This window comes from Phragmites australis, chromosome 8 (assembly GCF_958298935.1).
Source record: "Phragmites australis chromosome 8, lpPhrAust1.1, whole genome shotgun sequence".
Classification (NCBI taxonomy): Eukaryota; Viridiplantae; Streptophyta; class Magnoliopsida; order Poales; family Poaceae; genus Phragmites; species Phragmites australis.
The window spans coordinates 24,596,643-24,668,731 of NC_084928.1; the positions used below are offsets into that span (position 1 = coordinate 24,596,643).

The 72,089-nt window shown below is 47.2% G+C and overlaps 1 protein-coding gene across 1 annotated transcript; it reads left to right on the forward strand.

The window, feature by feature from the left end:
- The first annotated feature begins 26,030 nt into the window (after positions 1 to 26,030).
- Positions 26,031 to 42,465, forward strand: LOC133927677 (pumilio homolog 3-like). Its single transcript, XM_062374112.1, has 9 exons — positions 26,031 to 26,207; positions 36,689 to 37,398; positions 37,527 to 37,668; positions 37,794 to 37,901; positions 38,250 to 38,462; positions 38,565 to 38,675; positions 39,223 to 39,423; positions 39,529 to 39,703; positions 42,359 to 42,465. Exons 1-9 carry the CDS (start codon positions 26,031 to 26,033, stop codon positions 42,463 to 42,465), a joined length of 1,944 nt encoding a protein of 647 aa, XP_062230096.1.
- Positions 42,466 to 72,089: the final 29,624 nt, after the last annotated feature.

Sequence of the window (72,089 nt, forward strand, 5' to 3'; positions counted from 1 at the left end):
TGAATCGTCGTTTGACCTTGAAACTTTTTCTACACTCAACATACAACATAGCATATTCGATGTTAAAATTTGGTATTTTTCTGGGTCCGTTTGCTATTTTTAATTCAATAAGTGCATTCTAGGCTTTTAATGGATATAAGTCAAATTTGATCTGCAAGTACATCAAATAATGAACAAAAATGGGTAGAAAAATCATATTCATGTTGTTGAGTCTATTTTTAGGCCATACCCAAGAAATGAAAAGAAATTTGAAACATCTGGGCGGCAACACTCGACCAGCAACATGTAGCTTATTGGTTTTTTAATTCTAAAAAAAGCAAACGAAGTCAGAAAAACATGAGACTTGCCATAGTGGCATGATATGATACGTAGAGGTTGAGATAAAAAATTGAGAAGGTTTCGCAAAAGTTGTCACGTACGATGCTTACAAATCGAAGCATCTCCCAGGAAGAATCATGGTTTCGAGAGGGAACGGATTAGGTTTGAACCCGAAGTGACGTTTGAATCGTCGTTTGACCTTGAAACTTTTTCTACACTCAACATACAACATAGCATATTTGATGTTAAAATTTGGTATTTTTCTCGGTCCGTTTGCTATTTCTAATTCATTTAGTGAATATGTAGTCAAAAAAAAATTTCAGGTGTTTGCCGAGTGTCTTTGTTTTACACTCGGCAAACCACTTGTTTGCCGAGTGCCTTGCTCTCACACTCGGCAAACCAGTGGTTTGCCGAGTGTCCTAGATTTGACACTCGGCAAAGATTTCACACTCGGCAAAGCAGCGAATATAGGGTTTCCCCACCCCGCGCGCGGGGACAAATCGAAAACTGTCCCGCGCGCGATTACCCTCCTGCCGTCGCCGCCTCGGCCCGCCCCCGCCCCCCTTCCGCCGCCGCCTCAGCCCGCCGCCGCCAGCACCGCCGCCTCGGCCCGCCCCCCCCCCCCCCCCCCCCCCCCCCGCCGCCAGCGCCGCCGACCCGCCTCCGCCGCCAGCGCCCCCGCGCCCATCCCACACCGCGCCCCTCCGCCGCCAGGACCGCCTCGGCCCGCGGCCCTGCACCGCCTTCGCCGTCGCCCCCTCTCCGCCGCCGCCTCGGCCCGCCGCTGCCGCCGCCGGCAGCGCCCCCGCCCCCCCTCCGCCGGCACCTCGGCCCTCCGCCTCGGCTGCCGCGCGCTGCCCGACGTCGCCTCCCCCGCGCCGGCCAGCGCCACCCCGCGCCGCCCCCCTCCGACGCCCGGGTATAAGGTACAGATTTGCGGCCGGAATTACGCGCAGCCCCATTACCTGCATCCAATATTTGTCACTCAGTCATCAGGCCCATTGCAAGCACCTTTCTCTTAACCTTCTTTCTGTGTGCAAATGCTGCTGGCAGAGCTCCATTCATTCACTCCAGCTGTGAAGAACAGGAGTTACTTATAGCTGCTCTCTTTGCTTCTTTACTGCGGCGAGGCCTCTTCCTGAATTCTTATCAGGTACTTCGACAATCCATCATACTTGCTATCTACGTTTCGTCTCTGCTATATATTGCTTTTGCTTTCTCTCACAATTGCACAAAAATATTGTTCTTGATGTTGATTTGGAGGTTGTTTCCAGAAGGCTCCATGATTCAACCTAACACACCGATGATTGTCATGTTTCAATGTGCGTCACCAGCAGCCCTGCTGCCATGTTCTTGTTGATTGAGCGCTATGGATGCAAATTTCATTTTGAGTTTCTTTTCCTGATATTATTGCTAAAAACAAAATATTCTCATTGTGCACGTATAGGGTACAGACAGATTTGGAACTCGATGATGCAAATATTCACTACCGGAAACAAAATATTCTCATTGTGCACGTATAGGGTACAGACAGATTTGGAACTCGATGCTATAATAAGAGGAATTAGACAACAATAACAAAATAGATCTGAATATGCAACAAAACTAAAGAAACAAAAATAAGTAAATAAATTTTATAGGCAATAGTCGCATACAATTAATATCCGAGGCTTTATTTATTGATCGGAGTTTAGAATGGTCATATTTGAGAAACTAGAATATAGTCATATGTGATTGTTCACCATACTCTTTCATTACAACTTTTATTTAAGCCATAAAACCTTACAAATTGAAATATTTGTGTTTTATATGTAGCAACAAACATGTATGCATATCAGTACGTACTACTAATTGCTAATTGCACTTGATCACAGCCCATTTAGTTTTCCTATGGGTCATGACCTTTCCATAATGGATACGAGCGTAAGCAACACGTACACAACGGCATGATTGAGGATTAGATAATACCCACTGCTTAAAAATACCGACGATGTCTTTCATTGATGAGAATATTGTTAGAGGAGTTAGAGAAGAAGTACAATATAGAAGCTAGCTAGTAACTGGTGATAGGTTTGTGTTGGATGAGAGCTGTGAGAAGAGTGGTCTTTGGCAAATAGCCAACAGCATACAAGTTGGTGTGAGGGTGCAATGACATGTAGGCACATTCTTAGAAAAGGGAAAACAAACAGGTTAAGAAACAGGGGATAATTAGTTGGTGTAGTTGATGGGAGGCGAGGAGGGAAAACAAACAGGTTAAGAAACAGGTTTAGTTTGATTTAAAATCAGAACCATGCCAACTAAAGTGATAAGAGTTATTTCCAGAAATACTAAAGCTATACACTCCACAAAGTGTGTATTTTCTTGAACTGAATGCGCGCTTTGATTTGATTTCTCTCTCGAAAAGAAAGAGAAAAAACTGCAAGTTTTGTGCATGTCGCGTAACCTATGCGTCTCCCGTTTGAAAGAGTTATGGTTACAAATATGCAAGTCTTTGCATATCTATAACCGTAACTCTTTCGAATTGTCCACGTTTTTTGGACAGCCCGAGGATGTGTAGATTGGGTTCGTTTCAATGCTCTACTCCGATCCGAGACAGAGTTTCGGCAGCGTCTCCCCGTTGTTCTCCGGATACACATTCTCTTGGCTTTGTTACCGAGACGTGTATTTGGAGAACAGCGGGGAGGTGCTGCCGAAATTCTGTCTCGGATCGGAGTAGAGCATGAAAACGGCCCAATCTACACATCGTCGGGTGGGATTAGGACCTATCTTTACCTATTAGATAGTTTGATGCATGCCGATTCCCTCTTATGGTCAAACACAAATATTTGATTTTTATATTACTTGCTGAATAAAAAATATTATATGTGTATGTTTCCCAATATGTTAGAGGATGGATGATCGTGTCAGGGTTTTTTGACCGATGAATGGATCCAGAAGACCGATGCGTTCTTGGAATTAGCTTTTGCTAGGCCTAAGGGACCTCGTGGAACTTGGTGCCCCTGCAGTATTTGTGCAAACACGCGTCAACAAACAAAGGAGGTCATGGAATTAGCATTTGCCGAGGCATACATCCTGGAGGAGGTGTCAAACTTCACAACAAAATACTATGCTGACAATCTTCCCAGTGTGCATAATCCACCCCCTCGTTACAATGTTGGAAACCCCGAAGATGAATCAAAGCTTAGCATCTTTAGAGGGCAACTTGGCAGTGCAAGTGGTGCGACTAACAAGACCTTGCAACATGAAGAGTGGCGCACTATTATGTTGTATGTCTTGACCAACCTATCTGAAGTGGAGCCGTACATGCAGTAAGTGCTCAATACATTATTTCTCAACTAGTCACAAGTTTGTGTCCAACTCCGCTTCTTCTCATTGCTATAGGGAATTCAATGAGCAATTCTGGCATGAATCAAGGGAACCTACCCTCGAGGAAGCTTCGGCCCTTCTTAGAGATGGTGTGGGAAATGACATGCCCGATTTCATTTCTTGGTTCAAACAGAAAGTACTTTCTAACTTGGCTATTACATCAACTTGATTTCATTTCTAACTTAATTTCATTTCTTACATGCGACTAATACACCAAGCTATCCCGCTTAAACTTGTAGGGAACAACCGACGAGTCTATGAGTGCCGACTTGAGACAAGTTGCGGATGGTTGTGCCTATAGGGTCAGGTCATTTAAGGCTTACGATGTGAATGGATATCGCTTCCACACAGCAAGCCACGAGCAGAGTCGGCCCAATCGTAGAACAACAAATACCGGAGTTTTTACTGTAGGCTTAGATGGGGCTGAGTACTACGGAAGAATTGAAGAAATATACGAACTAAATTTTGATGGGAGCAAACCTCTGAATCCCGTCATATTCAAATGTCATTGGTTCGATCCAGAAGTAGTGAGACGGACCCCTAATCTTGGGCTAGTCGAAATTCGACAATCAACCGTCTTACTAGGAGACGATGTCTATATTGTGGCTCAACAGGCCACGCAAGTTTATTATCTCTCGTACCCGTGCAAAACCGTTGAGCGTCTTAAGGGTTGGGATGTTGTGTACAAGGTACCGCCACACGGTAAACTACCAGTCCCAAACAATGAAGATTACAACATAGACCCCAACACATATGATGGAGAATTCTTTCAAGAAGATGGGCTCGCAAGGAATTTTGAGATCGACTTGAAGGAAGCTCAGGGCATGGAAGTAGACAATGAAACTGGTGCTGACGAGGACGAAGAAGACGAGGTTGAGAATACAAGGGACTTGGAATTACTTGAGCGGTTACATTTAGACAATGACAGTGATGACGCCATTCCTCCTCCCGAGCATCAGGATGATTATTTCGACACGCGTGATAGTGATGATGAGACTTATGATCCAGCTGATCCCGATGATGATGATTATTTCTAATAACTGTATGTTTATTTGTAATAACTGTATGACTTATTCTTTCTCATAGCATGTTTTTTTTAGTATGCTTCATTTATTTACATCAAGTTGTAACATCCGTACTAATTGGTTTACTTGTTCTCATAGCATGGTGGGCGGTATGAGGAAGTTAACGTCGCTATACAAAAAGGCGACGGGGAAAGCCACGGATGCAGGTGACGGGTCCGGAAAGAGACCCCGGGGAAGACCTCCGGGAAGGCCGAGAGGCGGAGGCAGGGGTGGAGGAGGTGCTTCTATACCTGCTGTTGAGGAGGAGACTGAGTCGCCTCTAGGTGCGGCTGAGTCTGAGTCTGACTCGCCTATACCTACGGCTGCGACTCAGTCTGGGGATGAGGAGGAGCAGGTAGAGGAGGAGCAGGTTGACCAGGGGGGTAGCTCTAGCTCTACTTCTTCTCGTGTGTGGCTGCGTGGTCCTTCGAGCCTCCCGAGGCGACCGGTGCCAATGGCTAGACGCCCGCTCATTCGACCAGATGGAGAGAAGTAAATGGCTCTCTCTACTCTCATTATTTTTTTGCCTTTGTATCTTCAATATTTCAACACATACTAATAAATTGCCTTTACACTTGTGCAGGAACTGGCTGAGGGTTGGAGAGGGTGACCACTCACGCCATGTAAACGGCATCCTTGGACTTTTGATCAAGGAGAAGTTCCCTGGCATGGTTACTTTGGGCGGAGTAACCGAGCCGGCATACACATGGGCCCACTATGCAGCCGCGCCGGACGCCCGTGACCGGGAGGGAAGGGTGTTTCCCAATAGAGCCGAGCGGGTGAAGGCCGAGCTGTGGGTAAGTTTCGTTCGCACTACATTAGTCAATACTAATCGCATGGAAATTATTTAACTAATGACTGGATCCGTCGCGTCTATATGCAGGATTTTTTTAGATGCGAGCCGGGCTTGGAGGCTAGGGCAGCTGCTGTCATCGACAAAGCTGCCAAGAAACTTGTTAAGGATATGCACTATGAGGCGCGCGTCCAGGCCGTGATCAAATTTCACGCGGAACACCTTGGAGCGAAGGTGACAAAAAAAGACGCTAGGACCATATCTCTGACCCGGGAGCAGTACCTGAAGGTAAAGTACAATAAAGCTTATTGTTCCTTAGATTACTAACACTTAATTTCTTCTTCTTATATATCATGCACTTGATTATTTAGGTGCCTCCAGGGTGGTGCGCCGGAGACCTTCCGTGCTAGTTTGTGATCGTGGACAAGTGGTGCGCTCCCGAGTGGGAGGAGAGTCACAATGCTTGCCGGGAAAGGCGATTGTTGATGCCTGACGCGCCACACCATCAAGGCAACCTCAGCCTGACTGGTTTCGCGGCTAGATGGGTATGCAATAGCATCTGTTGTTCCCAAGCTCAGTTCTCCTTAATTTCTGTGCGGGCGTCCCCTTTATGAATGTTATTGCTTTTCTGTTGCAGTCGGCAAAAAATGATGGTCAGCCTCTCTCCCAGTTCAAGGCTTATGCTTTGGCCCATAAGTCAAAGGCGATGCACGGGGTTGCTTATGACCCGAATGACCCGGCCTCAGCGTACACCAACGAGAACGTCAAGGCTCGCCTGGATGGATACACATCGATGGCAAAGGAGGTCCACGGCCCAGACTTTGATCCGAGCGAGCAGGATCTTGATGGGGAAGTGGTTATGAGGGCGGGAGGAGGCAAGAAACATGGCCGGTTCTGGATTGGCGACGGCACACTCGATACGGCCACCACTCCCTCTCTCTCTCAGCTTAGAGCTCAGAGCACGAGCTCAGGTCCGGGTATACGCCCTCGCCCAGAGCCTACACGGATTGCGATGAACGAAATGCGGGTTAGTACTGTTTCATTCATCCTCCACTATCTTTACATGCTTTGCATTGGAACGATGATGAGATTGCGATGACATACTGTAGGCCCAGCTGGATGAAGAAAAGAGGCTCCGGCACGAATTAGAGAGATCGTTCGAGGAGAGGATGGCGGCAGAACGATCCCAGTGGTATGCGATGATGACGCCCCTTTATGCTGCAATGGGTCAAACTCCGCCACTGATGCCAACCCCTTCTCGTCCACTTGCTCCACAGGCTCCAAACACTGGCGGCAGAACGATCCCAGTGGTATGCGATGATGACGCCCCTTTATGCTGCAATGGGTCAAACTCCGCCACCGATGCCAACCCCTTCTCGTCCACTTGCTCCACAGGCTCCAAACACTCCTGTGAGTTAGTTTATAACCTTGTAATCACCATTATTACCATTCTTACAACCATAGAGTGTTGTGCTAACTATCTACTTTGTGCAGTATCCATCAGAGGGATCGAATACGCCTAGAGCTGGAGGTTCGCACTTTGGTACTCCACCTCACTTTGGTTTGTTCTCCTCACTTTGAAAACTTACTTTTGTAACCCTATATCCATACTTACCATTTCTGTTTACTTTCAAATGCATACTTCTTAATTAGCGTTTTTGCTCCTTAATTGATGCAGGTTAAGGTGGTAATCAAGTGTTGAGTCCGTTACGGCCTGCTACATTTTCTTTTTGTTTGGACTATGTTTTGCTATCTTGTCACGACAATTTGTCATGTTTGTGTCACTTGCGACGGTTTATGTGATGTTTGTGTAATATGCGATGTTTATGCGACGCTTTATGTGATGTTTGTGTAATATGTGATGTTTATGCGACGCTTTATGTGATGTTTGCGTAATATGCGATGTTTATGCGACGCTTTATGTGATGTTTGCGTAATATGCGATGTTTATGTGAAGGTGGTAATCTGTGAAATATATGTATATTGTTTTGAATTGCAGTGACAGTTTTGAATCTGGTATGGATCAATTGTCGACCAGCTAAATAACAGTTTGCCGAGTGTTACACTCGGCAAACAAGGCTATGCCGAGTGTTGCACTCAGCAAAACAGACACGTGTCACAAGGCTGTTCAATCTGGCATTTTGGATGCCACTTTGCCGAGTGTCCACGGGATACACTCGGCAATGCGTGGCACGTGTCGCCAAACTGTGCTATTTGGGTGCTATTCTGTGCTCACTTTGCCGAGTGTATACACGGACACTCGGCAAAGTGTCCTCGTGTTTGCCGAGTGTATCCCTGAGACACTCGGCACAGTGTCCTCGTGTTTGCCGAGTGTATCCCTGAGACACTCGGCAAAGTGTCCTCGTGTTTGCCGAGTGTATCCCTGAGACACTCGGCAAAGAGGCCGTTAACGCATTGGCACCGTTAGGTCACTTTTTTTTTGCCGAGTGTCGTATTTGGCTCTCGGCAAATATGTTTGCCGAGTGCACGATATAAAACACTCGGCAAACAGTAGTTTGCCGGCACTGTGTATGCCGACAGTGATATGCCGAGTGTTACACTCGGCAAACATGTTGCCGAGTGTTTTAAGGCCTTCGCCGTGTGCCCTAGGCACACGGCAAAGTCTCGAAATCCGGTAGTGAAAGTGATAGACCTTGGACAACTTGATGAGGATTACGGAAGTTGACCTTCGAAGCATCATCCAGTTCTTGATGATCATCCAATATTTGTGACCTGCGCACCATGTATTTGTGTGTAGATTCCACTAATAGTTATCAAAAGTATATTTATTAAACATGTATTTGTGTGTTTTAAAAACCTGATCCCTCCATTTCTTTTTTAATGTGTGCATGCATGCATGCATTGCAAGATTCAAACTTTATATTTTAGACCAACAATTAGTCTGTCAAATTGTAAATTTAATTTGTTATAAAAGTTAATACCATTATTGGTATCATATTTAAAAGTATTTACCAATAATTATGATTTTGCATGCTATCTTGAGCAATAATATATTATAAGAAAAATTAAAAGTCAAAATATAGTTTTGAAGACTGTACCGACTAAAACTTTGCCTTCCAATTTGAAATGGAGGAAGTACACTGTTAGCTCAAGTTCTGTCGATTTCACTGTTGCTACTCTGCCGTGCATGAGTGAGCCACCATCATCAAAGCCTTTGGCATAGCTAATATAGGGGGGGGGGGGTTGATTGGAGCCACACTCACCATTCTATCGTTAAGCATTACTCCCTCCCTCCATTAAAAAATGCAGAACATATTTTATTTTAGGAAATTCAATTCAAACCATGTAAATTTTGATTAACATAGGGGCAAATTATATGTATATGCAGCATATAAAAATTATACAAGCAGATTCATATTTCAAAATTATACAACGTACGTACTACCTGCCATGGCAACATGTCTGGAGACCTAGACAACTTGTTACGCTGGCTAAGGCCTAACACCTTACCTCCCAATTGTAGTATCACAGACGCTAATTACATTGCCACATCAGCTCTTCTGCTGATTTGACACAATATTAAATATGAAAGAGAACAAAGCTGTACTATCTTGTATAAGACATCGTCTTGGCAAAAAATCTAGGACTAGGAAACCATGTAGACTGCACTGGGTTGTAGTATCATAGTATGAAAGATTTTGTCAAAACATCAAACAATTAGTTGCTTTAGGGACCTATAAGAAATAACAATAGGATACTAATTTGTATTGGAGAGATTATTTTTATACATTAATTTATTATTTTCTCTATCACGTTGCAGTCTTAGAAATAGCAATATGATACGACTTTGGGAGTAGCCTAAGACACACATGTTGCAATGGGAGTAGCCTAAGGCACACATGTTGTATCGGATGTTTAATTAATCATGTCAGCGACACAAAAAATCTTGTCTTTAACCGACTCAGACCAGAATCTTCTCCTATATTGCATGTGAATTCCTTTCACATTTGACAATCTTGTGCATATCTCCCCCAAGTATAAACCATAAGGTCTCAGTTTAATTTCATAATGAAATTAATAGGCGTGACCCCCTTTGAACTAACATTTTAACAATCCCAAGTTTTGAGTGAAATGATTAAACCGGGAATTAATGATGGCTAAGCAACTATAGAACATATCTAATCCTATATCTCCACATAACATCACTAGCTGCTGAAACAATATCATAAGATGACAACATACTACTACAAAAACTATTTTTAGAGGTGGTTGATAACTCGTTTTTATAGACGTTTAACGTATCCGCCTGTAATCAAAGGCCTGTGAAAATGGACGATTTTCACAGGCGTAAAAGAGCTATATGTGGAAATCTATTACCACAGACGGTTCACTTAAGGAACCGCCTGTGTCGCCATGTAGAAACCGTTTTGCACAGGTGGTTTCTTAATAGAACCGCTTGTAGAAATCAATTTTTACAGACGGATTCTTAAGGGACCGCCTATAATAATTGGTCCCTGAATTGATATTTTTTTATTCGAAAAAAACAATTTTTTAACCAACTATGCACCTCCCACAAGTCACGCGGTTTTTCGCGCAAAATATGCGCATGTGCAGTTCTTAGCACTTGAACCCGAGACCCCTCAGCTCGCGCAAACCTTCCTTACCATCCCACCAGAGAACTACTAGTGATACTAACACCATATGCAATCCTTTTGATATCTTCTATCCGAAACTTCAAACCATTATTTGAGCATTTAAATGACTTCAAATGAAAAACTTTTCAACTACAAAGTTGTAGATCTCGTCAAGGGCTACAATTTTAATATAGATTTTGTGCTCATCCGACTTAGTACGAAAAAGATATGAATTTTTTAAGATACATTGTCACTCATTTCCACAGATGGTTCCTTATGTAAACCACCTGTAGAAATGACCTATTTTCACAGGCGATTCATATAACAAACCGTCGGTGAAAATAAACTTTTACACAGGTGGTTCCTTATATTCACCGCTTGTGATAATCATCATAGTTTTAGCGGCGGCCCATAACCATAGCGGACCTCCGCTAACTACGCAGATGGTTTTTCAAATGAGCCGCCTGTGAAAATGCACTTTAGGTGTCTTGGAAAATAGTTTTATAGTAGTGACAGTAACGATATCAAATTTTCAAGGGGTGATAGCTAACGTTCCAATAATTCAGCATTTTTCACCAGAACATACATTCATGCACAATAAAGTTGCAGGCAATATAAATACATTAAAAGCAATATGGTTAAAGGGATTCTTGCCTAGCATCATTGGCTGGAATTCAAACGTATCTGGCATATTGGCGTCTAACTAAATAACACAAATTAGTTCAAATGGAATTCAAAATTCAAATACTTTTGCATATTTTTAAATTTTTATGATTTTACATGAACTTATTAAATAGAATCACTCAGTTTGAAGTTCGTATGTTAAAGTTATGTGTGCCATGTATAAAATTCTAGAAAATAAAAAGTGGAAAATTTGATATTGTAAAGTTCTTGGGCTTAAGTTAAAAAATGAACACCTCCTTTAGAGGCCACTCCCAATGCTTAACATTGGCTTGTTTATTATATATTAAATGATCATGCCACCTAGGATTTATGATGAGGTGACAATGAATTAAAGAAGAGAGATATGGAACCAGTGTCTTCCCTAAGACATAAGCTAGACACAATATCCAACACAAGTAACAAGCTAAAAAATTCATTGAAGTGCTCAATGTCCATGTTCATGTGTTGCATAAACAAGTAAATAAATAAGTTCCAATAGAAAATTAGATGGTGGCACATATTTTAAGATGTTGAAGAAATATTGTATTAAAGAGATGATTTCTATATTAGTGTGTGTGAGAGAGATGAAAGGATATAGATATTGCTATAAAATATTTGTATTAGGAGTGGCCCAAGGACAGCCACAACAAGGATGAAAATGTATATTAATGTTTGAAGGCTACTCTAAATGCAGAGAAAAGATGGAAGATGCATCTTTTTTTCCTTCTAATGTTTATATTGCAATGATGTTATGCATACTAAGCTGACCACCAAATACGCGCCGCAATGTTAGATCTTGTGGGATTGTAGCTACTTCAATTAAAACAAACATATAGACCTATGGGCTATGTCATAACTTACTCAAAAAAACATATATTCAAGTGAGGTAGACATGTATCTTATACCGGGTTCGCCATCTCCCTTTGCATGACCAAGGGTTGCCTTGAAACCGTACCCTTCCAATTTCTTCCCCTTTCCTTAGTGCCCCCAGTAATCAAACCGCTCGTGCAACAGCACTCTGAGGTTACCTTGAATAATGGAGTGGACTGGAGGGTGTGCACGGTCAGTAGTGCACATATATATCATTGGAGAAACAAGGTTTGTGTACGGACGAGGAATATGTTCTTAGCTTTGCTGATAAGAAATGACCTGCTTTCGTCCAAAAAATATAAGAAATCAATGATGACCTGTCCAAATCGAAAGTATAATACTTGGCTTGGCCGATTTTTTTAAAAAAGCACATATCGATGGATCATTTGAGAAAAAGAAGAGAAAGGGAGATGCTGGTGCTGTGACCATGCACGTGCATGGCCTTGCTTTACACAACACGGAATAAAGACAGTGTATTGTGTAAACCATAAAAAAGGCTCGATATTGCCCATGGCATGTGTATTGTGTATTTTATTTGTCAATTTTTAGTTATTTCATCATAAATAAATGAGCAACGCTAGCCAATTATAACTAAAACTGAATATGAAAGGTGGCTTGGGCTAGCTTCACATTTCATCAAACAGTCACCATTCGATTTGATGCCCCGACCTTGCCACCTATTTTTTTGTCATCTTGACCATCATCATCCTGCCCATCAACCATCACAATTCAACCTGTAGCCTTGGACATCTCTCTAAGCCCATCGGCCATCAGTGAACCCTCACTCCAAACAAAACCTCTGATACTTAACCCTAACCAGCTCACTAGAGTTGGATAAGAAGAGGTCGCATATACATCATGCGTTGTTGCCGCTAAGGGTGGCAACGGATCGGATTGCGGCCTAGTGGAGTAAGAACACACCCGACCTAAAACCCAAAATGTGAAACTCGACCTGGACTCGAAAATCAAATCAGGTGTAAATTCATCCCTGCAGCCGCCCTCGATGGGGACCCGAGATCCGACGAGAACCTGAAACCAGGTTATCTCTTCCCTAATCCCCACTCCTTTCCTGGACTCCTGGTTGGTCGGCCACCCATTCTGCCGTCCCTATCGACAACGACCAAGGATGCAGAGGCCCCATCTACCCCAAGCGCAACTACAAGCTTCTGCCACCACCGGACCATCCCTACTCTCCCACCTGAGAACAGAAGCCTGGACGCCATGCCTCCCGCTATTGGTGGCGCCTGCAGCGGTGGAACAGAAGGCGTTCCGCCTCATCGGACTCTTACATCACTACTTCGTCTGTGCCAACCCGCGCACCTACCGCTTCCATGCACTCGCGTTCCACCACGTCAAGCTCTGGTGCGCCGACGTGGCCTCCACCGCAGGGTTGCTTCTCCTTCGTGCTTGACGCGCCACTCACTGTGAAGTTCAATCTCTCCATAGGGAACTCCTCGCATGAGTCCCTTCTACTCTGCTTGGGCGGACAGCCGGACACAAAGGCGAAGCTCAAAGCGCGCCTTGGCGGTGAGGACGGCGGCGCCTGATCCCGCATCGATGTCAGCGCAGGCACCGTGGTGCTCAAGGATGAGTGAGGTGGGGCCACGCGCAGGCCTCGGCGAGCGGGAGGAGCGCGGTGGCGTGGGGAGGGCGCCCTGCAGCGCAGCGGCATGGGGAGGTAGGAGATGGCAGCTGTGAAGTCGTGTCACACTCTACTGATCTCTAACGGATTCAATTGAATATTAATCAAATTTGAGATGAATTTTGAGGAGGACGAGGAATATGTTCTTAGCTTTGCTGATAAGAAATGACTTGCTTTCTTCCAAAAAATATAAGAAATTAATGATGACCTGTCCAAATCGAAAGTATAATACTTGGCTTGGCCGATTTTGAAAAAAAGCATATATCGATGGATCATTTGAGAAAAAGAAGAGAAAGGGAGAGCCTGGTGCTGTGACCATGCACGTGCATGGCCTTGCTTTACACAACACGGAATAAAGACAATGTATTGTGTAAACCATAAAGAAGGCTCGGTATTGCCCATGGCTTGTGTGTTGTCCGGTGTAACTAAAATAAATTGTATGAATCGAGTAAAGTATCCCAAATTCACCCCAAATTTACATTTTTGCATTTTTGAAAACTTGCATAACATGAACCATGTTGCATTTTGAAGTTTTCTGGAATTTCTTGGATTTTTGTTTTCTCGTCCAAATTTGAATATGGTTTCTCTAAAATTATCAATCAAACTTACAAATCCTAAATCGCTCTGGGTCGAATCCTTTCATTCCTCGTTCCTTCCCCCTACCTAGATTGCCCAGCCAGCGACCTCCCCTCCTTTTCTTTCTTTATTTTTCCTAACGTGTCGAAACTCCTTTCCTATTCTTTTAGCCTGGTATGCCCTACCTCGACCCATCACCTTTCAGATGAGCTCAAAGACGACAAGATGGTGCACAGTGTAACGGGGATCACCTCCGGGGAGAAGAACCAACGATGTCATGAGAACCACCACGTGCTGAGCTAAATCGCAAGCGGAAGCTAGGGAATCCGGTGAACAAGGCCACATGCAACCGGTGAACAAAGGTGAAAGAAGTGGTTGGAGATGGTAATATTCGAGATTAGCTCTGAAAGGAACCACCCCCACATATAATGAGTCCACCTCCAACCCGCACAACGGCCTCATCCGCACGCAGTAGCGCCCAATTAGGGTGCAGAGTAGGCAAGTGTTGCCGCTGTAGCCTCTCCTCGGAAGTCAGCCGAAGGGATAAGGGAGATGGAGGTCGGAATGGTGGGCTGCTCGGCCTCATGGGTCTAGAAGCGGCGCCCCAATAGCAATAGGCCTCCTCAACCTTCCCCCTCTCTTTTTTTCTGTTTCTCTTTTTTTCCTTTTTGGAATTTCTTTAAACTCAAGTTTGACTCCAATATCAAACTCGAATTTTAAAGGAAAACCCCCTCAAATTCCAATAGTATCCATCAAGATATAAGTTCTATCATGTGTAATGTTTACAATCAATTGTCATTGATACGCAAGCTTGTTTGCAGGAAATGAACAAATAGATGAAAACTAATAAGTGACACACGACAATCAAATGCTTTATTTGTCAATTTTCAGTTATTTCATCATAAAGAAAAGAGCAATGTTAGCCAATTATAACTAAAACTGAATATGAAAGGTGGCTTGGGCTAGCTTCACATTTCATCAAATAGTTACCATTCGATTTGATGCCCCGACCTTGCCACCTATTTTTTTGTCATCTTGACCATCATCGTCCTACCCATCAATCGTCACCATTCAACCTATAGCCTTGGACATCCCTCTAAGACTATCGGCCATCAGTGAACCCTCACTCCAAGCCAAACCTCCGATCCTTAACTTGAACCTCGCTGGAGTTGAAGAAGAAGAGGTCGCCTATACATCATGCGTTGTTGCTGTTAAGGGTGGCAACGGGTCGGGTTGGGGCCGGGTGGAGTAAGAACACACCTGACCTAAAACCCAAAATGTGAAACTCGACCCAGCCCCAAAAATCAAATCAGATGTAAATTCGCCCCCGTACCCGCTCCCGACAGGGACCCGATATCCAACGAGGACCTAAAACCTAGGTTATCTCTTCCCAAGGATGAGTGAGGTGAGGCCGCGCGCGGGCCTCGGCGAGCTAGAGGAGCTCGACGGCGTGGGGAGGGCACAGCATAGCGACATAGGGAGGCAGGAGATGGCAGCCGTGAAGTTGTGTTAGACGCTACTGATCTCTAACGGATTCAATTGAAGATTAATCAAATCTGAGATGAATTTTGAGGAAGAACAATGAACTACTATTACTTGGACGAAAGGTCCATACTGGATGCATGGTCTCCCCCCTTCTTAGTTGGTTATACACATCCAATCCAATTACAACTTAATAAAGCTTAAGCTAATCACATATTAACCATAATCCAGTTGATTAACTGAAATAACAGAAATGAAAGCGAAAAGAGACACGCTAAGCAACTGTTAATTGTTTGGCACTTTTACTTAGTTCTCCATCATCCATCATCAGCTCCAAGTGGTACCACAATATCCTGGCCGCTGCTTTAGTCTTCCTCCTTCGGTTCATGACAAATGCCTCCCCCAAAAGCAAACACTTGCCCAAAAGAGCGTATTGCAACTGAATGTGCTGCAAGAACAGACCTTGGAGAAGACGAGTTGGCAGGATCTTATGGCCACCATTCCTGAAGTGTGTCTTGATAGAACTTGGGAAAGGAAGATCTGAGGAAGGTCTTGTCCTCCCAAGCAGCCTCATCTAGTTGAGAGTTGGCCCATTGAACCAGCCATTGTGTGACCACTTCGTCATCCCTTAGAAGGGGCCTGGTGTCTAGAACTTTGACTGGTAGAGATTTGAGGCACCCATGTTCATTGACCAAAGGCAAATTTTGACAAGGAACTGCTTGAGGACCAAGATGTTTCTTAAGTTGACTTACATGGAAAACTGGATGGATCCTTGCATCAGGAGGGAATTGTAGTTTATAAGCTACATCACCAATCTTCTGTAGGATAAAAAATGGCCCATAATATTTTTTTGTGACCTTAAAGGCATTTCTGAACCCAAAAGCTGAATGGTTGGGTTGCATTTTTAAGTACACAAAGTCTCCTTCAGCAAAAGACCTCTCTGAATGCTTCAAATCGGCATACTTCTTCATCCTATTCTATGCTTTGTGCAGGTTCTCCTTCAGTCTTACTATCATTTCTTGTTTTTCAAATAAGAAATCCCTGGTTGGTGACTCAGGCCTTGGAACTACAATCTCATTAATTAAAGGTGGGGGTATCCATAAAGGGTCTGGAATGGAGAACACTTGAAGGATGTGTGGTAGTTTGTGTTATACCACCACTTAGCTAGAGGCAACAGATAGGATCATCTCTTAGGCTCAGTAAATACCATGCACCTTAGGTAATTTTCTAGACATTGGTTGACCTGTTCTGTCTGATCGTTGCTTTGTGGGTGGTAAGTTGTAGTAAAACGTAATGAGACTTTAAGAGATTTGAATAATGCCTGCCACAAATCACTAGTGAATAACCTAGCTTTGATACCAAAATTGTCACACGCTACTGATCTCTAACTGATTCAATTGAAGATTAATCAAATCTGAGATGAATTTTGAGGAGGAAGAACGATGAAGTACTATTACTTGGATGAAAAGTTCATACTGGATGAATGGTCTCCCCCCTTCTCTCTCGGTTGGTTATACACATCCAATCCGATTACAACTTAATCAAGCTTAAGCTAATCACATATTAACCATAATCCAGTTGATTAACTGAAATAACATGAATGAAAGCAAAAATAGGTGCACTAAGCAACTGTTAATTGTTTGGCACTTTTACTTAGTTCTCCACCGTCCATCATTAGCTCCAAGTGGTACCGCAATATCCTAGCCACTGCTTCAGTCTTCCTCCTTCGGTTCATGACAAGTCGCGCCGGAGGAGAGGGTGCTATAGATGAGCGGTCGAGTCATATGGGTAGATAAGTCTGAGAAAAATGGGCCAGCCGCGCGAGGAGATAAGGTGAGTTGGCTGTGGGCAGAGTTAAGATTTTTTTGGGAGCCCGTGGAGCACCTATCGGTGCAAAATAGAATCCAAACTCAAACTCGACTCAGATCAGAACCCTAATCGATGACCCCACTAGGCTTTTTCTTGACCGCTGGAACCTGGAAGGACTAATAGCTAGTACTAGAGAGGCCCAAGCCTCGTTGATTACTGATCCAAATCCATCACTGGGCCTGGCTAGCGCAATTGATCGTTTTCTTCCTTTCAAGTTTCTGTAACATGTTGTAAGTAGCCTGTTTTCCTGTTGTTTTGCTTTCGGAGACATGGACCCTTGTCTTACACCGAATTTTTTTATTTTTATATTATTTTGATTAAAAATTTAAATAAATAGATTTCTCGTAGAAATAATTGTAAAAGTAGGCGCCTACCATCCCCTAATAGAGCTGCAGCCCTCTCAGAGGGCGGTAAGGATTCCTAATCACCCCCTGAGATGGCGGGTGTTCTAACTGCCCCTGAGAGGGTGGCAAGGAGCCTAACCGCCCTCTCAGAGGGCGGATAGGGGTTTCCTGCCTGTGCGCCCCCCTTACCGCCCCCTGAGAGGGCGGTTAGGCCCCTTGCCACCCTCTTAGGGGGCGATAAGGACGCAGCCCCGCGTGCTCCTCCCTCTTTCCTTCTCTATAAAGGGTGAAAAATGAGGATAAATTCTCATTTTAATCCCAAAAAAGAGAAAACTTTGAAGAAGAGAGGAGAGGGGAAGAGAGGAGAGGAGAGGAAGAGAGTGTGGCGAAGCCCTGTTGTTTTTGATCGGCGAATTTGAAGAGCATTGTCCGCTAATTTCTTTTGTACTTATATTGTTGTCAATAAGTAAAGTAGCATTGTATGACATAAGGTTTAGACATGTATGACCTAGGGTTTAGGATTTAGAACATATTGTATTTAGTAGAATATTGTCAATATTAATTACGATGTGGTAGGATAACAATTAAATACATAGTAGTATCTATAGTATGGTAGTTTTGAATATGTAGATTGTACAGAGTAATAATTGTAGGTTAGTTTGGTTAGGGTAGCATTGTGTGACATAGGGTTTAGCACTGTATGACCTAGGGTTTAGCGGTATGACCTAGGGTTTAGGTTTAGAAAATGTTATATTTAGTAGAATATTATCAATATTAATTACGATATAGTAGGATAGTCATTAAATACATAGTAGTATTTTTTTCTATGGTAGTTTCAAATATGTAGACTGTAGAGTAATAATTGTAGGTTAGTTTGGTTATGGTAGCACTGTATGACATAGGGTTTAGCATTGTATGATCTAGGGTTTAACGGTATGACCTAGTGTTTAAGGTTTAGAAAATGCTAGTATATTGTCAATATTAATTCCGACATGGTAGGATAACTATTAAATACATAGCAATATTTTTAGTTAGTAGTTTCGAATATGTAGATTGTACAAAGTAATAATTGTAGGTTAGTTTGGTTATGGGTATTATTGAAGAACCTATTGTTAGGTATTAATCGGTGTCGGTAAATTTTTTAGTTCCGATACTCAGAAATATAGTTTGCCGGTCTTAACATTGGTTATTTGCAGATGTTTCCAAGGATGGCAGATAAATTAATTTTTCAGATATATTATGGAGAGGGTGAAATTAGTTATGGTCCTGACGATGTAGATCTGTCTGGGTTTCGTCATGTCATGAAGGGTCTTAGTAAAGCCAATAAAAGGACCATTGCGGGTGTGTGCAACTAGCTGATGCGGTCTTTTCAACTGGATTTGCAGCATCATGATTTTAAGTTGAAAGCTGTCCTCAACCGTGCTAGTCAGGGATACTTTAGCGAACTTGTCCCGATCGAAGCCACATCTACTTGGAGGCAGTATGTAGATATATCATGTGAACGTGGGGTGCCTCTGATTTTGTTAGCTGAGGCGTACCAGAAGGATCAAACAGAGGTAAACTCTGCGGAAGCAGTAGCGGGACCAAGTGAGGTAGTGGAAGATGAATCAGACCCGGTAAATGTCAGGATTAGAGCAGATGTTGGGGATATTCCTGAGATGCAATCGATGGGTGTAGCCGATGAGGGGGAGCACATCCCTAGCACAATTGAAGAGATGGGGTTGGAGGATCAAGAGCAGGAGGAAACCGTTGCCGATGAGGATTCATCTAACAAGGAGGGTAATGCTCCAGTGCCTGCGGAGTGGAGAGATCATGAATTTTCAAGGCTGGTGGTTAGTGAGGCTGATCAGACACCGTGGGGGTATCATAAGAATGAGGTGTCTCAGGGTGCTATGTACCCTACAAAGGAGGCTGTTATTGATGTAGTTAAATTTTGGTCGCTGTCTCTTCGGAGGCATTTCAAGGTTGTTAAATCCAGTAAAAGGGAGTACGATGTGAAGTGTTTGGTGCCTCAATGTCCTTGGCGGGTGCACGCATTCAGAGGGAAATGGGTAGACTACTAGCAGTGCTCAATAGTCAGGGAGCATAATTGTCATATTGAGAAAATAGAGTCCACCCACTGGAACCTGTCATCTGCTTTTATTGCTAATGTTATATATGGGGAGATTATGGACAACCTAAAGTATGAGCCACGATCAATAATCCGTGCTATTGAGCAAATGTTTCAGTATACAATAAAGTATGCGAAGGCATGGATAGCGAAACAGAAGGCTATTGAGATGAGGTTCGGAACATATGAAGATTCATATCATAATCTACCTCGTCAGTTAGCCACAATATGTGGAAGGAACCCAGACAGTTACTATGATATCAAGCATTACCCCTCGACTGATGTGGAGTACAGTGGGAAATGAGTATTACAGCGTGCTTTCTTTGCATTCACTGCAACCATCAAAGCATTTTGGTACTGTCAACCCATCATTTGCCTAAACGGAACATTCTTGATTGGGAAGTACAAAGAATAGATATTGTCTGCAATTAGGGTCGACGGTAATAATCAAGTCCTGCCATTGGGGTTTGCCTTCGTGTAGAGTGAGAACGGGGACAACTCGTATTGGTTCGTTGAGCGGGTGAAGCATGCTATTGTTCTGGACCGGCTAGATGTGTGTCTGATTCATGATAGACATGAAGGGTTGTTGCAGGCTTTGTTGGATATGCAATATGGGAGTGTTTGATGGGGTGTTGCAGCAAAGTGGCCCGACTTGAAGAGCAGGTGGTGTATGCGCCATATGGGTGCGAACTTCTACAGATATTTTAAAAACAAAGAGTTGATGAAGCTTTTCAAAAAATTGTGTAATCAAAACCAGTAACAGAAGTTCAATGCCCTATGGGCAAGACTGAACGAACTAACTATGAAACAGACAGCTGAGGTTGCAGCCACAGGTGATGAATCAATAGCTCTTGGACCTCTCCCAATAGATACTCCTCAGATAGTAAGGAGGTAAGGGTCAGCTATTAGGACCTTTTCACAGTGAATACGTAATGAGCCAAATGAAAAATGGGCTTTACTGTACTACAGTGGTGGGGCAAGGTATGGAATAATGACAACAATCTTGTTGAGGTTTATAACTGGGTCATGCGAGGAATGAGGTCCCTCCCACTCATTGGAATTGTAGAAGGTATTTTACATGGGACTTGTAAATACTTTATTAATCGGTACGCAGCTACTTCCAAGGTAATGGAAGATAATCGTATGCTTTATGGACGGATGCTATGTGAGTATATGGAGAAGGCCACAAAAAAGGCACACATGCATCACGCTAATCAAGAGGGGACTGCGGAGCACATGTTCAGTGTCTTGTGCTGGGATAAGAGTCGTAGGGGTGGAAGACGTGAGCGGCATGTGCAAGAGTGCGTGCTTAGGAGTGGGACATGCATTTGTACTTGCTAGAAGCCACAATTACTTCACAAACCTTGTACACACATCATAGTTGCATGTGCAGAGCACAATATGCTTCCCAGGCAATATGTTTCAAAGTATTTCATGAAGGATCAGATACTGAACACCTGAAATCATGAGTTGTATGGTTACGGCATTGTTGATACTTTTACAAGTAATCCAGACCCTTCACGAATCTATTTGCCTAATTTGGAAAAGATGAAGAACACACCGGGTCGTCAACAAACTCGCCAGATTTGCAACGATATGGATGAATTCGAGGCGGGTCCAAGGGTCAAGCGATGCAGCCAGTGCAATAAAATAGGTCACACGTACAAGTATTGTTCTAAAAATGCACCTGATGTGTAGGTGAGTATTGTAGCGTGTTCTAGTGTGATTGTATTTAGCGTACCTTGTTGTTATATTTGTACTTCACTCCCTATCATTTTAACCTTATATTTGTAAGTACATGTCACAATATATTCATGTTACATATACTTGCAATGTAAATTTCAATTCAATATATATTGTTCTTGTCTACATGTTGTAATATATTAATGTATGTGTGGTTTTAATACAAATATGGCGCACCCTCGGACCCCCGAGCTTCTCAACCCTGCAGTGGACAAGAGGCACCACAGCTTCTTGTCCGCCATGCACCAAATGGAGTTAGGAGTATTCCGACCACGTGGCCCTGGAGATCTACTTACGATCGACGATCGGTGGAAGCACAGGTAAGTCGATACTTTTATATGTATGTGCTGATTCATTTATGTATTGCATCCCCCAATTTATTTATATTTGCAATGGTGCAGGTTGGAAGTAGCGGGACTCCTATCGCTTTGTCGTTTGGTGGAGGCCCAATCGACGGAGAACCCCGAGGCAGCAGCGCATCGATTCTATTCTAACCGCTCACTGATTGCAGCTTTGGTTGACCGATGGAGGCCTGAGACACATACTTTCCACCTCCCCTGCGGTGAGGTGACTCCGACCTTGCAGGACGTAGCCTACCTTTTAGGCTTACCTTACGCGAGAGCTGCGATTGGAGTCATCGACATGGATGCTGACTGGATGAACGTCATGCATCAGCACTTTGGCCTAGTTCAGCAGATAGACGACGCGCCCCCCTACGTGACTGAGTTCTTGTTTGATCCACGAGGGCCCACGAAGAAGTGGATCCTACAGTTCCACGTATCGTACAATGCAACTTCTCATTTACTTTTCGAGTATCTAGTTTTGTTTCTTATTATCACTTGTCATATTTGCAACCTACATACATGCACCCGGAGGCCAACATGTACTCGGTGTCCAGGCATTTGGAGGCTTATCTGCTTTGGTTATTTGGCTGGGTTATGTTCACCAGCAGCCAAGGCCACCTGATGGCGAGGACCCTTATTCCGTACGTGAGATTGATAGCGGATGCTGTTGACAAGGATGTACCACAGTTTAGTTGGGCATCTGATGTCCTTACTGCGACATATCGGGCGCTGTGCAACGTGTGCACGAAGAAGGAGCCACTTGCCACTTTTTGCTGGGTGCTCACTACTACTGTAGTTGTGGTCCTACGAGTGGTTCGTCATAGGCCGGTCAGTGGTGGACCACTCCCCGTACCCTGAGGAATGGTACGGCGAGCCTGGGGAGGACTCGCTTAACATTGCCTCACTTTGGTGTCAATGTCGGGTATGTACTTGAAGCTTACCTCTTGCCGGTCCACCACAGACATGGCAGGAGCGCTTCCCAGGTCGAGTGGGGTCCACGCTGAGTCGTCCAGGAGGTCTGATGTGCACCGCCGTTCATCGGTGTCGGCACCCACACGCCCCCCTGTACCACGACTTGTAGGCCCGAACTCAATAGGTACGGATTTTCAATTGCACGGCGTTTAAATATATTCGTTCCTTACTGGTGCATTGATTTTCACCTACACACGTCTCGATGCTACCACCTAGACCGAGCCCAGTGCCGACACCCTCACCACTCGTAGGCCACTCAGGTACTGGGCAACAATACATTCCTGTATTCAATATATTAAATAGTACATCTAATATTATCCACAAGTTATTTTGGTGATGAGGTCAAGCCATCTTCAGCTGCCCCACGACCGATCCCACCACCACAGTTTGACCCCTACTACGGCACACACGCCTGCCATCTACTGCTGCATCGGCATACCACACAGGTACAATAGTGTATTTTGTGCAACTACTTTCATTTCCACATTTTCCATATCTAATATATTTATCTGTTTGTAGGCCCCTCCGGCCAGTACACACGGACGCCTACGGATCCTTCTCAGTCTTCATACCCAAGTCAGGAGGATGAGCCTAGGTCAGACTCCCCATACGACCTCGTGCGGGACTTTTTCGAGAGCACACCAGACTACGACGTCCTCCAGCAGTCCTAGTTACTAGGCCTACCAAGAAGGTCGGTCCACCTTACCTCCTGACCTACTCTAGGGGCTACGTGAGGGCCAACCAGCGGCAGCGGCAACGGGACCATGATGGGAGGAACGACCGACGGCAGCGGAGAAGACAACAGTAGGATTATATATTTATTTTTGTAACTTACATATGCATATTCGATTCGCGATATATTCTTACGTATTCGAACGCGTGTAATATTTATGGTCCACTTACCATGTCGTAACTGCATTTCTTATTCCAATGTGCGCACGCTTGTTGCATTTCTTAATCCAACATGACCACACGCTACTTTCTATTGTTCTCAGCCATGTATGAACCGTTCACGATAGACCTAGAAAAGTATTTCTTACAAAGCTACTTATACACGAAGTGACCACTCAAAAACTCTATCGGGAGTCTAACTTTAGTCACAAAGTGACCACACAACTGAACTTTAACCATTAAACGACATCACCTCTTTCCTGGCGTTATTAGCAGAAACAAATTGACCGCACCACTCAACTTTAACCATGAAATGATAACACATTTGTCCTTGCGCAGGCTATATAATTTGTTCACAAATATTGATTTTTTATCCTCCGAATAATATGTAAACTACTCCAAAATCTCGCTTCCCCAATATGCCGTTTTGACCACTTTTTTAACCATTTTAATTCGAAATTTTGCAAAATACCAATTTCAAATATTGAGCAACGTTTTCCAGTAAATTTTACAACTATAAAAAAATATCCTACCCGCCCATTGAGAAGGCGGTTGGCAATATACCCGTCCTCTCATTTGGTGAGAGACCCTACCAGCCCCCCTGAGAGGGCGGTTAGCTCCCTTACCGTTCTCTGAAATGGTGGTTAGGCCACCCGCCCTCTCAAGGGCAATAAGGCTTTTGCAGGAGTCTACTTTTGCAATTATTGCGATGAGGAATCTATTTATTTAAATTTTTAATCGAAAAAATATAAAAAAAAACTCGTCTTACACCATCCCGTGGCAGGAAAGAAATTTGCTCTTTAATTGGGCCGCTGCTGTTTGTACATGGGCCTCGACTCGATCGAATTCTTTCCAGAATACGCAAATGGGTTCGATCCTGCTTTGAGGCTGCGATCGATGTTGTCTTCTTCGCATGATATATACGATTAATAGCACTGCAACTTTGGAATTGTACGCGGCAATAGTAGTTGATCTGAGATCGATCATGGCTGTGGGTACATTTCGGTTCCATGAGAGGGTTAGTTGTCTCTCTACATGTTCTCTTGCACTGATCGATCGATGCAGCAAATTAAAGCCATATAATTTTATCGATGTGGGGCGCAGCATCCATATGCATGCATACACACATACTGACATACGGCCGGCCGCTGGTCACATTTCCCCGGCCGGCCTCGCGTACGTAGTACGCATGCCACCAACACCACCGTCGATCATGTGTTCTCCCGGTCACTAGTCAGTCAGCACAAGTAATCTCGCCTGCATGCATGCATGCTTGCTGTCGTTTCCGCAACAGAAAGGCATCCGGCCACGTCGAGAGTTATACGTACGTCCATTAATACTGCCGTGGCTGTGGCTGTATGCACAATTGTATCCTGTATGTATGCTAATAATATAATGTATGTGGTGACTCGATCGTATTCGTAGCCGTATCAGTTATATATTACCTTTGCAAAAAAAACACCCAAATATGCTAAGTTAACATGCATGCATGCATGCAGTCGCTCACGCAAGTCTCATCACGAGACTCCTCCTCGTCGTCGTCGTCTCAGCTAGTAACTGATGACGCCTACTCTCGGCTTACCATACACCTGGCGATTCAAGTAAAGGCCTGCTATGCTGAGGCAGTTAATGTCTCCTAGTAGTGTTATTGTTACTGCTACTTTTTCATAGCAATACTGCTAATTTTAGTAGGGATAGAGTAGTATAAAGGAAGTGAAATCCCCCTGGCCAGCTGGCCCTCTGTCTAGCAAGCTGCAGGCCAACATTGTTCAGGAACGAGAGCATTCTTCCACAGGGTGAGTCGTGTGGCGTGCCACTGCGTCTCGATCGCCTCGCACTCGATCAACTCCTTTTTTGCTCTGTATAGGTACGTCGATCCCGGCCGAATCATGCCTATCGATTAATTTTGTGTGTTACATGCATATCCACGTTCAGATCCGATCCTCTTTGCAAATAATTTCGGTAGATACATGTTCAAGGTGTTAATTTCTCATTCGGAACTTTTTTTCCCCGAGCAGCTGCAATTTCTGTTTCCTAGCTTGTGAAAAGTCTGTGCTTGTTTAATACAAAACTAGTGTTTCAATTTCTCTGCTCTAGATCTATAGAAAGGTGCACTGATCTTAATCGATATGCTCGGCTTAACTTCGTATTTACTTGTGTACTGCCTTTGTATACATATGGTTTTGAGGTAAGAAATCAAATTCTCATTTTGTTGATCCATCTTTGGCTAAAAAAAATATAGAAAGTTTTAACTCCAGATCCTGTACTGTTTCATGTGAACATGTTCCATTCTATGTATGTATCTGTCGTACGTTTATACGCAGTACTCCGATTGACACATGGTTAAGCAAAAATTAAGCTATAGGTGGCAGATCGGAGCAGCTAGAGATGGATGCAGGCAAAGGTGATCGTAAGAAGAAGGGGATATGGGAGGCGGCGGACGTCGACCACCCGTCCTATTCTTCTTACTGCTTGTTCCCGGACCCCCCCTGTAGCAAGAGCCACCTCCTCGACATCTTCTCGCTGGATCAGCCACAACCACAGCTAGAGCTGCCAAAGCTGGAGGTAATCCCTTCGTATCATTGCTATTCCTGTATTGACCATCTTTAATTATTTGCCTAATTATGCATATGTGGACGCTTTGATTATTGGTACTGTACTGGTTAATTTTCTAATGAAGTGTATATATTGATGGTGTGCTCAACTTTGAATAACAGCCATAATAATAGATAATAAAGGTGTTTGGTGTAGACCTTGGAAAATTATGATGTGCCTGATTTACTCCGGGAGAATGCTTCGCTCCATATTGGGCCTTTTCTTTTTATCTGCACTTATAAAATGTACAGCTGGTTAGCATGGGCCTTTTCTATTTTCATATGCAACCTCACTAGTGTTGCCCTAGGCGAGACCCACCGAGGGTAGGGGGCAAGCTGGGTCTGACCTAGTCATAAGGGTACCCCTATATCTCAATGGGCAACCGAAATTTTCCGAGGTTATGGTTCGAGTCGCTTCACTAGTCGCAATTTCAACCTTCAGAGGGAGATCTAATCTGATCACCTTCTTTCACCATGTCAGTCTTCTCTCCCTATCTCCAGTGGCTTATTATCTCCAACGAAGTTGTTGTTGTCCCATCTCACGGCTAGCATCGGCAATGCCACCTCGCCATACCTTTGTTGCTCCTCTTCAAAGCATTGGTTGGGCCAAGTAGAACCAAGACCCACCGAATTCCATCTCTACTCGACCAAAAGATGACAACAATATAACAAAAGCAACAACTACCTAAATAGAAATCTGAAGTCAACCCTCTCCGATGGCAAGGCGATGGCAACATGGCTATAATATGGCATAGATCCACTGAAAAGGCCTGTTGCATTATGTTGTTCGCTTGTTGCCCTGAAGTCGGAGGCGGTCCGATGCACGAGTGGCATCGCTTGGAGTGAAAACAGAGTAAGGAGAGCAGCCCAGACCAACAAATCTATTGCAGGTGTGCAAGACGACCCAGCCCAAACCAAATACATGGCATGAATCATCTGAGAATCCCTTGGATTATTCATGCTACACGACAATATTGGTCAAATCCACATGGAGAAACTACCTCAAGCTTTACTTCCACAGGGGATGGGGAAAGAATGTTGAAGCAACCTTTTTTTCCCCTGTTGGGCCTCATCCGATTCCGAGCTTCATCGGTCTTTTTAGTTGGTCACTGTGGCACTTTGCTAGGCTTTGCCCTGCTTTTAGTGGGGTCCTTCTGCCTTTTCCTGAGTTCTTCATTTGGCTAGACGAGAGGGGCCTGCGAGGTAAGGTCACATTCCCGCAAGGACAAAAGTTGAGCTATGTCGGAATCTAAGTCACTGAAAGTAATTTATACCCAAATAAAAGATGTACAAAATTGAACCTCATTGCAATTTTGGAACTAATTATGTATGAACTAAATAGAGTTATTATTTTCTGAAAAAGTTGAAGACCATATAGAGAAGAATACCTCAATAATAAAGTGAGCATCTCAATTCCCAACAAAAGACAACAGAAAATATGAACCTGCAAAATAAGCAAAGATAACATAGATAGATTAGTGGTGGCATGATGAGATGATCATTACTCATATAAGATGTATGAAAAAAGAAATCATGGTAAGACCCGTCATATATATAACAGTCTGCATAAAAATATGTTTTGAGAATCGCACAAGCCAAATCTGCATATTGATTCGTCACCGGTTACCTAATCGGCAACTGTTAAACCTTACTTAAAAAAATGTGTGGTTTTGACTCTTAGCCCACACCCAGAAGCGCTGAAACTGCACTAGGATGCCATATTCCTTGGCAACAACCTCCTATTAAACAATTTATTTAACAACAGTTAAATAACCAATTAATTCCAAATCCAACTCCACTGATTAATAACTAGAACCGATTTTGTATTCCAAATATATAATAAGAAAGAATTGCAACCAAATAAGAATTTTTGTTGAGTTCGGAGGGCATTACCTTTAAAGAACTAAACGGCAATTTTGGAAACTAGGACTTTTTCATGGTCCACCACATCAAAATATATATCCTTCCCAATTTGCTCTTTCAAATCCTCATCTTGAACAACCAAGATTAATTTCTCCAAATAAAGAGCAATAAAAAGGAAACTCAAGAAGATTCCATGTTGTGAGGAGATGAACAGTAAAGAAACATGGATCCAGACCTCTCTTGCCCAGCGCACACTCTCCACTCACCGCATTAGGTCATCGGTGGCGGGGACTGCTTCCCCCGGCCCCGGTGCAAGAACGCCAGGAAGGCCACTCCGTCGCCTAGGGGAATTGTGAAGATGACGTTGTTCTTGTTGCCCGGGTTGGAGTGGGATGTGGCGGTGGCACTGAAGATGGTCATACCCGGTGGCTCAGCGGCTGGCGTAACTGCACGTTGTTCCTCTGACGTAACTGCTCGAGTGACGTCGCCACTAACACGCAGGGCCCCGTGTGTCAGCGGTAATGTCACCTCCTATAGTTACGTCAGAGGATCTCTCTCCAGCCAGTGGGCCTCGCGTGTCAGCAGCGGCGTTGCCCCATGCAGTTACGTCATAGGATCACTCTCGAACCGGCGTAGCCATATAGGTATGGCTCCCTCTGCCTCCAAAATCGTGAAATCCCTAGCAATTTTGGTCCCCATTCCACACTCCCTATTCCCCTGTGTGTTCTGTGCGGGCCGGATGGACGGCCCAGAATTGCGATCCTCCTTCAACTCTCCAAGAGCACAGTTGTGCAACTGTCTACCTACTTGGTCTTCCCCTGGACTACTGGACAACACATAACACGATGCATGGAGACCTGGAAATCCATGGCTGGGGCCACCTTGGAGGAGGGGTTCTGCCAGTCGGGCACCTCTAGCAGCCCACGGAGCTTGCCAGAATGGTGGATCCACCCTTGCCGCAATGGGGAATGGTTAAGAAACCTCTGATATGGTCCTTTTTTCTTGTCATGAGGTTGATGATTGATATTTCATTGTTTTGCTCCACTTGAGGTATTACCAGGTGACCACCCCATGGGGTTGATTGTATAAGGGAATCATCTTTGTAACACTAGTTATCATTTTGATTTGACTATTTGTGTAATGTTTTCATTTTGCTTCAAATATCGAGGATAATGGAATCTATTTTTATACTACACCAGCCATTCCACCTTAGAGGGAAGCAACCGTGAAAGGAACGGTTTACGAAGGTGGATACATATGGGACTATACACGAGTCCACACATTCTAGAAGCTGGGGCCTACTTCATTCATCTACCACCCAAGTTTTTCAATTATACTTAATTTGGATGCATTGTCTCCATAATATGTTGGGACCATATGTTGGTTTATAAGCTGCAAACCAGTATGTGGCGTGTAAGACACCTTGAACCATTAATCAATAGGTTCTTTCCTTGAGCTCCCTTCAGAAGATCAAAAATTCATTTGCATTCTTTTGTAATATTCCCAAGGTTGAACACTTACATTATTTGCTGATGGAAACATTAGATTGCAATTTGTAATAATTAGTCTCATTGAGAAAGTCTGTTATATACTAATACTCAATAGATGAAATAAATGATGAACAATGCCGGTGTTGGAAGGAGAATCATTGCAGGATGGAAAGTAATCATTATAGATTTGACACACTCCAGTGGACCAGGTGATGTTCTAAAAGTCAGTAACTAGTCTTCGCTCAACAGAAGGTAGCAGATCTAGCAGCCGAGTTAATCAATCGGTAGTGACAAAAAAGAAAGGCTTAAACTCCTTGGAGAATGAATTGAAGCATGTCTTGCTAGCTTGCCATATCTTGTCAAATCAACATCTCAAAATAAGAAACATAAGCAAATGGTCTTGATAAGACAATGTCATGGTCTTTGTCGGCCAGAGTCATTCACGAATGGCTCCTGAGGTGCAGCGATAGAAAAATGAAATGGATAGATCACGTGGGAAGGAGCCTTGGTAGCATAAAAGAAGATGATGGCCACAGGACGATGTGCCAAGGCGCTCGCAGTCATCAGAACCTAACTGGTGCCTTTGGCATATTGTATATAGATCTTTGCCTCCCATGCCTCCGCACCAATGCGGTTTACGGCTCCTCATGGTTTGAACTCACTGACTAGGCTGAAGTGTGGTGGCGCCTTGTTGCAGGTCATTGGGTCGGTTGCTCATGGGGCATTGTGGCAACTTGTCGTATGGCACTACAAGGAGCCTGGTCGGAACAACGGCTGATCTATAGCCCGATGCCTCCCGTGGCCTCCATGGATCCTGACATCACCGGGATGCATTCGCGTGAGATGATATTATGTGAGAAAATAAGAACAAATCATGTGCCCTCCATAGATCTTGTCGGATTTTGGAGGAAATCAAAACAAAACATGTGAGATGATACATGGATACGAGTGACAAGAAGGGGTGACCTTGGTCGATGCTCGTAGGGTGCCGCGGAGGCTTGTCGAATGGCGGTATGAGGAGCCTAGTCGAGAGGAGTCATGGCAACCAATATGCACCAACCTCTTGTTGATCTAAAACCGGTCCAATGACGCCAATGTTGATTGGCTCGTTGGAGAAGAACATGCAATTTTTCTTGTACGATGAAGTGGCCATGACTTAACACCGGAACCGATCAATCAGAAGTGGGTAAGCGGCTGATTATTACAGATAGCCGGACCACGATGAAGAATTGCCCACCAGGAGAAATCAACTCTTGTGGAGGGCAAATAGGGATGTGCCTCAGCAACGGTGAATGTGGGTGACAGAAAACGCCTCTCCATCTCTAACACACTAGTTATGTGGGAAGATTGTTTTTCTTTGTTTTTTATTAGTTAAGTGAGAAGGCAGCTTTCTCCTGATTTTTTATTAGATGGGAATGGGGAGGGGGTAATGTAGGATGAAACTTGTGTTATATATTAGTAGAGATATTAATGAATCCTCTCCATACATACAAAATGCTCCAACATGAGACTTTACAATTCTCATGTGAAAAATCCACCCAGCAAGGCTCGTGCCAAAATAGCTAGTTCTTGAGGAAACAGGTTACCAAGGTGAGCTGGTCCAAGAGGATGATTGACCACACTATGATGAAGCATGACCTAGGCTCCTAGAAGGTAATAGTGTGAGTTTCCTTCAATAGGTGAAAGCCTAGAAATGCAATGCAACATGTAGGTGGAAGGCCTAGGGGTCTTCATATATGTGATAGTTTGCTTTATCGATAATGGGAAAATAATATGTTTTACCTACCTTGTCGTTTTGTTTCATCATAGCCAATGCACATTGTTGCCCATCTACTATCCTCTCATGCCCTTATAATGATGTTAATGATGAGTTGTAGTGCTTGACTGTATTGGGAAGCAGGGCACTAGTAATGGATAAAAATTTCATGCACTAGGTATCAACATTGGTAACCTATTATATTGTTGCCTCTGTGTCACACTCGATTTTAACAGACAAAATAAAGTGCAGCTTATATGTGTCTAGAAAGTTTAACACACATAAGGACATCATAGGTGAAGTAACAAGTAATGCTTTAACTTATAACCGTTAATTCTTACACAAAGACTTCACCTAAACAACTCTAATAACCAAAGTATAGCAACTAAACGACGGTAGCAGAACAAAAGCATCAGTGACCATAGCAACTCCACATGCATCGACTGGGGAACACGCCTCTAGAACTCCAAGTCGTCATCTTGAAAGTTCTCCACTGAGCAGCATATGAATTGCGAGAGATAATAAGGGTGAGTACATGGAGTACTCAGCAAGTGTGAGAAAGATAATGATATATAGGTTTACAACAAGAATAGACTGACACATGGTATATTTGTATAAAATATGAGTAAAGAAAATAGTAATGTAATTGAAAAGCATTAAACAGTTATTAAGTGATTATACCCATATGACCCAAACCTATTATCCGATAATAACCACCTTGCAAACCATAACCAACTAACTATCACCAAAATCTTATCCATATCCAACTAATCATGTGAGGATCCAAGTCTCTCATAACTGCGGCTGCGGCTGTTATAATAGTTTTACACTCTGCAGAGGTTGTCCAGCTTTTAGCTAGGAGTCGTGATATCCTTGTTGCCGTGTTTGTAAGACACTTAACACACGCCAGTGGTGTGTTGATAGGAGAATCACTAAGAAGCATAGTCCATCAATTACGTCCTAGTACTCCAACGAATGTCAGCCAGGTGTCTAATCAATGTGCTAAGCCTTACCCATATCGGTCTCATGTTTGGTACGGTATTTCTTGTGTTGTTGCTTCACGAACCGATCGTTAATTAGGTTACACATGTTTCATTTGTTCATACTTGGGCAAAGACTATCCAACCGGGTAATAACTATCAAATGTTAAAGGACATCTAGAACCTATACAAATATTAATGGACATCTAGAACTATAGCAAATGTTAAGGGTATCCAGAACCTACCATTATGCTTGTAACATATCCACAAGTACCCACATTATCAAAGCCATCTCTTTGCCCAAGTCCTAAGTTTCATGTTGCTACGTCATGTTTATCACCATAGTTGCATATGTCTACTAATCAATTATATGACACTTCTCAGCATAGCTAAGCAATTCTACCTAAAAGACTCATACCAACTACCACTTAGGCTTCAAAAATGTAAAGGAAGAATTAGGTAAACACTAACATAGGTGACTACCCATCAAGTTGACATACATTGCATACAGTTTTGTAAATCAAAACATTTAAAAACATAGGTTTAGAATGATCAAGTGCACTTGCCTTCTTCTTGCTGCTGCTCAGTGTACTCTAGCTCATGGTCTTGATGTCCCTTAGATTGATCCAGGGCATTGACGTCTAATCGCATGATTACTAGCAAAGCACAGAAACATAACACACTAAGAACATAGCACAAAACAGAAGGACAACAAGACAAAACTTATCTAGAAAGATAGAACTCGGAGAAACAAATCTAATGGTGCAAGAGTCGCTTAAAATGGAGCTACGACGAAAAAGTTATGATGGTTTTACTAAATGAGGCTTTTTCGCAAAATTACATGAATTTCAGAGTTTAACGCATTATTTTTATTACAGAAATCTTTGAATTATTGCGTCAGCAGAGGGTTTATTGCACAAGAAAGATTATTTTTGAACGAAAAACAAATTAATAATTTGGGGATTGATCTGGGCCATTGGATCTAGATTCAACAGTCTCAGCTCATGGACCGAGTGTATAGGCGAGTAGACAAGGGAGAGGTGGACTCAGCTCATGGAGCTCACTGTGGACTAGAGGGCGGCGGCAGGTTGGACACGGCAACGGGCAGCAAGACTCTTGTTGGAATCGGGATACGAAGGGAGTGGGGCTCCGGTGAACGACGGAACAAGGGCACTGGGGCTCGGGCAACACGGCTACGGCGTGGTGGGGGCGGTGGAGCACCGGAGAAACTCAGCGACAGGCGGCAGTGAATTCGGGTGGTGGAGCTTTGAGGAGAGGGTGCTACAGCTTTGAGAACTCATCATGAAGTTGGGAAAAAGTTGTGTGGTGCTTCGAGGAGGGCATAGTGGTGCGCATATATAGGTCGGGATGCTCGGGTAGGCCAGAACGAGTTCGATTAGGGTAAGGCGGCGGCAGGCACAATCCGAGCTCGATTTTCCTTATTTAAAAGCGATACTCATAGGGACAAGGCGGCAAGAGATAGAGGGGATCACGAGACAAGCTTTTAGAAGATTCCCCCCTTTGATTTGAGCGTGAATCCAAGCGGGATTTGATGGTCGGTGCGGCTCGGGTGAAGTCAGAATCCGACTAGTGGTAGGAGACAAGCCTGACATGTAGGGTCCACATGTCGGTGGCTCGGCGAAGGCGAGTTGGTCGCGGGCGTCTTCGGCAGAGAGAAGTGGTAGGCATGCGGGGCACGGTTTGTGGCTTGGCCAACTAGGCTGAGCGGGCGCGCTTGGGCTGGCTGGGCTGAACGGGAGGGAGGTAGTAGTGGCAAGCTAGCTTGTGCTAAGGTCGAAGGAGAGAAGTGCGGGCCGGGCTAGGGAAGAAAAAGAGAGGGAGAAAGGGTTGGGCTTGGGATAGGAATTTTTTCTTTATTTCTATTCCCAATTCTACTCCTTTTTTCTAACTTTTATTCTATTTCTAAAGCAACATTAAAACAAACAAAACCAAACAAAAACCCTACATGCCTATCTCCAGCATGAATACATTCAAACAAAATATAACTTAAATCAAATTTGGATTTGGTTTTTAGAAGATAGGACTTATGCTATTCTATTTATTTAACCCTAGTTAACTCTAGAAATTTTTTAAGAAATTGAAAAATTGAAAAATCAGGGTGTTACACTCTGCAAACTTACTAGTACTTCGGAAGCACATTTAGTGCACACAAACTCAACCCACCTCACTAATTGAGACTAATCTCACATGCCCAGAAACGATTAACAAAGTTGTTATGAGTTGGTTGTAACATGTTGTATTCAAATAAGTCATCAAATATATCTATGCAATCTTGTCCCCTACCCTTCTGAGCATTAAAAATAGAGGGATCCATCTACCAGGAAGGGGACTGTAACCTAATATCCGCATCATAATAAAATGCCTCTTTTTATCCAATTACCATACTTTCATGTATTCTTGTTTGGGTGAAGCCCTCTGGTTTTATCGGACTGTCTATACAACGGCCCAAGCTGGCCTTAGAAGGTGAATTTGGGATAGCTGTCCTTATCCGTGGGCTAGGCAAGTTTGAGCAAGCCATGGTCAACGGTTTGGGCTGAAGTTGTGTCTGTATTGGCAAGGCCTAACTAAGTAGAAACCTTAGCCTAGGCTTAGGCATTGCAAAATGGGCTTGGCCTAATGCAATATGTTATAAAACCGCATTTATGAAGTATTGGCATAAATAAATCAGTGGGAGTTTGGCGGCTGCTAGTTCAAAAATGATAGTTTTTTTATGAAGCCCCTCTCCCCCGCTTCCCTTTCAGTTACCTCTCCTCCAATCCCGCCGCAATTAATGATGGGGGTTTTAGCGGCTCCTAGTTAAAAAATGATAGGTTTTTTTTATGAAGCACTCTCCCTCGCTTCTCATTCAGTTACCTCTCCTCCAATCCTGCCGCAATCAGTGGTGGGGGTTTTGACAGCTCCTAGTTTAAAAATGATATTTTTTTTATGAAGTGCCCCCCTTTCCCATTCAGTGACCTCTCCTCCAATCCCGCCGCAATCAATGATGGGGGGTTTTGGTGGCTCCTAGTTAAAAAATGATAGGTTTTTTTTTATGAAGCTCTCTCCCCCGTTTCTCATTCAGTTACCTCTCCTCCAATCCCGCCGTAATCAGTGGTGGGGGTTTTGACAGCTCCTAGTTTAAAAATGATAGTTATTTATGAAGCATCCCCCTTTCTCATTCAGTTACCTCTCCTCCAATCCCGCTGCAACCCCATACCTACCGCCTCGACACAACCTTCCATTGCCTTCCTCCTCTTCCCTACTTGCACCACCATCGCGGGTTGCTTATTTATCGCATCCCAATAGTTGTTTCTAAAATTCTATCTACCAGATCCCACCCTATTAGCCTGCCCCTACATATCATCTTCCCCAGACTTGCCAGAGGTCATCCTTTTCATCAGACTTAACACCAATGACATGTTCAGGGTCGCCACAAGGTAAACCGTTGACTCTTAGACTTCTCTATCTAGGGTTGGGCCTTAGGATTTGACGGGAATTCGGTAAAGTACATTACTGAGAAGCAGTGATCTCCTTTTGTCTTGCTTGTTGGGAGCTAATAGTATCCCATAGGGGGCTACTGGCCATCGGCCGTGATCTAAGATCAGGGTTTGATGAACCCCTAAGGTTGCTTGACTGCATGGATCTTAGATCTTGCCCGATGGTGGATGAGGTAAACCCATTTTGTTTAAAAAACACATATTTCATTACTAGTAGCCGTTGTTTAAAACATTGGAGTAATATACATTCTGTTTGGACAATCCAATGTGGATTCATCACAAGTCTTTTTCTAAGGGCGCTGAATAGCTGACGACCCTTGTCATGGGCATAGAGTTTAGATACCAATTTTTTTTTTTATACTTCAACTCTTAGAGTTTGTGAACAATGATCTTGTGTCTAAAAAATATATTATTGATATTAACTTACCTTCCATCTATAACGTATTTTATTTTGCTGATACTATGATACATTGCCTGGAATAGGTCTGCGTCCCAATAAAAGCACGAGGCTTTGTTTTTGTTCTATATATTATGGTAAAAACATTATAGAATCTGTTGTGGAGAAAATTTACTTTCAAAAGGTTGTCTTTCTTTGATTCAATACTGTATATGATCCTTTGAGTAGTGAGTAATCACTACTGTAGAAGAGTGGTAACTTGTGCATGCTGACATGCACCATTTTATGTTCCTTTTGAAAAATATCCATAAATGCATTCTGTAACATTTGCTCTTGAAACTACCATAGCATGTTGAGTTTTTTTTTATTGTCGATTGTTTGACATGCTGCTAGTGTACTTGCGTCCTCTCCGGCACAATTTTTCAAATTTCTCGTTACAGTGTTGAAAATGTTGTTGCTTCTTTCTTAGGATAATCCAAGCAGTGAAGTTTTGACTCCAGAAAATCGGAAGGTGCATATAGAAGTGCAAGCACAACTCCCTGCTCAGCCCAAAAGAGCACCAACTTTTTCAGCAATGAACTTGCCTGACAGCAATGCAAAAGAAACTGCCGAGTTGAATCTTCAGGGGCAAATGAGCTATCCTGGAAACACCATGCCTGTTGCTAGTGGTGGCTCAGGTTCACAGTATTCAGGTGCCCCAACAACAGTTGAGCAAGGCTACAATATTACACTTATGAATGAGAATGGTGCTGGAGGCCTGAGCGAGCAGTCATCTTTTTCTTCGCTTGCGCCAAGAGTGGATAACAATAACATGGAGGAACTTGCTCATCTAATAACAGTCCAAGAGGCATATTACTGTGCAGTCCTTGACCCAGACCAGAAAACTCCTCTGAAACTCTTTCGACAGTCTCCTCATGCTCTGGTGAATAAGTATGCTTATGGTGTTCTGATATCAGATTCTGGGGAACGTCCAGCAGATGCAGTTCCTCTTGAACCACACAGGATTTCTGGTTCTTCTCAAACCCAACATTCTGTAGGCACACCGAACAATATCCATTCTTCTAGCAGTGGACCGAACAATAGGAGTCATGACTTTCAGCTCCTTCAACAGCAGATGAGATCTCCAGTGAACAGCACCTTCAAGCTCATTTACATCAAGGGGCAAGTACCTGCTTTCTGGTGAGAATAACACTCTTTAAGTTTTCAACCCACAAGTGCAGCATCAACTTGTGATTCATCTGAAGCATATATATGCAACCTGTGATGGTTAGACCATCAACTGTTCCTTACTGTAATTTTACATGCAGTGCTGATCCATCCGGGAGCCGTTTTATCCAGCAGGCGCTTGAGACGGCAACACCGGAAGAGATAATTATGGTCTATGAGGAAATCATGCCTTATGTTCGTACGCTGGCCATTGATGTCTTCGCAAATTACGCAGTTCAGAAGGTTTTCTCGAACTCCTATATATATATGGGCATTTTTCCATATATCTTGAATCATGTTCGAAGCACTGGGACATAACTGATCATGAACTACTCCTATACTAACCATTTATATTTTTTTTCCATTAGCTTCTTGATAATGGACCACAATTCTACAAAAGGAAGGTCATTAGTCGTCTGATTGGGAATGTGTTAACCTTAAGCCTTCATATGTACGGTTGCCGAGTGGTCCAGAAGGTAAAGTGAGCAATTACCCTTCTACACCAGTTCAGATTTGGAAACATTTTGTATGTCTTTGTATGCGCTTGAAAAGTTTCGTCCTTTTTTTAAAGAAAAAGGCCTCCGCTTTATTGTTCATATAAAATGGAATGCATAAACTAATTAAGCTCTTCACTTCTCTTGCTAAGTTGTCCTTTATCTTTAGTTAGATAGCTTCTGTTGTAATTTTCATGCAAGTTTGGAATGCAAAAAAGTAAGCTCTTCATTTTTTTTCTTCGTAGTTAGTCATATAGACGTTCTTTGCAGTAAGATTAATTTATCACTAATCAGTTACTTGAATATTACTGATTTGATGTCTCTCTTTAGGCTTTTGAAATATGCGATATGGATCAGAAGGTAGAGATGGCCAGGGAGCTTGGAAGCAAAGCACAGAAATGTGCTCGTGACCAGTACGCAAACCATGTCATTCAGAAATGCATGGAGTGTGTGCCACCGCAGCACATCCAGTTCATCTATAGAAGCTTCTGCGGAAGGGCCAAGGTGTTGTCCTTGCATGCTCAAGGATGCCGTGTCATGCAGGTTGTTCATCTGGGCATCACTTTTATCTAATTATTGTCATCTGTTTTTTAATTAGGTCATTACTCACTGATTTCCATTTGTTCATTGTGCTGAACATCCCAGAAAGTGTTGTCGTGCTGTGGTAATCCGGAGATCTATCAGACTTTGGTGTCAGAGATCGTCGACTCTGTTACCAAGCTGTCTGCAGACCAATATGGAAACTACGTTGTTCAGGTAATTTTATATATATATATATAAAATATATATTATATAAATACATATACTGTAGATCTATTATGTACCTAGTGCAATATAGTTCACCTTTACGGATACCTCTAGTTACGATAAAAAAACAGTATAATTACGATTCACAAGATAGATTATTTACTATAAATATATATATGGTTGGTACTTTCTCTAGTCATAATTATGTATTTTTTTTATATAATTGTAACTTATTCACCTCTGCACACATCCCCAGTTACTATCTAAAAATTGTATAGTTGTGATCTACAAGATATGTTATTTACTACAAATATATATAATCATAACTTAATAATTAATCTAATCGTAATTATATACTTTTTATCATTTGATCGTAATTCAATTATACGTATCATGATAACTAACTTAGTCATAACTTAGGGTGACGTAAAAGTTACTATAATTATATCTAGACGCAGAATAGACTCGCCGTATATATATATGGCATGAGTGATCAATCATGCTTTAGCTAGAAAAACCAAATAATTTTGCACTTGTCTGTTCAAAATATTTTCAGTACATATTGGAGCATGGAGGACCGATTGAGCGATCCATCATTGTGAAAAGATTTGCTGGGCGGATCATGAGCATGAGCTACCACAAGTTCGCGTCCAACGTCATCGAGAAGTGCCTGACCTTCGGCAGTTACGAGGACCGCCAGCTGATCACGAAGGAGATCCTCACGGCTGGCGGCGGCGAACAGTTCGATCATCTGACGGTCGGTGATCTACCTACCTGTCAATTCGAAGGAGATTAAGTAGCGGAGAGGATAGGGATTGCATCGACCGCTATATATGTGATGTGGTACTGCGATGTGTTGCAGGACATGATGGTCCACCTGTACGCCAACTTCGTGATCCAGACGATGGTGGTGACGGCGGAGGAGTGGCAGCTGGCACTGCTGGTGGAGGTGGCGCGGCGCAACCTGGGCACGCTGACGAGGTACCCGCAAGGCAGGCAAGTCGTCTCGGCCATGGAGAGGTTCCTCGGCGCGAGAGGTGCGTTTGCAGGGCCTTCCCTTCTCAGTTCTCACACCAACAAGCCGATAACGATGCTGACATGACCCAGCATACATGGCTTTTGTTGTTGCAGCGGGGATGCTGGTACCTCTCGGATTCTCACTCCCAGTCCCACCCCAGTGAGGGAGACCGGTCAGGCTCGCTCAGGCTGCCTGCTTCTTTTATTCCTCCGGTTCTGTTTGGCCATCAGCAGCCAATGAAACAATCAGTAATCAAGCTCCGTTGCAAATGGAGAACTCTGTGTTTGCTGCTACATCTGCCGTTGTTGCGTCTTGCATGCATGTAATCGTTCAACTGAACTACAGTTGCTGGTTTTAGGTTTGTGTTCAGCGCTCAGCAGGGCTCTCGGTTACGCCCTGTGCCTGTACTGTACTGCATCCATGTCGTGTCGTTTCATCAGAACAATGTCAAGCTTCAGACTCTGATGGAACGTTGGTTTCAGCATGATGGCACTCCGCCACAGTTGGGTACCGTATATGCATACAACAGGGCGGGCTGCTGTATATGAAATGTGCGTATGCAGGGTTGATCTGATCACAGGTGCGGTTCCGGAGGTTGTTATAGAGAGAGGATCAAATAGAAGATTTTTTGAAGGCTTCTCATGCATTGGAGATGGTTGCTATAGATATGTTCGCTAAGAACGAGTGACGGCTTTATTATAAATTAAGTGGATAATCCTTACGATGAGTCTATGTAATAATGAATCCGAGTCTATTTGTATCGGAGGATGCAAATATTTTTTTATCCTTTTAATTATTCAGGAGGAAACTTTGTAATAAATATTATGGAGCTCAGGCTTGTTCATCAGGCAGGCTTGGGCTCGAATCTGGCCATCGGGTAGCCCGGCCCATCTTGACAATTGTCCCAAAGTTGTGAAACCCCTCGTTGGAAACTTGGCATCAGGCCGGCCAAGTCCATTTACCAGCAGAAGGCGCTTCTTCTGACCAAGACTTGAGTCGATTAGTCCTATCTCTCTCTGTCTCTCCTCTCTCATCTGTGGTGGTGAGCCGCAGCCGCTGCTCGATCTGACCGGTGCGATGACGCTTCCCGCTCGGTGACCCAACGTCGGGTACCCGACGCACGACGCCTCTGCCTCTCCGTCACTCCCGGTCGGCCGGCAAGACGACGCTCGCTGCTCTGCCACCCGACACCGCTCAAGCACGAGCGCTCCTCGGCCACCCGACACGACGCCGCAACTACGACTCAATCAATCAATCGAACCCTTTTTCGTATACCAGCATGTGATGCCGTATTGCCTTGACGGGAATAATTAGTTAATTACTTAATCTATATCAATACCCCTCTAAAATAGACGAAAGCTCAAATTCGTATTTACACCTACTAATTACAAAAAATAATCAAATTCATGGATCTCTTCCCAGGCAACAACCAATCACCTCTCATACTTCGAATGATCGCATCCAACTTCGAGCCTGCTTTGCCATGCTGTATGTCGGATGTTAGCTCGATCCGCTTCCCTTTCTTTTGCTTTTTATTCTACTAGTAACATGCACGTGTGTCGGTGACATAGGAACCAGGGGTCCCCGAGTCCCGAGGCCAGGACAACAGAATACCACGTGGCGCTTCCCTTGGCGACTATTTCCCCGAGGATCCGAGAAGGCAGTTCCGAGAGAGGGCGTTCGGGGCCATGAACAGTGGTCCCTAAGTACCCGAGTTCCTCGAGGACCCGAGAAGGCAGCTCCGGGAGAGGCCGCTCGGGGCTATGAACAATAGCCCCCCGAGCACCCAGAGTTCCCCGAGGACTTGAGAAGCCCCTTGCCGGTGGACCCCACAAGGGCTCAGCGGTGAGGTGTCAACTAGTGAGAGGCCCGATGCTGCATTTAAGAGGGAGCGTGGCCTGTCACTTCCAACCATTCCCCACACGCCAGCTGTCCAATCGCACATCATCCTGCGCGGCTTGGAGATATCGTCGTTGAGCTCGAGGCTTATCGCCTGCCCCCCCTGCTGTGTCAGGCCCGCTCTGACCAAGCGGGCATGCGGGGTGGTTCGGCGGCTGCCCAGTGGGCCCCCCTCCTGCAAACGGCTAAAGCCGTGCGTAATGAGCGACAAGATCGGCCAGGGACGCACTTTTCAACCCCCCATAACATCAAACTGCTGCCCCATGATGGTTGCTTTCCATGTATGGCTCATGGGGACTTGTGCCCTCCTTTCTAGGCATGCCAAGCCACCCCGACGGGATATAAAAAGGGGGGCGCACCCCGGAGAAGGAGGAGGACCCCGGAGGACAGACAAGCTAACGAAGTCAGGACACACGAAACTCGAAGCAAGACTGAAGCTCTAGACTTAGACAAAAATCCCTGTAACACAAGAGATCCATAGAGAGGCATTCCCAGAGCAATAATAGCATACACACATGAGTAGGGTATTACGCTCCGTGCGACTCGAACCTGTCTAAAAATCCCTTGAGCATTTACTCCCACTAGCAGTTGATCGTCCGTCCCGCCTACATCTCACATACTCTCATTTAATTCACGTACGAGGTAGATTCAGAATCATCCCCTGGTTGAATCTCAAAGGGGGTCCCTCAGGACCCCCGCTTGAGGAGTTCATCCTCCGACAGCTGGCGCACCAGGTAGGGGGGTTGCATCTCTGAATCCGCCTTGATTTCTGCAGAAAAGATGGTAGGTGAACATCGTCTCCAACGCATCGGCTCCAACTCGAGCGAAGAGGTGGAGCCCATCGCTCAGGAGGCCCCAGTTTTTGCTATTCCTCAGCAGTAGCAGCGGTCGGCCCGTACGACGCCCCCTCCCTTGGGGACAATGGCGCTGGGCCCAGTAGGGCCGCTGCCGCCGTCGCTGGCGGGCCACCTAACCCTCAGCAAACGGCAGACGCCTCTGCCGCAAGATCCACGTCCGGACAGCGCTGGGCACCGTTGCGGCGCAGGCTCACCTTCGGTAACACCAGCCCTGGGAGTGCGTTGCTTGCGGCGCAAGCACTCCTCAGGCACCCACCTGTCTAGGCAGCGGGGGAAACCCCAGAAGGCCGTTGGCTGCAGGAGGTGGCCGCCTTGGTGGGCATAGCTCACCGGCAGGTGCTAGCCGAAAGTTCCCATGCCACCTCCTACCGTGGCGCAACCAAAGCCGGTCCATCCTCGGGTGGTGGCACAACTGGCCAGGGGGGGGGGCTCCAGGCGGAGTGCCGCCCCCTAGCCACAACAGGAGCTCAGGACCTCCGCTTACATCTCAATGAGTGGAGGGCTATTGAGGATGCGCACGTCACCCTTGAGCGCCACCGGGAGTCTCGGCACGAGGCCGAGGCAGAGGACCAAGCTTCCTCTATGCCGGCTCGTGACCGTCGGGGTGCTACTGGTGCCGTGGGATACGGCATAGGCTGCCGCGCATTCACCAGCGAGCTCTGTCGGGTCAACTGGTCCACGAAGTTCCAGCCAGAACTACTGGAGAAGTACGATGGGTACAACGACCCCGCCGAGTTCCTCCAGATCTACACCACTGCCGTGCAAGCAGCGGGCGGCAGTGAAAAGGTTATGGCCAATTATTTTCCTGTAGCCTTAAGGGGTTCTGCTCGCTCCTGGCTTATGAACTTACCCCCAGGATCTATTAGCTCCTGGGATGATCTGTGCCACCAATTCGTGGCCAATTTTCAAGGCACTTTCACGCGCCCCCGCTTGGAGTGCGACCTCCATGCCGTGAAGCAGCAAGAGGGGGAGACGCTGAGGCGATTCATACAGTGCTTTAGACAGGTCCGCAACACCATCCCGCGGATTACCCCCCATGCCATCATCGTCACATTTTGGTCGCGGACGCTTGAAAAGCTAGGCACGCATGAGGTCGAGACCACCGGGCAGCTCTTCGAGTTGGCCGATAAGTGCGCCAAGGCGGCGGAGGCTCGGGCGTGGCATGTCCCGCGCTCTGAGCAACCCTCCACCGACAAGGCAGGTCCTTCCCGCTCTGAAAGATGGGAAAAGAAAAAGAGAGGGAAGCGCGATGTTGCCCCTGTCGTGCCGGCAGAGGGCCCTGCCCGCAGGCCGGCACGTCGAGCGGCCGTCGACAAGAAGCCCGCTCTCGTGAGGGCCCCCGCTCCCGCGAGGCCCGAACCAGGAAAGTGATGTGAGATCCACCAAACTGACTGGCACGACCTCACTGAGTGCCAGTCGGTCAAAGGGCTCGTCGAGTGGCGCCAGAAGGAGCGCGAGGAGCGCCGCAGAGGTGGTGATGACAAAGCCGCCCCCGAGAACCAAGAGCTTGAGTTCCAAGAGCCCAAGCACACTGTTGCTTTCATCGACGGGGGCGTGTACACGCCCTCCTCTCGTCGCTACATCAAGACAATGTGGCGCGAGGTGTGCTCGGCTACCCCAGGCACTGGGGCCGCGAGGCCTCTGAAGTGGTTAGAGACCCCGATCACCTTCAGTCTGGCGGATCACCCCGCGAGTACTGCAGGCGTGGGGCGACTACCTCTCGTAGTGTCCCCCACCATCTATAATGTGAAGGTCAGCATAGTGCTGATCGATGGAGGTGCAGGCCTGAACCTCTTGTCCCAGGTGGCATTCAAGAAGCTGCATGTGCCTTCAAGGTGCCTAAAGTCATCGTTCCCCTTCTACGGGGTGACACCGGGGCATACATTGCCCCTCGGGCAGCTCGACCTGCCCGTCACATTCGGGAGCCGGGACAATTTTCGGACGGAGAACATCGTCTTCGATGTCGCGAAAGTCCCTCTCCCCTACAACGCCATCCTAGTGCGCCAGGCGCTCGCCCGGTTCATGGTGGTGACGCACTATGCCTGCCTCATGGTTAAGATGCCAGGCCCCGCAAGCCCCATCTCCGTGCCCGTCAAGACCGGCAGCGTCGTCTCCTACGTCGAGCAGCTCTACTCGGTCTTGGTCTCTGCTCAGGCTGAGGTCGAAGGACACCCAGGGGGCTCGGGACCCTCTTCATCCAAACCCCGACTCGCCGCCGATGCCTCCATCCCCATGAAGGAGGTCGTGGCGGGTGAAGACCTGTCCCAGGTCATCCGGATCGGCGGTGACCTGGGTGAAAAATAGGAAAGCGCGCTCGTCGCCTTCCTCCGGGCTAACGTTGACGTGTTTGCATGGCAACCGTCAGACATGCCCGGGATCCCTAGGGAGGTGATCGAGCACCACCTTGCTGTGCACCCCGACACACGACCAGTGAGGCAGAAGGTCCGATGGCAGGCGCTCGAGCGCTAGGAGTTCATCCGGGAGCAAGAAGCAAGCTCCTCGACGCCAGCTTCATCCGAGAGGTCCTCCACCCAGAGTGGTTGGCAAATCCAGTCATCGTCCCGAAGGCCAACGGCAAGCTGCGGATGTGTGTCGACTACACCGACCTAAACAAGACTTGTTCGAAAGATCCTTTTCCTTTAATCCGCATAGATCAGATTGTAGATTCCACTGCGGTATGTGATCTTTTGTGTTTTCTAGATGCAAATTCGGGTTATCACCAAATCCGCATGGCCAAACAGGACGAAGAAAAAACATCTTTTACTACCCTGGTGGGGACCTATTGCTATGTGTCAATGCCTTTTGGTTTGCGCAATGCTGGATCATCATTCCAGCGGGCCGTGTGCATTACCCTTGATACGCAGGTTGGCCGCAACGTTGAAGCTTATGTCGACGATCTCGTGGTCAAGTCTCGAAACCGCGCCACCCTGCTGGAAGACTTAGCCGAGACTTTCAATAGTCTCTGCACTACCCGCCTGAAGCTCAACCCCGAGAAGTGCATCTTCAGGGTACCCACGGGCAAGCTCCTCGGTTTCTTGGTTTCCAGCCGAGGAATCGAGACCAATCCGGAGAAGATTCGGGCCATCGAGCAGATGCGTCCCTCGGCTCATATCAAGGAGGTCCAGCGTCTTGCCGGCTGCATGGCGGCCCTAGGACGTTTCATCTCCAAGCTTGGTGAGTGAGGGCTCACACTCTTCAAACTGCTGAAGAAGACCGGTCATTTTGACTAGATGCTGGAGGTTGAGCAGGCCTTCCAAGACTTGAAGAAGTATCTCACCTCACCGCCCATATTGGTGGCCCCCTCCGAGGGTGAGCCTTTATTGCTCTACGTCTCGGTCACTCCTCAGGTCGTGAGCATGGTACTGGTGGTGGAGCATGATGAGTGCTCAGGGCAAGGTGCTGGTCCGAGCTCCCGGCCGCCCCCGAGCAGCCTATGAGTCTCGGGGCTCCTCCCGACTAGGGAGTCGAGCCCGAGACCTCGGCCGACTCCGACCACTGCACCAAGCTCGGGGACTGTGATAAGTCCTCGGGCGAGGCCACAGTTCGGGCCCGCCGTATACAGTGACCGGTGTACTTCATCAGTGAAGTCCTCCGAGATGCCAAGACAAGATACCCCCAAGCCCAGAAGATGCTTTATGCTGTGCTCGTCACTTCCAGGAAGATGCGCCACTACTTCTAGGCAGATAAGGTCTCGGTGGTAACCACATACCCACTGGGGCCGATCGTCTGGAATCGAGAAGGCACTGGGCGTACCATCAAGTGGGCGGTCGAGCTCGCAGAATTCGATCTGCACTTCATCAGCCGCCAAGCAATCAAGAGCCAAGCTCTGTCCAACTTCGTGGCGGAGTGGACACCGGTCCCCGAGATCGACATTGAAGAGATATCCGCGTTCCCCGCCAAGATGGGCCCGAGTACTGGGTCATGCACTTTGACAGCTCCCTCACGCTAAAAGGCGCAGGGGCTGGAGTGGTGCTCACCTCCCCAACGGGTGAAGTACTCCAGTGCGTCCTACAGCTGCACTTCCGAGCAACCAACAACATGGCGGAATATGAGGGCCTCATCGCTGGCCTCCGTGCAGCGGTGGGTCTCGGGATCCGGTGGCTTCTGGTCAAGGGAGACTCCCAACTGGTGGTCAACCAAGTATCCAAGGAATACCAGTGCGCGGATCTTCAGATGGCAGTGTGTTTTGTGCGGGAGCCGGAGCCGGAACCGAGCAGCTACGGCTTCCCGGGCGGCAGCTTCCTCTGCCTCAACCACACCCTGTCGGGCAGGCTCCAACGGGAAGGCGGGGTCTCTACTGCGATAGCAGGCGAGAACGTGCTCGACCACTCCTTGGGCTAGAGCACGCCCCTCCTGGGTCGCCAGCTCCTGCACGGCGTTTAGAAGGGCCTCGAGGCGCCGGGAGATCTCTGTGAATTCAAGGGCGATGTGGCCTGTCGTCTCCTTGTCCAGCGACTGCTCACCCACGGACACGCGCCCGAGCCCGGCCACCTCCACGTAGTCCCATGCTTGCTGAAGGATGAATCGCATCATCAGCTTCACGTTAGTTTGCTCGGCGAGGACGGTCTCGAGCTCGCCCTGTGCGTTCTTCAGCCTGTCCTTGAGGCCGGTGCCGTCAGCGGCACTGGTAGGGACGCCCCTCGCGGTCGGGATCTCCTGGCGTTGGGCAGCCGCCTCGGTTTGAGCTCGCTCCAGCTGCTCGGCCCGGGCCTTGACGGCCTGCTCTCTAGGCAGCCAGGTTGGCCTCCTGCTTGGCGAAAAGATCCTCCCGGGCGGTGAGTGCCGACGATGCTGAGGCAGCATTCGCCTCGCGCCGCACGATCTGCTCCTCCTGGGCGTCAAGTGCCAGCGTCGTTATTGCAACGTTGATCTGGCGCAGCTTGACCTGCTCCTCCTGGTGAAGGACGTCGGTGTGGCCGTGCTCGAGCACGTCATTCTGGAGGGCCAAGTCCACCTCGGCAAACCGCACGGCCTCTCCCTTCTGCTGGCCGCCTCCTCCCGAGAGACCACTTGGTGCTCGCAAGCGAGCAGCTCTGCGGTGCACCTCCTGGACGCCTGGCCACGCTCGGTCATGAGCCGCTCCATGCGGCTGGCCTTCTCCTGTGCGGCGACGGCCTCGTTGCGGGTCTTCTCCAGCGCCTCCCGCTCCTCAGCCACCTCGCGCATGGATTTTTCGTAAGACGCGCGAGCCGAGGTGATGCGGGTCTCCAAAAGCTTCAGGGCCTCCTCCAGCCGGCTCCTCTCGGGGCAGGACCGCCCGGGCGAGGTCGTTGACGCCGGTCACCACCTTCAGCAGGGTCGCCAGTGACCCCTCGTCGAGGTCCCCGTCTGGGCCGATGCAGGTCCTCGTCAGGTCGATCGAGCTGGTGTACATCTAGGCGAAGCGGGCGCGCTCCCATAGAGGGGTTAGACGGCGGCGCAGGTAATCATCGACCACCATCAGCAAAGTCAGCCTCGCCCAGCGCATGTTGTCGATGCGGTTCAGCACCGGGCGCATGCGCTCGTCCTCCGCGGGGCCACCTCCCAGATTGGCCTGTGGGGCTCCGCCGGCGTTTGGGGCAGCGTGAGGCGGTCATGGGGGTTGACATCGACGTAGACCCAATCCTGGCGCCAGTCCTCCCATTTGCCGCGTAGCACTTGCGGGATGTAGAGGTCGCCAAGCCCCTCCCGCAGGCGGAAGTTGGAGCAGCAGACCACCTCCACCTCGTCGGATCCCTTCATCTTCCTGACCGCTCGGAGGATGAAGAAGTGCCAGAACAGTGCGATCGACGGCAGCACTCCCATGAACATCTTGCAGAAGTGCGCGAAGATCACCAGTATCACCACCGAGTTCGGACTCAGGTGGGCCAGCTGGACGCCGAACGTGTCCTGCACTTGGAGGAAGAACGTCGAGAATGGCGGCACCAGTTCGGCGGCGACCAAGGACACGAAGATCAGGATCCGCTCCGGCCTGTGCGTGGAGGGTGGAAAGTTCGCCGGCGTCACCACCGATGCCTCCCGCTGGCCGGCGGGCACCATCAGCTTGTGGACCTTCTCAACCCCCTCCTCGTTCATGAGGCAGGACTTCAGCAGGACGCTATTGGAGCTCAACGCGTCCCGGCAACCGCTTCCTGCCCTCGGCATTCTTTTGGGGTGGGGAGTGTGCTGGAGGAGTTGAGAAGAAAGGTGCGCTATGGGCTGAAGACAGAGCTCCCGGTGCGCAAGGAAGAATAAGAAGACAGAAGATGGCGATCGCAAGAATGGCATGGCGGGCAACGGTTCATTCCCCCTCTCCTTTTTATATCCTAGGGATTTCAAACGGCACATTCCGCGGCGCAATCTGCGAGGCACATTCCCCTCGATCGGCGCGGTTGCTAGGCGCATCTCCCTCGATCCGTGCAGTTGCCACGCGCGCCTCCCGCCTCGTTATCACTCCCCTCGGAAGTCGGAAGGACGCGCGTCCTTTCGGTTTCCTGCCTGGGCCGTACCAAAAGCCTGGGTCGGAAAGACTGCAAAGACAGCAAGATTCTAGTGCCTGGGGACAAGCCACGTGGCACCGATGCTGTGGTCGGCCTCGAAGAAATAAGGGCCCCATCCGCAGCCACTGGGCCATCACCTGCCGATGGGCTCAGGGGCTGCTTTCGGTGACATAGGAACCAGGGGTCCCCGAGTCCCGAGGCCAGGACAACAGAATGCCACGTTGCGCCTTCCCTCGGGAACTATTTCCCTGAGGACCCGAGTAGGCACTTCCGGCATAGGCACAGGCTGCTGCGCATTCACCAGCGAGCTCCATCGGGTCAACTGGCCCACGAAGTTCCGGTCAGAACTACGGAGAAGTATGATGGGTCCATCGACCCCGTCGAGTTCCTCCAGATCTAGACCATCGCCGTCCAAGAGGCGGGCGGTAGTGAAAAGGTTATGGCTAATTATTTTCATGTGCCCTCCATAGATCTTACCGGATTTTGGAGGAAATCAAAACAAAACATGTGAGATGATACATGGATACGAGTGGCAAGGAGGGGTGACCTTGGTCGATTGTCAAACGACGGTTTGAGGAGCCTAGTCGAGAGGAGTCGTGGCAACCAATCTGCACCAACCTCTTGTTGATCTAAAACTGGTCCAATGACGCCAATGTTGATTGGCTCGTTGGAGAAGAATATGCAATTTGTCTTGTATGATGAAGTGGCCATGCCTTAACACCAGAACTGATCAATCAAAAGTGGGTAAGCGGCTGACTATAGCAGATGGCCGGACCACAATGAAGAATTGCCCACCAGGAGAAATCAACTCTTGTGGAGGGCAGATAGGGAAAGAATGTGCCTCAGCGACAGTGAATGTGGGTGACAAAAAACGCCTCTCCATCTCTACCCCACTAGTTAAGTGGGAACACTGTTTTTCCTTGTTTTTTATTAGTGAAGTGGGAAGATGGTTTTCTCCTAATTTTTTATTAGATGGGAATGTGGAGGGGTTAATGTAGGATGAAACTCCTGATTTATATTAGTAGAGATGTTAATAAATCCTCTCCTTACATACAAAATGCTCCAACATGAGACTTTACAATTCTCATGTGAAAAATCCACCCAGTAAGGCTTGTGCCAAAATAGCTAATTCTTGAGGAAACAGGTTACCAAAGTGAGCTGGTCCAAGAGGATGATTCGCTACACTATGATGAAGCATGACCTAGGCTCCTAGAAGGCAATAGTGTGAGTTTCCTTCAATAGGTGAAAGCCTAGAAATGCAATGCAACATGTATGTGGAAGGCCTAGGGGTCTTCATATATGTGATAGCTTGCTTTATCGATAATGGGAAAATAATATATTTTACCTACCTTGTCTCTTTGTTTCATCATAGCCAATGCACATTGTTGCCCATCTACTATCCTCCCATGCCATTATAATGATGTTAATGATGAGTTGTAGTGCCTGACAGTATTGGGAAGCAGGGCACTAGTAATGGATAAAAATTTCATGCACCAGGTATCAACACTGGTAACCTTTTATATTGTTGCCTCTGTGTCACACCCGGTTTTAACAGACAAGACCAAGTACGGCTTGTGTGTGCCCGGAAAGTTTAACACACGTAAGAACATCATAGGTGAAGTAACAAAAGTAATACTTTAACTTACAACTGTTTAACTCTTACACAAAGACTTCACCTAAATAACTCTAATGAACAAACTATAGCAACTAAACGACGGTAGCAGAACAAAAGCATCGGTGACCACAACAACCCCACATGCACCGACTAGGGATCACACTCCTAGAACACCAAGTCGTCGTCTTGAAAGTCCTCCACTGAGCAGCATATGAATTGTGGGAGATAACAAGGGTGAGTATACAGAGTACTCAGCAAGTGTGGGAAAAATAATGATATGTAGGCTTACAACAAGTATAGACTGATACATGGTATATTTGCATAAATGCGAGTAAAAAAATAGTAATGTAATTGAAAAGCATTAAACAGTTATTAAGTGATTATACCCATATGACCCAAACCATTATTATCCGATAATAACCACCTTACAAACCATAACCAGCTAACTATCACCAAAATCATACCCATATCCAACTAATCATGTGAGGATCCAAGTCTCCCATAACCGCGGGTACAACTATTATAATAGTTTTACACTCTGTAGAGGTTGTCCAACTTTTAGCCACGATTCGTGATATCCTTGTTGCCGTGGTTGCAAGACACTTAACACATGCCAGTGGTGTGCTACCAGGAGAATCACTACGAAGTATAGTCCATCAATTAGGTCCTGGTACTCCAACGAATGCCAGATATATGTGTAATCGATATGCTAAGCCTTACTCATATCGGTCTCGTGTTTGGTACGATATTTCTTGTGTTGTCGCTTCATGAACCGGTTCTTAATTAGGTTACACATGTTTCATTTGTTCATACTTGGGCAAAGACTATCCAACCGGGTAATAACTATCAAATGTTAAAGGATGTCTAGAACCTATACAAATATTAATGGAGATCTAGAACCGTAGCAAATGTTAAGGGTATCCATAACCTACCATTATGCTTGGAACATATCCACAAGTACCAACATTATCAAAACCATCTCTTTGCCTAAGTCCTAAGTTCCATGTTGCTACGTCATGTTTATCACCATTGTTGCATATGTCCATTAATAAATTATATGACACTTCTCCATATGTCTAAGCAATTCTACCAAAAAGACTCATACCAACTACCACTTAGGCTTAAGGAAATGTAAAGGAAGAATTGGGTAAACACTAACATAGGTGACTACCCATCAAGTTGACATACATTGCATGCAGTTTTGTAAATCAAAACATTTAAAAATATAGGTTCAGAATGATCAAGGGCACTTGCCTTCTCCTTGCTGATGCTCAGTGTACTCTAGCTCATGGTCTTGATGTCCCTTAGATTGGTCCGGGGCGTTGATGTCTAATCGCATAATTACCGGCAAAGCACAGAAACATAACACACTAAGAACATAGCACAAAACAAAAGTACAACAAGACAAAACTTATCTAGAAAGATAGAGCTCGGAAAATGAATCTAACGGCGCAAGAGTCACTTAAAACGGAGCTATGACGAAAAAGTTATGATAGTTTTACTAAATGAGGGATTTTTCTGCAAAATTACACGAATTTCACAGTTTACCGCATTATTTTTATTACCGAAATCCTTGAATTATTGCGTCAGCAGAGGGTTTATTGCACAAGAAAGATTATTTTTAAAAGGAAAACAAATTAATAATGCACAGATTGATCTAGGCCATTGGATCTAGTTCCAACAGTCTCGGCTCATGGACCGGGTGCATAGGTGAGTAGACAGGGGAGAGGTGGACTCGGCTCATGGGGCTCACCATGGACTAGAGGGCAGCGACAGGTTGGACACGGTAGTGGGCGGCTAGACTCTTGTTGAAATCGGGATATAACGGGTGTGGGGCTCCGGCGAGTGGCGGAACAGGGGCACGTGGGCTCGGGCAACACGGCTACGACGTCGGTGGGGCCGGCGGAGCACCAGAGAAACTCAGTGATAGGCAGCAGTGAATTCGGGCAGCAAAGCTTTGAGGAGAAGGCGCTACGGCTTCGAGAACTCATCACAAAGTTGGCAAAAAGTTGTGTGGTGCTTCGAGGAGGGCATAGTGGTGCGCATATATAGGTGGGGAGGCTCAGGTAGGCTAGAACGAGTTCGATTAGGGTACGGTGGCGGTGGGGCCAATCTGAGCTTGATTTTCATTATTTAAACGCGATACTCTCAGGGACAAGGCAACAAGAGATAGAGGGGATCATGAGACAAGCTTTGAGAAGATTTTCCCCTTCGATTTGAGCATGAATCAGAGCGGGATTTGATGATCGACACGGCTCGGGTGAAGTCAGAATCCGACTGGCAGTAGGAGATGGGCCTAACATGTTGGGTCCACATGTCGGTGGCTTGGCGAAGGCCAGTTGGTCGTGGGCGTCTTCGGCGGAGAGAAGTGGCAGGCGTGCGGGGTGTAGGCTGCGGCTTGGCCAGCTAGGCTGAGCAGGTGCGCTTGGGCTGGCTGGGCTGAGCGGGAGGGAGGCAGCGGCGGCAGGCTGGCTCGGGCTAAGGTCGAAGGAGAGAAGTGCGGGCCATGCTAGGGAAGAAAAAGAGAGGGAGAAAGGGTTGGGCTTGGGTTAGGAATTTTCTTTATTTTCTATTCCCAATTCTACTCCTTTTTCTAACTTTTATTTTATTTCTAAAGCAACATTAAAACAAACAAAACCCTACATGCCTATCTCCAGCATGAATGCATTCAAACAAAATATAACTCAAGTCAAATTTGGATTTGGTTTTTAGAAGATAGGTCTTATACTATTCTATTTATTTAAACCCTAGTTAATTTAGAATTTTTTTAAGAAATTGAGAAATTGAAAAATCAAGATGTTACACTCTACAAACTTACTAGTACTTCGGAAGCACATTTAGTGCACACAAACTCAACCCACCTCACTAATTGAGACTAATCTCACATGCCCAGAAATGATTAACAAAGTTGTTATGAGTTGGTTGTAACATGTTGTATTCAAATATCATCAAATATGTCCATGTAATCTTGTCCCCTACCCTTCTGAGCATTATAAATAGAGGGATCCATCTACCAGGAAGGGACGGTAACCTAATATCCGAATCATAATAAAATGCATCTTTTTATCCAATTACCATACTTTCATGTATTCTTGCTTGGGTGAAGCCCTCTGGTTTTATCGGACTGTCTATACAATGGCCCAAGCTGGCCTTAGAAGGTGAATTTGGGATAGCTGTCCTTATCTGGAGTTTTTTTTATTTTTATATTTTTTTATTAAAAAATTAAATAAATAGATTCCCCGCAGGAGAAATTGTAAAACTAGGCGTCTGCAGCCCTCTCAGGGGGTTGCAGCCCTCTGAGAGGGCGGTTAGGCCTAGGTGGCCTAACCGTCCCCTCAGAGAGCGGCAAGGGGGCTAACCGCCTGCAACAATCCTGCATGTCTATCATGAATGAGACACACATCTGGTCGGTCAAGAACAATTGCATGTTTAACCCGCTCTAGGAACCAATACCAGCTGTCCCCGTTCTCACTCTCCACGAAAGCAAACCCTAGTGGCAGGACTTGGTTGTTACCGTCGACCCCAATTGCAGACAATATCTACCCTTTGTAGTTCCCAGTCAGGAATGTTCCATCTAGGCATATGATGGGTCGGCAATATCGAAATGCTTTGATAGTTGCAGCGAATGCAAAGAAAGCACGCTGCAACACTCTTTTCCCGCTGTACTCCACATCAGTAGAGGGGTAATGCTTGATATCATAGTAGCTGCCTGGGTTTCTTCCATAAATTGTGGCTAATTGATAAGGTAGATTGTGATATGAATCTTCATATGTTCCGGACCTCATCTCAATAGCCTTTTGTTTCACCCTCCATGCATTCGCATAGTTTATTGTGTACTGGAACCTTTGATCAATAGCACGGATTATTGATCGTGGCTCATACCTTAGGTTGTCCACAATCTCTCCGTACATAACATTTGCAATGAAAGCAGAAGACAGGTTCCAGTGGACGAGCTCTATTTCCTCAATGTGACAATTATGTTCCTTAACTATTGAGCACTGCCAGTAGTCTACCCATTTCCCTCTGAATGCGTGCATCCGCCAAGGACATTGCGGCACCAAACACTTCACATCGTACTCCCTTTTACTGGATTTAACAACCTTGAATTGCCTTCGAAGAGACAACAACCAGAATTTCACTGCATCAATAACTGCCTCTTTTGTAGGGTACATAGCACCCTGTGACACCTCATTCTCATGGTACTGCCACGGTGTCCGGTCAGCCTCCCTAACCACCAGCTTAAAAAATTCATGATCCCTCCACTCTGCAGGAACTGGAGCATTACCCTCCTCGTCAGACGAATCCCTATCGGCAAGGCCTTCCTCCAACTTTTCATCCTCCAAATCCATATCTTCAATGATACTAGGGATGTGCTCCCCTTCATCAGCTACACCCATCGGTTGCAGCTCTGGAATATCACCAACATCCTCCCTGGACCCGACATTAGCTGCCTCTGATTCATCTTCCACTGCCTCACTTGTTCCTGCTACTGTTTCCGCAGAGTTCACCTCAGTTTGATCTTTCAGGTACGCCTCAGCTAACAAAACCAGCGGCAGGCCACGTTCACAACATATATCTATATACTGCCTCCAAGTTGATGTGGCTTCGATGGGAACAAGCTCACCAAAGTATCCATGACTAGCACGGCTGAGGAAAGCTTTTAACTTCAGCTCATATTGCTGCAGATCCAGTTGGAAAAACCGCATGAGCCATTTGCACACACCCACAATGGTCCTCTCATTAGCTTTACTAAGATCCTTCATGACATGATGAAATCCAGACAGATCTACACCGTTAGGACCGTACCTAATTTCACCCTCACCATAATATATCTAAAAAATTAATTTATCTGCCATCCCTGGAAACACCCGCAAACATAACCAATGTTAAGACAATAAACTATATTTCTAATTATCGGATAAAATAATTTCTAAATGCTACATCCTAGGTTCGCAAATTATCATATATTGCTACCTCCTACGTCGCACATTACAACCCCAATATAGTAAAAATAATATTCTACATTTCACAGCTATCGTACAATTTTCTAAGTACATTTGACAATTTTCTAAACCCTAGGTCATACATGTCTAAAACCTATGCCATATACTACTACTGCACTAATTAACAACAACAAAAAGGAAAAAAAGACTTACCTGAAATTAATCTTCAAATCCACGGCTCAAATGCAGCAGGGCTTCGCCGAGCTCTCTTCCTCCCCTCTCCTCTCCTCTCTTCTCCTCCCTCTTCTCAACTTTTTCTTTTTTCTGAATAAAATGACATTTTGAACTATTTTTAGCCACTTTTATATGAGAGACCGGGTGGGGGGGGGGGCAGCCGAGTGCGGTGGGCGGGAAGGCCCCTTACCGCCCCCTGAGAGGGCGGTAAGGAGCCCTACCCTGAGGGGGCGGTAAGGGAGGCGACTCGGGCAGGCACGCCGTACCCACCCTTTGAGAGGGCGGTTAGGCCTGCCGCCCTCTCAGGGGGCGGTTAGGTGGCCTAACCGCCCTTTCAGAGGGCTGCAGGCGTCTAATTTTACAATTTCTCCTACGAAGAATCTATTTATTTAAATTTTTAATAAAAAATATATAAAAATAAAACAATCTCCTTATCTGTGGGCTAGGCAAGTTTGAGCAAGCCATGGTAAACAGTTTGGGCTGAAGTTGTGTCTGTATTGGCAAGGCCTAACTAAGTAGAAACCTTAGCCTAGGCTTAGGCATTGCAAAATGGGCTTGGCCTAATGCAATATGTTATAAAACCGCATTTATGAAGTATTGGCATAAATAATTCAGTGAGGAGTTTGGCGGCTGCTAGTTCAAAAATGATAGTTTTTTTATGAAGCCCCCCTCCCCTGCTTCCCTTTCAGTTACCTTTCCTCCAATTCCGCCGCAATCAATGATGGGGGTTTTAGCGGCTCCTAGTTAAAAAATGAAAGGTTTTTTTTATGAAGTACTCTCCCTCGCTTCTCATTCAGTTACCTCTTCTCCTATCCCGCCGCAATCAGTGGTGGGGATTTTGACAGCTCCTAGTTTAAAAATGATTTTTTTAAGCGCCCCTCTTTCTCATTCAGTTACCTCTCCTCCAATCCCGCCGCAATCAATGATGGGGGTTTTGGTGACTCCTAGTTAAAAAATGATAGGTTTTTTTATGAAGCCCTCTCCCCCGTTTCTCATTCAGTTACCTCTCCTCCAATCTTGCCGCAATCAGTGGTGGGGGTTTTGGCAGCTCCAAGTTTAAAAATGATAGTTATTTATGAAGCGCCCCCCTTTCTCATTCAGTTACCTCTCCTCCAATCCCGCTGCAACCCCATACCTACCACCTCGACACAACCTTCCATTGCCTTCCTCCTCTTACCTACTTGCACCACCATCGCGTGTTGGTGATTTATCGCATCCCAATAGTTGTTTCTAAAATTCTATCTACCAGATCCCACCCTAGCCTGCCCCTACATATCATCTTCCCCAGACTTGCCAGAGGTCATCCTTTTCATCAGACTTAACACCAATGACATGTTCAGGGTCGCCACAAGGTAAACCCTTGACTCTTAGACTTTCCTGTCTAGGGTTGGGCCTTAGGATTTGACGGGAATTCGGTAAAGTACATTACTGAGAAGCAGTGATCTCCTTTTGTCTTGCTTGTTAGGAGCTAATAGTTTCCCATAGGGGGTACTGGCCATCGGCCGTGATCTAAGATCAGGGTTTGATGAACCCCTAAGGTTGCTTGACTGCATAGATCTTAGATCTTGCCCGATGGTGAATGAGGTAAACCCTTTTGTTTAAAAAACACATATTTCATTACTAGTAGCCATTGTTTAAAAAATTGGAGTAATATACATTCTGTTTGGACAATCCAATGTGGATTCATCACAAGTCTTTTCTATGGGCGCTGAATAGCTGACGACCCTTGTCATGGGCATAGAGTTTAGATACCAATTTTTTTTTACTTCAACTCTTAGAGTTTGTGAACAATGATCTTGTGTCTAAAAAATATATTATTGATATTAACTTACCTTCCATCTATAACGTATTGTCCCAATAAAAGCAAGAGGCTTTGTTTTTGTTCTATATATTATGGTAAAAACATTATAGAATCTGTTGTGGAGAAAATTTACTTTCAAAAGGTTGTCTTTCTTTGATTCAATACTGTATATGATCCTTTGAGTAGTGAGTAATCACTACTGTAGAAGAGTGGTAACTTGCGCATGCTGACATGCACCATTTTATGTTTCTTTTGAAAAATATCCATAAATGCATTCTGTAACATTTGCTCTTGAAACTACCATAGCATGTTGGGTTTTTTTTTTTATTGTCGATTGTTTGACATGCTGCTAGTGTACTTGCGTCCTCTCCGGCACAATTTTTCAAATTTCTCGTTACAGTGTTGAAAATGTTGTTGCTTCTTTCTTAGGATAATCCAAGCAGTGAAGTTTTGACTCCAGAAAATCGGAAGGTGCATATAGAAGTGCAAGCACAACTCTCTGCTCAGCCCAAAAGAGCACCAACTTTTTCAGCAATGAACTTGCCTGACAGCAATGCAAAAGAAACTGCCGAGTTGAATCTTCAGGGGCAAATGAGCTATCCTGGAAACACCATGCCTGTTGCTAGTGGTGGCTCAGGTTCACAGTATTCAGGTGCCCCAACAACAGTTGAGCAAGGCTACAATATTACACTTATGAATGAGAATGGTGCTGGAGGCCTGAGCGAGCAGTCATCTTTTTCTTCGCTTGCGCCAAGAGTGGATAACAATAACATGGAGGAACTTGCTCATCTAATAACAGTCCAAGAGGCATATTACTGTGCAGTCCTTGACCCAGACCAGAAAACGACCCAGAGCAGTCAACATCTTTTTCTTCGCTTGCGCCAAGAGTGGACAATAACAGCACCTTCAAGCTCATTTACATCAAGGGGCAAGTACCTGCTTTCTGGTGAGAATAACACTCTTTAAGTTTTCAACCCACAAGTGCAGCATCAACTTGTGATTCATCTGAAGCATATATATGCAACCTGTGATGGTTAGACCATCAACTGTTCCTTACTGTAGTTTTACATGCAGTGCTGATCCATCCGGGAGCCGTTTTATCCAGCAGGCGCTTGAGACGGCAACACCGGAAGAGATAATTATGGTCTATGAGGAAATCATGCCTTATGTTCGTACGCTGGCCATTGATGTCTTCGCAAATTACGCAGTTCAGAAGGTTTTCTCGAACTCCTATATATATATGCGCATTTTTCCATATATCTTGAATCATGTTCAAAGCACTAGGACATAACTGATCATGAACTCCTATACTAACCATTTATATTTTTTTTCCATTAGCTTCTTGATAATGGACCACAATTCTACAAAAGGAAGGTCATTAGTCGTCTGATTGGGAATGTGTTAACCTTAAGCCTTCATATGTACGGTTGCCGAGTGGTCCAGAAGGTAAAGTGAGCAATTACCCTTCTACACCAGTTCAGATTTGGAAACATTTTGTATGTCTTTTTATGCGCTTGAAAAGTTTCGTCCTTTTTTTTAAAGAAAAAGGCCTCTGCTTTATTGTTCATATAAAATGGAATGCATATACTTATTAAGCTCTTCACTTCTCTTGCTAAGTTGTCCGTTATCTTTAGATAGATAGCTTCTGTCGTAATTTTCATGCAAGTTTGGAATGCAAAGAAGTAAGCAAGCTCTTCATTTTTTTCTTCGTAGTTAGTCATATAGACGTTGTTTGCGGTAAGATTAATTTACCACTAATCAGTTACTTGAATATTACTGATTTGATGTCTCTCTTTAGGCTTTTGAAATATGCGATATGGATCAGAAGGTAGAGATGGCCAGGGAGCTTGGAAGCAAAGCACAGAAATGTGCTCGTGACCAGTACGCAAACCATGTCATTCAGAAATGCATGGAGTGTGTGCCACCGCAGCACATCCAGTTCATCTATAGAAGCTTCTGCGGAAGGGCCAAGGTGTTGTCCTTGCATGCTCAAGGATGCCGTGTCATGCAGGTTGTTCATCTGGGCATCACTTTTATCTAATTATTGTCATCTGTTTTTTAATTAGGTCATTACTCACTGATTTCCGTTTGTTCACTGTGCTGAACTTCCCAGAAAGTGTTGTCGTGCTGTGGTAATCCGGAAATCTATCAGACTTTGGTGTCAGAGATCGTCGACCCTGTTACCAAGTTGTCTGCAGACCAATTTGGAAACTACGTTGTTCAGGTAAATTATATATATATACACTATATATCTATTATGTACCTAATGCAACGTAGTTCGTCTATAAGGATACTCTAGTTACGATAAAAAAAATAGTATAGCTACGATTCACAAGTTAGATCAGTTACTATAAATATATATAGTCGGTATTTTCTCTAGTCATAATTATATATTTTTTGTTATATGATCGTAACTTGTTCACCTTTACATACACCCTTAGTTACGATTTAAAGATAGTATAGTTGCGATGCACAAGATATATTATTTACTACAAATATATATAGTCGTGCCTTAATAATTAATCTAGTCATAATTATATATTTTTGTTGTTTGATTGTAATTCAATTATATGTATCATCGTAACTAACTTAGTTGTAAATTGGGGTGGCGTAAAGGTTACTATAATTATACCTACGCAGAATAGACTCACCTTATATATGAGGCATGAGTGATCAATCATGCTTTAGCTAGAGAAAAACCAAATAATTTTGCACTTGTCTGTTCAAAATATTTTCAGTACATATTGGAGCATCGAGGACCCATTGAGCGATCCATCATTGTGAAAAGATTTGCTGGGCGGATCATGAGCATGAGCTACCACAAGTTCGCGTCCAACGTCATCGAGAAGTGCCTGACCTTCGGCAGCTACGAGGACCGCCAGCTGATCACGAAGGAGATCCTCACGGCTGGCGGCGGCGAACAGTTCGATCATCTGACGGTCGGTGATCTATCTTCCTGTAATCTCGAAGGAAATTAAGTAGCGGAGAGGATAGGGATTGCATCGACCGCTATATATGTGATGTGGTACTGCGATGTGTTGCAGGACATGATGGTCCACCTGTACGCCAACTTCGTGATCCAGACGATGGTGGTGACGGCGGAGGAGTGGCAGCTGGCACTGCTGGTGGAGGTGGCGCGGCGCAACCTGGGCACGCTGACGAGGTACCCGCAAGGCAGGCAAGTCGTCTCGGCCATGGAGAGGTTCCTCGGCGCGAGAGGTGCGTTTGCAGGGCCTTCCCTTCTCAGTTCTCACACCAACAAGCCGATAACGATGCTGACATGACCCAGCATACATGGCTTTTGTTGTTGCAGCGGGGATGCTGGTACCTCTCGGATTCTCACTCCCAGTCCCACCCCAGTGAGGGAGACCGGTCAGGCTCGCTCAGGCTGCCTGCTTCTTTTATTCCTCCGGTTCTGTTTGGCCATCAGCAGCCAATGAAACAATCAGTAATCAAGCTCCGTTGCAAACGGAGAACTCTGTGTTTGCTGCTACATCTGCCGTTGTTGCGTCTTGCATGCATGTAATCGTTCAACTGAACTACAGTTGCTGGTTTTAGGTTTGTGTTCAGCGCTCAGCAGGGCTCTCGGTTACGCCCTGTGCCTGTACTGTACTGCATCCATGTCGTGTCGTTTCATCAGAACAATGTCAAGCTTCAGACTCTGATGGAACGTTGGTTTCAGCATGATGGCACTCCGCCACAGTTGGGTACCGTATATGCATACAACAGGGCGGGCTGCTGTATATGAAATGTGCGTATGCGGGGTTGATCTGATCACAGGTGCGGTTCTGGAGGTTGTTATAGAGAGGATCAAGAGAAGACTTTTCGAAGGTTTCTCACGCATTGAAGATGGTGGTTATGGATATGTTCGCTAAGAATGAGTAACGGTTTTATTATAAATTAAGTGGATAATCCTTATGATGAGTCTATGTAATAATGAACATGAGTCTATTTGTATTGGAGGATGCAAATATTTTTTTATCCTTTTAATCATTCAGGAGGAAACTTTGTAATAAACATTATGGAGCTCAGGCTTTTCCATCAGGCAGGCTCGGGCTCAAATATTTAGCCTGGAGGAGTTTTTGGGTTAGGCTCGGGCTTTGTAATCTGGCCCATCGGGTAGCCCGGCCCATCCCGACAATTGTACCAAAGTTGTGAAACCCCTCGTTGGAAACTTGGCATCAGGCCGGCCAAGTCCATTTACCAGCAGAAGGCGCTGCTTCTGGCCAAGACTTGAGTCGATTAGTCCTATCTCTCTCTGTTTCTCCTCTCTCATCTGTGGTGGTGAGCTGCAGCCGCTGCTCGATCTGACCGGTGTGATGACGCTTTCCGCTCGGTGACCCAACGTCGGGTACCCGACGCACGACGCCTCTGCCTCTCCGTCACTCCCAGTCGGCCGGTGACCCGAAGCTCGCTGCTCTGCCACCCGACACCGCTCAAGCACGAGCGCTCCTCGGCCACCCAACACGACGCCGCAACTACGACTCAATCAATCAATCGAACCCTTTTTCGTATACCAGCATGTGATGCCGTATTGCCTTGATGGGGATAATTAGTTAATTAATTAATCTATATCAATACCCCTGTAAAATAGACGAAAGCTCAAATTCGTATTTACATCTACTAATTACCGAAAATAATCAAATTCATGGATCTCTTCCCAGGCAACAACCAATCACCTCTCATGCTTCGAATGATCGCATCCAACTCCGAGCCTGCTTCGCCATGCTGCATGTCGGATCTTAGCTCGATCCGCTTCCCTTCCTTTTGCTTTTTATTCTACTAGTAACATGCACGTGTGTCGGTGACATAGGAACTAGGGGTCCCCGAGTCCCGAGGCTAGGATAGCAGAATGCCACATGGCGCTTCCCTCGAGGACTATTTCCCCGAGGACCCGAGATGGCAGTTCCGGGAGAGGGCGTTCGGGGCCATGAACAGCGATCCCCGAGTACCCGAGTTCCCCGAGGACCCGAGAAGGCAGTTCCGGGAGAAGGCGCTCGGGGCCATGAACAGTGGTCCCTGAGTAGCTGAGTTCCCTCAGGACCGAGAAGGGACATATTCGGGAGAGGGTGCTCGGGGCTATGAACAGTAGCTCCCGAGCACCCAGAGTTCCCCGAGGACTTGAGAAGCCCCTTGCTGGTGGATCCAACAAGGGCTCAGCGGTGAGGTGTCAACTAGTGAGAGGCCCGATGCTGCATTTAAGAGGGAGCGTGACCTGTCACTTCCCATCACTCCCTCCACGCCTGCTGTTAGTCCCTGCCACCGCCTGGCAGGGAGGCATGGGGACATTTAATGTGACGGGTCCCATCGCACATCATCCTAGGCGGCTTGGAGATATCGTCGCTGAGCTCGAGGCTTATTGCCTGCCCCCCTGCTGTGTCAGGCCCGCTCTAACCAAGCGGGCATGCGGGGTGGTTCGGTAGCTGCCCGGCCCCCCTCCTGCAAACGGCTAAAGCCGTGCGTAATGAGCGATAAGACCGGCCAGGGACGCACTTTTTAACCCCCCCGTAACATCAAACTGCTACCCCATGATGGTTGCTTTCCATTTATGGCTCATGGGGACTCATGCCCTCCTTTCTGGGCACGCCAAGCCGCCCCGACGGGATATATAAAGGGGGGGTGCACCCCGGAGAAGGAGGAGGACCCTGGAGCACAGACAAGCTAATGAAGTTAGGACACGAAACTCGAATCAAGACCGAAGCTCTAGACATAGACAAAAATCCCTGTAACACAAGAGATCCACAGAGAGGCATTCCTAGAGAAATAATAGCATACACACAGGAGTAGGGTATTACGCTCCGTGTGGCCCGAACCTGTCTAAAAATCCCTTGAGCATTTACTCCCACTAGCAATCGATCGTCCTTCCCGCCTATATCTCACATACTCTCATTTAATTCACGTATGAGGTAGATTTAGAATCATCCCCCCGGCCGAATCTCAAAGAGGGTCCCTCAGGATCCCCGCTTGAGGAGTTCATCCTCCGACAGCTAGCGTGCCAGGTAGGGGGGGTTGCATCTCTGAATCCGCCTTGATTTCTACAGAAAAGATGGCAGGCGAACATTGTCTCCAACACATTGGCTCCAACTCGAGCGAAGAGGTGGAGCCCATTGCTCAGGAGGCCCCAGTTTCTGCTGTTCCTTAGCAGTAGTAGTGGTCGGCCCGTACGGCGCCCCCCTCCCTTGGGGACAATGGCACTGGGCCCAGCAGGGCCACCGCCGCCGTCGCTGGCGGGCCGCCTAACCCTCAGCAAGCGGCAGATGCCCCTTCCGCAAGATCCACATCCGGACAGCACCGGGCACCGTTACGGCGCAAGCTCGCCTTCGGTGACACCAGCCCTGGGAGTGCGTTGCTTGCAGCGCAAGCACTCCTCAGGCACCCGCCTGTCCAGGCAGCGGGGGAAACCCCAAAAGGCCGTTGGCTGCAGGAGGTGGCCGCCTTGGTGGCCATAGCTCACCGGCAGGTGTTGGCCGAAAGTTCCCGTGCCACCTCCCACCGCGGCGCAACCAAAGCCAGTCCATCCTCGGGTGGCGATAGAACTAGCCAGGGGGGGGGGCTCCAGCAGAGTGCCGACCCCCTAGCCACAACAGGAGCTCAGGACCTCCGCTTACACCTCAATGAGCGGCGGGTTGTTGAGGATACGCGCGTCACCCTTGAGCGCCACCGGTAGTCCTGGCACGAGGCCTAGGCAGATGACCAAGCTTCCTCTATGCTGGCCTGTGACCGTCGGGGTTCCCCGGCGCGCCGGCGTTCGCCCCCCAAGGGTGCTGCTGGCGTCGTGGGATACGGCATAGGCTGTCGCGTATTCACCAGTGAGCTCCGTCAGGTCAACTGGCCCTCGAAGTTCCGGCCGGAACTACTGGAGAAGTACGACGGGTACATCGACCCCGTCGAGTTCCTCCAGATCTACACCACCACCGTCCAAGCGGCGGGCGGCAGTGAAAAGGTTATGGCCAATTATTTTTATGTAGCTTTGAGGGGTTCTGCCAGCTCCTGGCTTATGAACTTACCCCCAGGATCTATTAGCTCCTGGTATGATCTGTGCCACCAATTCGTGGACAATTTTCAGGGCACTTTCACGTGCCCCAGCTTGGAGTGCGACCTCCATGCCGTGAAGCAGCAAGAGGGGGAGACGCTGAGGCGCTTCATACAGCGCTTTAGCCAGGTCCGCAACACCATCCCGCGGATTACCCCCCATGCCATCATCGTCGCATTCCTGTAGGGCGTCCGCGATGAGCGGATGCTTGAAAAGCAAGGCACGCATGAGGTCGAGACCACCGCAGAGCTCTTCGCGTTGGCTGACAAGTGCGCCAAGGCGGCGGAGGCTCAGGTGTGGCATGCCCCGCGCTCTGAGCAACCCGCCACCGACAAGGTAGGTCCTTCCTGCTCTGAAAGGTGGGAAAAAAAAGAGAAGGAAGCGCGACGCTGCCCCTGTCGTGCCGGCAGAGGGCCCTGCCCGCAGGCCGGCATGTCGGGTGGCCGTCGAAAAGAAGCCCGCTCTCGCGAGGGCCCCCGCTCCCGTGAGGCTCGAACCAGCAAAGTGGTCTGAGATCCACCAAACTGACTGGCACGACCTCACTGAGTGCCAGTCGGTCAAAGGGCTCGTCGAGCGGCGCTAGAAGGAGCGTGAGGAGTGCCGCAGGGATGGCGATGACAAAGCCGCCTCCCAGAACCAAGAGCTCGAGTTCCAAGATCCCGAGCACACCGTCGCTTTCATCGATGGGGGTGCATACACGCCCTCCTCTCGTTGCTGCGTCAAGACAATGCGGCGTGAGGTGTGCTCGGCTACCCCGGGCGTTGCGGCCGCAAGGCCTCTGAAGTGGTCATTGACCCCGATCACCTTCAGTCTGGCGGACCACCACGCCAGTACTGCAGGCGTGGGGTGACTACCTCTCGTAGTGTCCCCCACCATCTGCAATGTGAAGGTCAGCAGAGTGCTGATCGATGGGGGTGCAGGCCTGAACCTCCTGTCCCAGGAGGCATTCAAGAAGCTGCAGGTGCCTTCAAGGCGTCTAAAGCCGTCGTTCCCCTTCTACGGGGTGACACCGGGGCATACATTGCCCCTTGGACAGGTCGAGCTGCCCGTCACATTCGGGGGAGTCGGGACAATTTTTGGATGGAGAACGTCGTCTTCGATATCGCGAAATTCCCTCTCCCCTACAACGTCATCCTCGAGCGCCCGACGCTCGCCCGGTTCATGGTGGTGATGCACTATGCCTACCTCACGGTTAAGATGCCGGGCCCCGCAGGCCCCATCTCTGTGCCCGCCGAGACCGGCAGCGCCGTCTCCTACGCTGAGCAGCTCTACTCGGCCTTGGTCTCTGCTCGGGCCGAGGTCAAAGGATACCTAGGGGGCCCAGGACCCTCTTCATCCAAACCCCGACTCACCGCCGACGCCTCCATCCCCACGAAGGAGATCATGGTGGGCGAAGACCCATCCCAGTTCATCCGGATCGGCGGTGACCTGGGCGACAAATAGGAAAACGCGCTTGTCGCCTTCCTTCGGGCTAACGTCAACGTGTTTGCATGGCAGCTATCCGACATGTTTGGGATCCCTAGGGAGGTGATGAAGCACCACCTTGCCGTGCACCCGGACGCACAGCCGGTGAGGCAAAATGTCCGGTGGTAGGCGCCCGAGTGCCAGGAGTTCATCCGGGAGCAAGTAAGCAAGCACCTTGACGCCGGCTTCATCAGAGAGGTCCTCCACCCAGAGTGGCTGGCAAACCTAGTCATCGTCCCGAGGGCCAACGGCAAGCTGCGGATGTGTGTCGACTACACCGACCTAAAGAAGGCTTGTCCGAAAGATCTTTTTCCTTTACCCCGCATAGATTAGATTGTTGATTCCACTGCGGGATGCGATCTTTTGTATTTTCTATATGCAAATTCGGGTTATCACCAAATCCGCATGGCCAAACAGGACGAAGAAAAAACATCTTTTACTACCCCGGTGGGGACCTATTGCTATGTGTCAATGCCTTTTGGTTTGCGCAATGCTGGATCGTCATTCCAGCGGGCCGTGCACATTACCCTTGATATGCAGGTTGGCCGCAATGTCGAAGCTTATCTCGACAACCTCGTGGTCAAGTCCCAAAACCGCGCCACCTTGTTGGAAGACTTAGCCGAGACATTCAATAGTCTCTGCAGTACCCGCCTGAAACTCAACCGCGAGAAGTGCGTCTTCAGGGTACCCGCGGGCAAGCTCCTCGGTTTCTTAGTTTCCAGCCAAGGAATCAAGGCCAATTCGGAGAAGATCCGGGCCATCGAGCAGATGCGTCCCTCGGCTCATCTCAAGGAGGTCCAGCATCTTGCTGGCTGCATGGCAGCTCTCGGGCGCTTCATCTCCAAGCTCGGTGAGCGAGGGCTCCCACTCTTCAAATTGCTGAAGAAGACCGGTCATTTTGACTGGATGCCGGAGGCCGAGCAGGCCTTTCGGGACTTCAAAAAGTATCTCACCTCATCGCCCGTATTGGTGGCCCCCTACGAGGGCGAGCCTTTATTGCTCTACGTCTCGGCCACTCCTCAGGTCGTGAGCATGGTACTGGTGGTGGAGCGTGACGAGTGCTCAGGGCAAGGTGCTGGGTCCGAGCTCCCGGCCGCCCCGGAGCAGCCTATGGGTCTCGGGGCTCCTCCCGACCAGGGAGTCGAGCCCGAGACCATGGCTCCTCCCGACCAGGGAGTCGAGCCCGAGACCTCGGCCGGCCCCGACCACTGCGCCGAGCTCGGGGGCTGTGACAAGTCCTCGGGCGAGGCCACAGTCCGGGCCCGCCGTAAACAGCGACCGGTGTACTTCATCAGTGAAGTCCTCCGAGACGCCAAGACAAGATACCCCAAGCCCAGAAGATGCTTTATGCCGTGCTCGTCGCTTCTAGGATGCTGCGCCACTACTTCCAGGTGCACAAGGTCTCAGTGGTAACCACATACCCATTGGGGCTGATCCTTCAGAATCGAGAAGGCACTGGGCGTACCGTCAAGTGGGCAGTCGAGCTCACAGAATTCGATCTGCACTTCGTCAGCCGCCAAGCAATCAAGAGCCAAGCTCTGTCCGACTTCGTGGCGGAGTGGACACCGGTCCCCGAGATCAACATTGAAGAGATTTCCGCGTACCCCGGGCAAGATGGGCCCAGGTACTGGGTCAAGTACTTTGACAGCTCCCTCATGCTAAAAGGCGCGGGGGCTGGAGTGGTGCTTACCTCCCCAATGGGTGAAGTACTCCCGTGCATTGTGCAGCTGCACTTCCGAGCAACCAACAACATGGCGGAATATGAGGGCCTCATCGCTGGCCTCCGTGCAGTGGTGGGTCTCGGGATCCGGTGGCTTCTGGTCAAGGGAGACTCCCAACTGGTGATCAACTAAGTATCTAAGGAATACCAGTGCACGGATCCTCAGATGGCGGTGTACGTAGCGGAAGTCAGGAGGCTGGAGAGGCACTTTGACGGCCTGGAGCTGCGGCACATACCTCACCGCGACAACGCTCTAGCCAATGACCTCTCCCGCCTGGCCTCTACCCGAGTGCTCGTCCCAGCCGGAGCCTTTGAAGAAAGGCTCACACGGCCATCCGTCTTGCCTGCCGACCAGGATGAAGGGGAACCCTTGAGCCTAGTTGGGGGAACCCAGGTAGCACCCTCGGTGGGAGGTCCCATCAGGGTGCCGCCGCCCGGTGAGTGCACTGCGCTTGCCGGTGGTTCTCAAAATGCCTCGTGGATCGACGAGATCTGAGGGTACTTGAAAGAAAACATCCTTCCCGGGGATGATGCCTCTGCGGAGAGGATTGCACGGCAGTCCAAATGCTATGCCATAGTAGATGGGGATCTCTACCGACGCGGCACAGACGGTGTCCTCCTGAAATGCATCACCCGGGTAGAAGGCAGTGAGCTCCTCACTGAGATCCACGAGGGCAAGTGCGGTGGCCATGCATCGTTCCGCACGCTGGTCGGAAAGGCCTTTCAGCAAGGCTTCTACTGGCCTACAGCCCTCCAGGACGCTTCCGAGTTGGTTTGGCGCTGCAGGGTGTGTCAGTTCCACGTAAGGCAGATTCACCAGCCAGCTCAGGCTCTTCATACCATCCCCCTGTCATGGCCCTTCGCGGTCTGGGGGCTGGACATCTTGGGTCCATTCTCCCGAGCAATCGGGGGTTATGAGTACCTCTACGTCACCATCGATAAGTTCACCAAGTGGCCGGAGGCTATCCCAGTTGTCAAGGTTACCAAAAACACAGCAATCCAATTCATCTGCGGTATCACAAGTCGCTTCAGCGTCCCGAACAGGATCATCACTGACAATAGCACCCAGTTCACAAGTGCCCTGTTCGGGCACTACTGCGAGGACCTTGGCATCAAGCTTCGCTTTGCCTCTGTCGCTCATCCTCGAAGCAATGGGCAAGTCGAGCGTGCAAATGCCGAGATACTGAAGGGGCGCAAAACCCGGACCTATGACGTGCTGGCAAAGCATGGGAAAGGGTGGATCGATGAGCTGCCTGCTGTGTTATGGGCCAATTGGACCACGCCAAGCCGAGCCACTGGGGAGACACTGTTCTTCCTCGTATACGGCTCCGAAGCGGTCCTCCCCTCCGAGCTCACTCTCGGCTCCCCTCGGGTGAATGCCTATTCAGAAGGCGAACAGGAACAGCGAAGACGCGACAACGTTAAGTACTTGGAGGAGCGTCGGTGATGAGCCGCTGTGCGAGCAGCCAGATACCAGCAGAGCCTACGGAGCTATCATCTGCGCCACATCTGAGCCCGGTCACTTGAGGTTAGGGATCTAGTTCTCCGATGCGCCTAGATGCGCGAAGAAAAGAATAAACTCTCCTCCATGTGGGAGGGCCCCTTCATCGTGACCGGTGCCCCGCGACAAGGTTCATTTCGACTGGCCACAGAGGACGGGCAGCCTCTCCCAAACGTGTGGAACATCGAGCATCTACGTAAGTTTTATCCCTTGGTGGACATATTTGTGCTCGGGCCAACCAGGCCAGGGGCCTCCCCCTGCCCAAGTTGGCCGGGGGGTGCCACCAACCATGTAAATTAGCACTTTTGTACAAATAGTCAATATACACTCTTATTCTGAGTTTTCTCTCTGGAATCCATATGTTTAATTTGTTTGGTGAGATGCTTGATTCGTGCGAGAAAAACACGCTCCCTCATTTTTCCCGCTGATAAAACGGATCCCGGTTGGTATGCGCGCAGACAGTAGCTGCTAACCTAAGTCTGTTGTGGTAGGCTGTGGTGTCCGGCTGCATGGCAGTACCCCGAGCACTACCAAGCCTCTGGGGTTCTCGGGTAATCCTACCGCTTGAGCAAAGAGTGGTCGGAACCGCCTAGACCCCAGGGGCGGGCTGTCGGTGCTCGGCCTGGTCAGTCCTGCCCTGGGCACCACCGAACCATTGGACCTCTTGGTTATGCCTCTATTTGTACACTTCGCCGGTCCGGGTATTCGAGAGGTCTCGGGTCAAAAACGAGAGTAGTCTATAATGAGTACCGCACTAATAGAGCGCACTAAGCAAAGAATCTTTGCCTATTTTTTAAGCTTACAGATCAATGCTCGAGAACCAAGCTGCCCGACTACAAGGGCCTTAGTGCCCAGGGCGCTGCTCGAGCCTCTGGGGTCCTCGGGCAATCCTACCGCTCGGACATGAGTGATCAGGACCGCCCAGGCCCTAGGTTCTATTACCAGGTTCCCGGCACTCGGGTGCTAAAAGGATGTCCTGGGGGCTTAGGCGCTCTGCACAAAGGAACCCATGTTCCCGGGCGCCCCGAGCTCAGGACTTCTACCCTTTCCTGGACCGGCCGGCCGAAAGGCTGACAGCTGTCTGGTGAGTAACTAAAGCTATATGAATTTCCTTTCATACATACGTAATAAACTATTGTTCCTGAGTTATCCTCGGGATCCTCGCATGCTAATCTGTTCGGCGAGACGATCTCCTCGCGTGCAAAACCCCGCCCACGTGTCTGTTTTTCTATAACGACAAAAACAGACAGTAGTCGGTGTACCGTACAGGCAGCGATGGCTGACCTAGGTCCTTTATGGTGGCCGTGGTGCCCAGCCAGCTTGGCAGTACCCCGAGCACTACCGAGTCTCTAGGGTTCTCGGGTAGTCCTACCACTTGAACAAAGAGTGGTCGGGACCGCCTAGACCCTAGGGGCGAGCTGTTGGTGCTCGGCCTGGTCAATCCTACCGCAGACACCACAAAACCGTGGGGACTCTTGGTCCAATTCTGCCCACACGCGTCTCTGATCTACTTGTTTGAGAGGTCGCAGGGTGAAAAGTGTTCACTGGTCGTGGAGTGCACCGTGTCAGATGGATTCGTCTCTCGAGCAAAGAAGTTTGTGTCTGTGTCTCTTTGACTCAGCAGCTGCGAACTCGCAAGGGCTCGGGGGCTAGACGCTCGGGTGGTCGGGGCAACCTAACTCTCGGGGGAAGAGGGCCGGGCTCGGTCCGGCCAGTGCCTCTCGGGACATCAAGCAAAAAGCAAAACAACATAAAAGAGCAAACACAGAGTGGAGTTTCGATCCCAAGAAAGGCTTCTATTATATTAAAAGGAACCATTTAGGAGGGGATCACTCCCATATTTACAACATTCCAAAAACAAAAAACCTAACTATCTACAAGCTCAGGTGGAGGAGAGGACATGTCGCTGCTGTCGTCGCTGCTCGGTTCCGGCTCCGTCTCCCGCACAAAACACGCTGCCATCTCGGCAACGACGTCGCGGACGGCTTCCCGGGCGGCAACTTCCTCCGCCTCAACCATGCCCTGCCGGGCAGGCTCCAACGGGAAGGCTGGGTCTCTACTGCGATAGCAGGCGAGAACGTGCTCGGCCACTCCTTGGGCCAGAGCATGCCCCTCCCGGGTCGCTAGCTCCTGCACGGCGTCTGGAAGGGCCTCGACGTTATTTCAACGTCGGTCTCGCGCAGTGGTGATATCCTTGTTGCCGTGGTTGCAAGACACTTAACACATGCCAGTAGTGTGCTGCCAGGAGAATCACTACGAAGTATAGTCCATCAATTAGGTCCTGGTACTCCAACGAATGCCAGCTATATGTGTAATCGATATGCTAAGCCTTACTCATATCGGTCTCGTGTTTGGTTCGATATTTCTTGTGTTGTCGCTTCATGAATCGGTCCTTAATTAGGTTACACATGTTTCATTTGTTCATACTTGGGCAAAGACTATCCAACTAGGTAATAACTATCAAATGTTAAAGGATGTCCAGAACCTATACAAATATTAATGGAGATCTAGAACCGTAGCAAATGTTAAGGGTATCCATAACCTACCATTATGCTTGGAACATATCCACAAGTACCAACATTATCAAAGCCATCTCTTTGCCTAAGTCCTAAGTTCCATGTTGCTACGTCATGTTTATCACCATAGTTACATATGTCCATTAATCAATTATATGACACTTCTCAGTATGGCTAAGCAATTCTACCCAAAAGACTCATACCAACTACCACTTAGGCTTCAAGAAATGTAAAGGAAGAATTGGGTAAACACTAACATAGATGACTACCCATCAAGTTGACATACATTGCATGCAGTTTTGTAAATCAAAACATTTAAAAACATAGGTTCAGAATGATCAAGGGCACTTGCCTTCTCCTTGTT

Excerpts from the sequence above, each read along its gene's own strand:
- LOC133927677 (XM_062374112.1), top strand. The coding sequence starts at position 26,031 with ATGGATGCAGGCAAAGGTGATCGTAAGAAGAAGGGGATATGGGAGGCG. Across the intron at positions 26,208-36,688 it reads TAGAGCTGCCAAAGCTGGAG|GATAATCCAAGCAGTGAAGT; the intron begins GTAATCCCTTCG and ends CTTCTTTCTTAG. Across the intron at positions 37,902-38,249 it reads GTTGCCGAGTGGTCCAGAAG|GCTTTTGAAATATGCGATAT; the intron begins GTAAAGTGAGCA and ends GTCTCTCTTTAG.